At 42.6% G+C, this 69,707-nt stretch overlaps 16 protein-coding genes across 16 annotated transcripts in view; 8 read left to right on the top strand and 8 right to left on the bottom strand.

The window, feature by feature from the left end:
- Positions 1-10,111: 10,111 nt before the first annotated feature.
- CLUP02_16621 (uncharacterized protein) lies at positions 10,112-12,320 on the top strand (the record flags this gene model as incomplete). The annotated part of the gene is made up of 15 exons (XM_049295539.1): positions 10,112-10,170; positions 10,227-10,275; positions 10,498-10,570; positions 10,625-10,689; positions 10,752-10,767; positions 10,824-10,878; positions 10,949-11,031; positions 11,085-11,122; positions 11,206-11,284; positions 11,364-11,485; positions 11,559-11,642; positions 11,711-11,878; positions 11,917-11,990; positions 12,049-12,142; positions 12,195-12,320. The coding sequence occupies 15 exons, from the start codon at positions 10,112-10,114 to the stop codon at positions 12,318-12,320; spliced, it is 1,185 nt and encodes a 394-aa protein (XP_049152686.1).
- A 5,083-nt stretch (positions 12,321-17,403) lies between these two features.
- Positions 17,404-25,339, top strand: CLUP02_16620 (alpha-1,3-glucan synthase; the record flags this gene model as incomplete). The annotated part of the gene is made up of 6 exons (XM_049295538.1): positions 17,404-17,571; positions 17,865-18,407; positions 18,466-18,726; positions 18,792-21,829; positions 21,887-22,128; positions 22,185-25,339. The coding sequence occupies 6 exons, from the start codon at positions 17,404-17,406 to the stop codon at positions 25,337-25,339; spliced, it is 7,407 nt and encodes a 2,468-aa protein (XP_049152685.1).
- A 787-nt stretch (positions 25,340-26,126) lies between these two features.
- Positions 26,127-26,574, top strand: CLUP02_16619 (uncharacterized protein; the record flags this gene model as incomplete). The annotated part of the gene is made up of 4 exons (XM_049295537.1): positions 26,127-26,206; positions 26,273-26,339; positions 26,412-26,468; positions 26,524-26,574. 4 exons carry the CDS (start codon positions 26,127-26,129, stop codon positions 26,572-26,574), a joined length of 255 nt encoding a protein of 84 aa, XP_049152684.1.
- Positions 26,575-26,637: 63 nt separating this feature from the next.
- CLUP02_16618 (uncharacterized protein) lies at positions 26,638-26,931 on the top strand (the record flags this gene model as incomplete). The annotated part of the gene is made up of 2 exons (XM_049295536.1): positions 26,638-26,738; positions 26,796-26,931. 2 exons carry the CDS (start codon positions 26,638-26,640, stop codon positions 26,929-26,931), a joined length of 237 nt encoding a protein of 78 aa, XP_049152683.1.
- Positions 26,932-27,020: 89 nt separating this feature from the next.
- On the bottom strand, positions 27,021-27,596 carry CLUP02_16617 (uncharacterized protein; the record flags this gene model as incomplete). The annotated part of the gene is made up of 1 exon (XM_049295535.1): positions 27,021-27,596. One exon carries the CDS (start codon positions 27,594-27,596, stop codon positions 27,021-27,023), a length of 576 nt encoding a protein of 191 aa, XP_049152682.1.
- Positions 27,597-29,550: 1,954 nt separating this feature from the next.
- Positions 29,551-32,086, bottom strand: CLUP02_16616 (glutamine-dependent NAD(+) synthetase; the record flags this gene model as incomplete). Its single annotated transcript, XM_049295534.1, has 7 exons — positions 29,551-29,911; positions 29,966-30,166; positions 30,224-30,384; positions 30,445-31,167; positions 31,233-31,616; positions 31,673-31,836; positions 31,912-32,086. The coding sequence occupies 7 exons, from the start codon at positions 32,084-32,086 to the stop codon at positions 29,551-29,553; spliced, it is 2,169 nt and encodes a 722-aa protein (XP_049152681.1).
- A 1,765-nt stretch (positions 32,087-33,851) lies between these two features.
- Positions 33,852-34,756, top strand: CLUP02_16615 (uncharacterized protein; the record flags this gene model as incomplete). Its single annotated transcript, XM_049295533.1, has 5 exons — positions 33,852-33,961; positions 33,991-34,105; positions 34,150-34,400; positions 34,451-34,582; positions 34,654-34,756. The coding sequence occupies 5 exons, from the start codon at positions 33,852-33,854 to the stop codon at positions 34,754-34,756; spliced, it is 711 nt and encodes a 236-aa protein (XP_049152680.1).
- Positions 34,757-34,956: 200 nt separating this feature from the next.
- Positions 34,957-35,856, top strand: CLUP02_16614 (uncharacterized protein; the record flags this gene model as incomplete). The annotated part of the gene is made up of 5 exons (XM_049295532.1): positions 34,957-35,232; positions 35,282-35,319; positions 35,377-35,501; positions 35,587-35,723; positions 35,791-35,856. 5 exons carry the CDS (start codon positions 34,957-34,959, stop codon positions 35,854-35,856), a joined length of 642 nt encoding a protein of 213 aa, XP_049152679.1.
- A 113-nt stretch (positions 35,857-35,969) lies between these two features.
- CLUP02_16613 (uncharacterized protein) lies at positions 35,970-36,748 on the top strand (the record flags this gene model as incomplete). The annotated part of the gene is made up of 4 exons (XM_049295531.1): positions 35,970-36,096; positions 36,174-36,225; positions 36,316-36,514; positions 36,581-36,748. 4 exons carry the CDS (start codon positions 35,970-35,972, stop codon positions 36,746-36,748), a joined length of 546 nt encoding a protein of 181 aa, XP_049152678.1.
- A 1,356-nt stretch (positions 36,749-38,104) lies between these two features.
- On the top strand, positions 38,105-39,621 carry CLUP02_16612 (homogentisate 1,2-dioxygenase; the record flags this gene model as incomplete). The annotated part of the gene is made up of 2 exons (XM_049295530.1): positions 38,105-38,172; positions 38,289-39,621. 2 exons carry the CDS (start codon positions 38,105-38,107, stop codon positions 39,619-39,621), a joined length of 1,401 nt encoding a protein of 466 aa, XP_049152677.1.
- A 171-nt stretch (positions 39,622-39,792) lies between these two features.
- CLUP02_16611 (ankyrin-1) lies at positions 39,793-42,644 on the bottom strand (the record flags this gene model as incomplete). Its single annotated transcript, XM_049295529.1, has 3 exons — positions 39,793-40,353; positions 40,437-41,036; positions 41,415-42,644. 3 exons carry the CDS (start codon positions 42,642-42,644, stop codon positions 39,793-39,795), a joined length of 2,391 nt encoding a protein of 796 aa, XP_049152676.1.
- A 1,712-nt stretch (positions 42,645-44,356) lies between these two features.
- Positions 44,357-45,563, bottom strand: CLUP02_16610 (uncharacterized protein; the record flags this gene model as incomplete). The annotated part of the gene is made up of 5 exons (XM_049295528.1): positions 44,357-44,421; positions 44,473-44,641; positions 44,741-45,350; positions 45,413-45,489; positions 45,561-45,563. The coding sequence occupies 5 exons, from the start codon at positions 45,561-45,563 to the stop codon at positions 44,357-44,359; spliced, it is 924 nt and encodes a 307-aa protein (XP_049152675.1).
- A 1,354-nt stretch (positions 45,564-46,917) lies between these two features.
- On the bottom strand, positions 46,918-49,671 carry CLUP02_16609 (kelch domain-containing protein; the record flags this gene model as incomplete). Its single annotated transcript, XM_049295527.1, has 3 exons — positions 46,918-47,665; positions 48,375-49,466; positions 49,517-49,671. 3 exons carry the CDS (start codon positions 49,669-49,671, stop codon positions 46,918-46,920), a joined length of 1,995 nt encoding a protein of 664 aa, XP_049152674.1.
- Positions 49,672-50,444: 773 nt separating this feature from the next.
- Positions 50,445-51,067, bottom strand: CLUP02_16608 (uncharacterized protein; the record flags this gene model as incomplete). The annotated part of the gene is made up of 2 exons (XM_049295526.1): positions 50,445-50,729; positions 50,819-51,067. The coding sequence occupies 2 exons, from the start codon at positions 51,065-51,067 to the stop codon at positions 50,445-50,447; spliced, it is 534 nt and encodes a 177-aa protein (XP_049152673.1).
- A 10,053-nt stretch (positions 51,068-61,120) lies between these two features.
- On the bottom strand, positions 61,121-61,944 carry CLUP02_16607 (uncharacterized protein; the record flags this gene model as incomplete). The annotated part of the gene is made up of 4 exons (XM_049295525.1): positions 61,121-61,394; positions 61,446-61,501; positions 61,572-61,610; positions 61,669-61,944. The coding sequence occupies 4 exons, from the start codon at positions 61,942-61,944 to the stop codon at positions 61,121-61,123; spliced, it is 645 nt and encodes a 214-aa protein (XP_049152672.1).
- A 7,681-nt stretch (positions 61,945-69,625) lies between these two features.
- The window catches only part of CLUP02_16606 (glucose N-acetyltransferase), a gene marked incomplete at both ends in the record, with an annotated part of 1,273 nt that continues 1,191 nt past the window's right edge, over positions 69,626-69,707 (bottom strand). The window contains one exon of the mRNA XM_049295524.1: positions 69,626-69,649. Within this exon, the coding sequence (XP_049152671.1) occupies positions 69,626-69,649 (24 nt within the window). The remainder of the gene's footprint in view (positions 69,650-69,707) is intronic.

The raw sequence follows: 69,707 nt of genomic DNA, 5'->3' as shown, positions 1-69,707 counted from the left end.
AAAAGTTATTATATAAATAGAGGGATAGGTTATATAAAAAGAGTAAAAAAAAGGGGAAAAAAGAGACGACTTAATAAATAGGCCCGAGGTTGAATTATACCTCTAATTATAGTAGCTAAATCGATAAAAAAAAGAGAAAGTTAGTATTAAATTAGAAGTTTAATTTGACTGCGGCGTACGGCCGACTGTATAGGGGCTAATTAAGGGCCCTATTTCTAATTATTATAGCTAGCCTAACCTACGGTTAGAACCTCCTTTTTATACTTACTATATAAATATTTATATAGTTTAATTAATCTCTTTGTTAACTACGGTTCGAACTAACTACCCTATAATAAGGATATTAACATAAACTTCTCACTTTAGGGTGCTTATGTATTATTACATTGGACGTTAAGACTGCTGTCGATGCGATGAAAATTCTAATGAACTTGGGAAAGCACTTGCACACTCTTGGACATTAACGGAGTAGACGGTCCAGATGCTTCGCGCAGCTGGTTCATTGTGGACTTGTTGTGATGTGTTGGTCTGCAACTCGTAGGGGGGAGTTCGAACATCAACGTTGCTCATGAGTTTTTGTATATGTGAAATACCGGCCCTGAGTTACCATGAACCACGAGCATCAGCGTTGTCTTGTCTTTAGTCAGCTGGCTGTCTTCCCTCAAGCATTTTTTTGGAAAGTCGTCCAGGTGAGTTAAACAGCACAATCATCTCGATTCTGAGCTCCACACATTTCCACCTAAATACTCTTAACTCACCTCGAACCTTTCTGGTGAGTGCTTAAGTGGATAGCAAAGTGATCGGGTGATCAACATATCCCAAGTTCCCAATTGTCAATTAACAACATTCTTATCAGTAGGATTGTTACGCATCACTCATACTAAGATACCTCACTCTTCATAAGCTTTTCGAATGTCATAAAATGCGACAAGATGCCCAGAAATTGGATACTATTTCTGATCATTTTCTAAGAAAAGGCTGATGTACATTAGTCTATCTTGTCGTCTACTTGAGGCTGAGGTGCTCCGGCTAGTGACATAGAATCCGGGGGAATAGGTTCTACATAAGCTCCAAGTCAATATCTTGACAATGCCAAGGAGCAAGAACTTATCGTATAAACAGAGTTCTGGAGATTTTTCTTGAAACACAGATACATGTGCTCTCCGCTAGAGGTTTTTGTCGCCACTGGCTAATTGAGTCCATCACCAAGTTGGAAATCCCGATTCAGATCGTCATATTCTGCCAACTTCCACTTGACGATACCTATTTCTCCAACAGTTCCACAGTGTTGTATCACGTTAAGAATATGCCGGATAGGATGCATCTAGACTTGACAAAGTAGGACAATCTAAGCTGGTGATCTGTGAAATCGAGGCACGAACTTTTAGATTATGTACAGCTATAGTTCATAACCAAGATTGATAATGATGTGACCATGAGGTTCATGTAGCAAATTCACATGGCTATGGCAGCTTGAGCTTGATAGACAAGCTTTAGAAACCCAGGGTCACTGAAAGGTCAACTCACGATGTCTTCAACCAGAGAAGCAGCAAGATACCTAGATGTTCCTGCACTTTCCCTTTTACCAGGAGATCTTTATCCTATAATTACGGATACTAGCTCCTATCTTCCACTTCAGCTCTGGCCCTTTTCCAGAAAACCCTCTCAGTGGGTCCCAGCAAAGCACCTTGACGGCACATCCTCCAGGGCTCAAGCCGATCGGATGTTTGCCAAGGATGCGATGGAGCCCAAGCTCCAATAAAGTTCCGGGCTCTCTATACTTCAGACTCTGGGTAATAGAATCCTTCCCTTCCCCTGAGATATTGCGAGATATGGAGCGTTCTTGTTGAATGGACGAGTCATGCATTGTTCGCGACTTTCCAAGTCAAAGCGCGCGCAGTTGTGTATCCGTAAAGGGGGGAACAGATTCGAAGGCAATCAGTTTTCTCTTTAACAGTAGCCACTATTGAGTGAATGAAGACTCCATGTTGATTGCCTCGCATCTGCCCCATTTCTTGCCAGACAGCATGGTAGCCTGTATATTTTTAAGATTCGAAGTCAGAATGCCAGCGATAAACCAAAACTTGGGCATCGATGCTTAGAGACCAATATGCTAATAAGCATTCGAAGAGCATTCAATAACTATTAATATCCCTATTATAGGGTAGTTAGTTCGAACCGTAGTTAACGAAGAGATTAATTAAACTATATAAATATCTACGTAATAAGTATAAAAAGGAGGTTCTAATTATAAGTTAAGCTAGTTATAATAATTATAAATAGGGCCCCTAATTAGCCCCTATATAGTCGGCTATATACCGTAGTCAAATTAAATTTCTAATTTAATATTAACTTTTTCTTTTTTTTATTAATTTAACTATTATAATTAGAAGTATAATTTAACCTCGGGCCTATTTATTAAGTCGTCTCTTTTTCCCCCTTTTCTTTACTTTTTTTATATAACCTATCCTTTTATTTATATAATAACTTTTTTATTACTTATAAATTACTTTAATCCCTTATTTAGTACTACTTTTATAAAAGCGTTTACGAGGTTATTTTTATTATTAATCTAATAAATCTTAAATATTTCGCGCCTTTTATATAATTACCTAAGGGCTATAATATTAATTATAAGCCTTTTTTTTTTATTGTTCCTAATTTAATAAGGTATTCGTATAGCGAGTAAGAATTAATATAAATAATTATTAAAATAAATAAAAAGCTAATTCGATTAGTAATTTTCTTTAGTATTATTAAAATTATATAAAAGAGGTTAACGCCGTTAATTATATTATAAACCTTTAATATTAGTATACTTTTTATTACCCGCTTATTTTTAATTAATAAATAATAGATTATATTACTATATATAGTAAATTCGCTCTCGCTTATACTCTTATTAACTAGGATAATAATATACCCTAATTACGAAATAAAGTCGTTATTATTCGTAAATAACCTATTAATAAAAACGTAGAGCTTATTAATTATAAAGTTAATTAGGTAGTAAACGAGACCTCGATCGAAATTCGTTTATTATTACTTAAGCTATTTATTAAGTACCTCAACGTTTTATTTAGTTAAATTTATAGCTTATACTACTTTAATATAATTAAAAGTCGCTTTAAGCTAATAAATATTTATAATATATACTCCTTATATAAGCTTAGCTTTATACCGCTTTTTAACGTTAGTTACGTTCGGATTAACGAGGTTAATTTTCTTACCCTACCCCTTTTATTAAAAAACGACGGTTTTTTTTTTAATTATAAGAATCCTACTATTAAATACTAAGGGAGTATTTATTATAAGGACCTCTTTTAGCTTTATTATAAAGCCCGCTTTTTAAAGCTCTTCATCCTCCTTTTTTATAAAGTTAATATTAAATAAGCTTAATATATCGTTAGTTTATATTTTAACGATCCTAAATTAGTTACTTTTATACTCCGTAATTAATAAGTACGGGTCGTACGTAGAGGTAATTATTAATAATTAATTAATATAAAAATCGTAGTATATAGCTTATTAATAAGTACCTGATTTTATAAGCCTATATAGTAGCTTAAGTACTTTAATAATCGTACTTTCTAAGTACTTATTAGCTATTTCCTTTGGTAAATAGGCTAGGATTTTCTTTATAAGCCCTATAGCCGATTAAGTATAGGCCTAGGTAATATTACGGCTCTAAATCTCGTATCCCTTTTTCTATAATAATACTATTAATACTATTATTAATCGTTAGCTATAGCGCTATATAATAAGTAATTATATAAGTAGCGTCGCTTTTTTAACGTTACTATACCCCTAAATTACGTATTTAGACTTCTTATACGGCTAGGGTATTCCTTTCCTTTTAATCTTATAAACTATTTATAATTTAAATATATAGAGGTTTATATATTTTTCTAAGTCGTATAGGATAAATTAATAAACCCCTCGATTATAAAAAGTATTTATTTTAATAAGATCTAATCCCTTATACGGCTTTTTAATAATTATAATTATACCTTTTTTACGTAATTTAATTACTAGCTCGAAATCGGCTTTCTCTTTTATTATATAAAAAGTATTAATTACCTCGTTACTAATAATAAATTACTACGTTAGGGCTTACCGTCGTAGTCTTTTACAACGTTTTACTAATAATATTAATCCCTTTTTAATAATTTCCTTTTCCTCGTTATTTATTAATATTACTACGACGATTTTATTAAAAATAATTTCTTATACCTCTATCGTAAGTTATATAGTTTCCCTTAGCTCTTCTTTTTTTTATAGATTAAAAATTACCTCGTTAGGATTTATATAATACGGTTTAATTACCGTAATTAATACTTTAAGTAGCTAGTTACGATCTTTCGTAACTATATAAGAGCGCTCGGTAATAAAAATTAACTTATATAGCCTAGCTTATTATTAAGTAATTTCGTATTATACTTATATATCCGAATTTAGTAATATATTTAAATTATTCCCTATATTAGGCCTATTATACGTAGTAATTACTTCGTTAACTTACCTTTTTATACTTACTTTATATAGTACTTATATTACTTTTTTAACTACTCGGGCTCGTTAGCTTATACTTAGTAATAATAGCGAGGCTAAGGTTATTTTTAAATATACTCTAAATATTAATAGCATTAGTATAAGTCCGTTAGGCCCTATAGTATTATTATAGTATTTAAATACTATTTAGAGGTATTCGTTATTAGTAGAATCCGGATTTTCCTTTTTAATAATTCTAAACGCTCTTTTTAATTATTAGTATGCCCTTTTTACCTTTTTAATATTATAGTGCGCTTTAATAAGTACGACTTTTAGTTATATACCGTAGGCCGTCGTATTATTTTTAAATTTTACTAACTTAAAGGTAGTACTAGCGTTAGTTCCAATACTATTTAGCGGTCCTTAGTATATATTAATCTAGCTTTTTTATAAAGCTACTTATATTATTTTTACTTATAAATCCCGGAGGAATTACCTTACTTAAAAGGATATAGCTACGTTAATTATATATAGTACTAGTTAACTATTTAAGTAAAAGATATTAATAACGATTTCCTAATTAAAATTAAGCTTATGACGTAATTTGAACTTAAATTTATATAGGCTTTGCGTATTTATTTAGTATTAGTAATATATTTTTATTAATTACTTTAGTACCCTTATTTCGATATTATTATTACTTAATTATTTTAAGAAGTTATATAGCTTCGTAATTAATAAGTACTTAAATCTCTAGTATAGTCTTCTAAGCTTACTTTTTATTAAGTAATTAATTAACTTCGTATTATTAGTAAGCTTTATAAACGCATACCCCTATCGTCGTTCGACTATTTCGAAGTACTTATTACTAAAGATTTTATTCTTCGTATTATTAAATATAATACCTAGTCGATTTATATTTTTTAAATATAAGAGAAATAGAGTATTAATAGGTAAAATATAAGAAGTTATCGTTCTAAAATACGTTTCTATTTCTATTATACTTAGGGCGACGATTTCCTTACTTAGGCCGAAACTAATCTTTATAATACTTACCGTTAACGTATTAAGTATTATTAATATAATTTTCTATAGTACTTAGAATTGCCCTTTTTTTTTAACTAACTATTACGATACTTTAGTATCTAAAATAATTTTATAAAGATTATTTAAGCCGTACTTTTTACTTATATAAAATACTTATATAAGCTTAGTATTTAAGGGATCTAAGTAATATAAAAAGGACCCCTCTAATTACTTTTAAATTTACTTAGTATTATATTCTTTTTTTTTTAAATATTAAAAAAAATAGCGTCTTCTCTTTAATCGTTAAGAAAATAAGCTTTAGCCTTATTAAATTTACCTTTTTAACTACCTCTATATTTATTATTTAAGGGACCTTCCCTTACTATTTATAAATAAAAGCCTACTTAATAAGAGCTTTTATTACTCTTTATTCGTTTAGCCTCGTATATCCTTTAAAAACTAATAGAGTAAAAAAAGAGTAGTTAATATCGTCAATTTTATTATAATCTAATTTATTAATATAGGGGGTAAAATCTTTTTTATTTTCCGAATTTCTTATAGGGGGTATATATTTTAAGCCGCTACTTTAGCTACTATTACTAGGTTCTATACCCCTAGATCTACCCTTATATATAATAAGGAATTAGTTAAACTAACGAGGGCTAGTTTTACTATTTATTACCCTTAACTTTTTATACTATTTATATAATTTAATACGCTCTTCTTTAGAGTAGTTACTTAATTAATATCTATCTTTTTTATAAATATAGTATTACCTCTTCTATTACCCTATCTATAAATTAAATCTCTACTTATTTAATAAATCTAGGCCTCTTTACTAATAATTACTATATCTAGCCTCTTTTCTTTTTTTATTATATATTTAATTAACTTAATATTACTAATAAGGGCCGTCGTATATTTAAAAATAGGTTTAGTACGGTATTTTTATTTTAATATTAAAGCTAGATTTTAGCCTTAAGTAGAGCGTTTCGTAATCTTTAAATACTTAGTATAGGGTTATTTTTACTTTTAATATATACTAAATTATAGTATAAAAATATTCGACTTTCTACTTATTTATCCCCTTATTTAGCTAGGTTTTTATTAGCTTATCGATTTAATTAATAAGCTCTTTAAGGATCTCTACTTATAATTTACCTTCTATTATCCTAATTATAAATATATAAAAAATCGCTTATAGCTTAAATAGGAGCTCTAGGTTCTTATTATAAGTCTCGAAGCGGCTTCGAATTACGTTAATTATACTAAGAAAGTCGTTTTAATTAAGATTATGTATTATTTTATAATAATAATTAAAAGCTTTACTTACGAATACGATATTAATTATTAAATAGTATTAATATTCCTTAATTCCGACTTTTTGCAATAATTATAAAATATTATTAAGGTTTTTTATAAGACCTTATACTTCCCCCTAGAGTATAATTTCTCTTTTAAAAAGATCTTTTTAAGGTTTATAAATTACCTCGTATTTATTATTAGATTTTTAGTATTTATATACGATCCCTACGTTACTACGTATTATTAATAACTTCGGGTCGTTTATTTCTTTTTTTATTAACTAATCGGTACCGAATTTTATATTAATAATAGTAACGAGTTATAGATCGAAATAAGCGGAATTATTAATTATCGTACTTTTAATACTATATTTTACCCTAGTATATCCTTTTATAACGATAGATTTCCGTTAGTAATTATAAAAAAGAATTTTAGGTCGTTTACCCTTTTTTTAAATTCGTTAAAATAATTATACGCTCTATTAACTTATATTTAGTTCTATAATACGAATTCCTTCTCTATAATTATCGCTATTAATATTTTATATAGCTTTTATAATTATAATTATATTAATAATACCCCTTGCCTATAGAGGAATTTATTAACTACTTTTATAATTCCTAGGCTTATACTTACGAACTATTCATTTAGTTAATAACTAAGGTCGTTTACGATCTCGTAAAATAGGGGTTACCCCTATAGCCCCTTTTTTTTATAAACTTTAGTTAAATAGATTAATATTACGTTAATTTACTTACTATTAGGCTAATTTATAATTCTATATATTTACGTTCCCTAATAGTCTGAGTTAATATTTACTTACTTATAAGGGATTAGGATTCTATTTAAAATCGGGTTTCGTTTTTTTTTTTTTTTTTTTAACTCGCTAAGGGTTATACTTTAGCTTATACTTATATTAGTAGTTACTAGCGTATTTAATTTTAATAAGGATATATCTAATCTATACGCTAGTTATAATAAATCCGTACTTTTGCTACTTAATAAATTTATTAAAGTTTAGGAAATTCCCACTTCCTCTTACCGTCTCGCTATTACTCTCGTTTTTACTATTTTTAATAATTACTATTACTTTTTTAAATCGCTAGCTATTATACTTACTAAGATCCTCCTTTTTATTTAATATAAAAGGGTAGGTTTTAATAATTCCTTTTTATAATAATAATAATAGACGTTTATATTATTATAAAAAAATATAATAATTAGTTTTAAAATCTTTATTAGTTATTAATTTTTATTATCCTATATATTTCTAGCCTCTTAAGCTTCGTACTTTTTATAATTTTTAAATAGCTTCTTTTTTTAACTTACCTCTTTTAGGGTAGTATTTTATAAAAATAATTAAAAAATAAATACTAAATAGCTCGTAAAAGAGCTATATAAGCTATTAAGAACTATATAGGCCGTTAAGTATAATTAATAAAATTAAGCCCTCTTTTTTATAAAATCGTAAATTTTAAGGACTTACTAAAAATACCTATTTATTACTTATATATAATAGGGTTAGATATTTTAAAGATCTTATTTTTTATAGCTTTTTAGTACCCTATTTTATATTTTTTAAATAGTCTTTTTTATAGCTTAATTATAGTTAAGTAATTATTACTTATTAGCGATCTTTTTTATTATTTAGTTAATTTTTTAAAATTAATAATCTCGTACTAAGAGCTAGTATTAAAAGAAGCCCTTTAATAGCCCTCTAGAGGATTCTTTTTTTTTTTTTTAAATCCTCGTTTTTTTAGCCTTTTCTTAAGTTAATAATAATTTTAATAAGAGGTCGTAAGATTATTTTAGGGTAGCTACTTTTTTCTTAGGTTAATTTCTAAGATTTATAATACTCTTAACTTAATATTATTAAAATTTTTAAATCCCCTCCTCTCTTATTAAACCGTCCTTTATATTATATTTTTAAATAATACTTAAGAAGTAATTAAAAGAGTTATAAAGAGGTTATTTAAATTATAAACTTAAGGTTATATTTATAAAATCCTTATAATAATAAACTTTTTTATATATTATAAATCTCTTAGTTTAATAACTCTTATAAGGTTACTTTTATTACTAAGTAAGAATATTTATATTTAAAAACCCCCTTTTTTAATTATATAATACTTTTTTATATTATATTATTAAGCTCGTTCGTTATATTAATTAATTAAGCAAGTAGTCGTTACGTAAGTATTTTCTTTATTAATTTAACTAGTTAATTTCTAATTACGGGCTAGTTATAAAAAAGTCGTTCAATAAAAAAGCTATTTAGGGCGATAGTAAAAGGCTAGTTACTTAAGCAGTTCTATTAATTAACGTATTTTAATATAATAAACGTCGACTTCTTATAAGTAATAAAGGGCTATAATTACTTAATTCCGTACGGTATTTAAAAATCGCCTCCTTTTTCGTTTATTTTTATAAAGTTAATTAGTATAAATCTCCTATCCCGTATAATATTAAGAAGTCGTTTTTTCTATATAGCGAGATACTTTACTAATTTATAATAGTAGAATTTAATTATTAATTAGTATTAGTATCCCTATTATAAAGTAGTTAGTTCGAACCGTAGTTAATAAAGAGATTAATTAAACTATATAAATATTTATATAGTAAGTATAAAAAGGAAGTTTTAATTATAAGTTAGGCTAGCTACGATAATCGTAAATAGGGCCCCCAATTGGCCCCTGCGCAGTCGGTTATATACCGCGGTCGAATTAGACTTCTAATTTAATAATAACTAACGGTTCTAATTATAGAGCAGTTATAAATGCACCTTTAATACTCTTTTACTCAGAGGGTCCATGTCGAGTATCCTCTATAATTTAAAAGTAGTTTTATACAAGACTAACGCATAAGAAAACACGACTTTCAGCACTAATGTTTAGCTATGCATACCAAAATTCAAAAAGCCTTCGAGAGCAGAACTAGAACTTTGGCAAAGAGCCCATGGAGCTATGTAGAAGACGGAAACGAACGCCTCGAACGCCTCTTGGTGGCACCGAGTCGAATAAAAAAACAATTGACTCATGGACGCTGTAAATTCTTTCTGCGATATTTCAGGCAAAACAACAAAACCTAAATCTGATCCGCGTGGCTTTCTAGGAATCAGGTAACCTCTGACAAAGTCTAGACCTCATGAGTTGGCTAAAATTCGATGTAAAAATTCAATTTCGACTAGTTCGGGCTTCTCGATGAGAAACGTAGTCTGACACTCATTTCTTCGTCACCCGTGTGCAGTGACATGTGTACGAAGTCGATTTTGAGACCCTGTGAAACTCACATGCGCCTCTTTGACTCACTGCAAAGCCATGACGGCAGGCAAAGTGACCTGGGAAGCACGTGTCTGACGCCCAGAGTTTCCAAAGATAGGTCTGTGGCTGACATCATGAGACCAGGCTGGCCCAGACCGCTAGACTACACACACTTCAACTTGACGAGTACTTGGTGTGACACGACGATGAGATAAAAGACTCAACGATCAAGATTCACCCACACTTTCGTTATCTTGTCCACATAAAGACTGGGACTACACAATTTGGGAGGGAAGACGCTAATCGTCTAGTCCATAGAAGTCAAACAAAGCATTGGTTGCTGACGACATGTTTCTGCAGCTATGTAGTAGTTGAATCAGAAATCACGTACTTGCGCTCAGACAGACCTCTCTAGCTCACCCCAGTTACATCATGGGAGTTCTCTCCACAGATTTGGGAACGCACGTCGACATCAGAACAGCCAGCCCGTGTGTCTGTGCTATCTTATGGTTGCATCGGATGACATGTCATCCATCTCTAAGGCCGCCACATGGCTCAAGATCTTGATCTCAAGATACCTAGCAATGACTCCTCGATTGCCAAGCATGTTTGCTTAGGACCGCCAATTCTCCCTTTAGATTCGTAAACTTGTCATGCGTTACATGTTAGAGTCGTGTAGCAAATGGTCTGCTTACGCGAGCTCTCATATCACGTTTGTCTACTGCGCATGATCAACGGCAGTTATTTGGAACTCTGGAAGTCTTTGGAACTATATCCTGGCTGCTGTAGTCGCTGAGTAACGAATAGGACCGGTCATCACTTGTCACTTTACCCCATGTTGCTTTAGGCTTCAATGCAGACTCCAGAGAAGTGAAAGGTTCAAGTTGTATCCCTGGTGTGTTCATCTCATGGCATCTGAAGCTCACAGAGACAGCCAGCGTGATCCAAGGTGGGCACGATCCCGGGTGGACCGGCAAACAATGAACAGACCATCATCCCCAGACTTTCCAAGGGCGGGGTGGTCTGGCGTTGTCGACGAGGTATCCGTAGTCCCCTCCAATAGGGTTCGCCGTCTTGGAGTGCAGATGATCTTCACTTCCCGAGGCAGCTCAATTAATACGAGGAAAACTTTAGTGCCCGGTTGAGGAGCCAGGATCATGAGAGAAAACCAACCCCCGAGATAAGAGAAAAGACGGAGAGTGGTACGAGCTGACCATACGAAGTGCCGTAAGTATGAATGCCCGAATGCGTTGGTCGGCCGGCTGGCTACATCAAATGAAGCGAGTGAAAGAGATTATTCTCGAGTTTCTCGAAATGATGTAAATCTTCAGCTCGTCATCACGGCTCCGACCTACCCGACGCAGGGTGTGCCATTCACGTCACACGTAGCCCTACTAGGAGCGGTAAGGCTCGCAAATCAGAGTTTCAATAAGCAACTTGCAGGATTCATGAAGCTCTCTAGACGAACGATGACAGGCCACCCCGCGCAACCCGCGGTTCATCGGCATTCCCATCTTCCCCATTGTCTCTCTCGCGCGGGGTGGCGGGCGCCCACTCATGGTTCGTATCGTTTGAACGGGCTTGCTGTGCTGGCAAGAAACTCAGAAATAGAATGAACCAGCAAAAAGAGCAAACAAACAACACCGCTGGTTGGCCGTATTCCCGCCGCTGGGCTGATCTGGCTCGTCGGAGTCGCGCCTCTTGGGCAAGCTAATGTCTTCGTATATGCATATCGCACACAAGCGAAGCGGCAGTCTAACCTCGCGGTCTCAGTTGCTGGCCATGGGGGTCGGGCGGTGAGTCAGCTCCCAGCCTTTTGGTCTCACAATGCAAGGGCAGCAGCTTGGCCAACCTCACGGCCACATCACACATCACACATCACACACACTTCATGGCGGCAGAGACACCGTCACACACATGCTGCTGCTGGGTGAAGATAAGGCATTGGTGCTGTACGCCCGCTTAGCCGCCTGAAGCAACATCGCGCCCTGCAGGGTTGCGGCACGCGCGAATTTTCAAGCAGAGGGCCCAGAGAGAGCGTGGGAGGCAGACTGCCCACAGTGGGAGGGCCAGAGGCCGAGAAGGGCTCGTTGCTCCTCGATTGTGACACAGAAGGATTATAACCCTCGTGCCGAAAGGGCTCAAAGAGGCAACGTCAATAGAGTGCCAAGGAGCCGCAACACGCCGCAACGTAGCACCAGGCCCCCGGAGGCGGTACGGAATAAGGGAAAGGAATGAAAGATTGGAAGGAAATCGATTGAGGGGCACTGTATCTCTACCCTCACCGGAAAGCAATCAATAAAACAATATCGAGCCGGAGCTCTCATTGGAAGTTTGACATTCGGCAGCGAGGGCCGCGAAACACTTTCGTCCCGTTTGAGCCTTGAAGCCCCCATTCAGGGTCCTCAAGAGGCTCGAACGACTCGAACCGGTCGATGAACCAGCTCATGATGGACGCTAAGCCGCAGTTGCTTGCGCGGACGCTGGCGTTGCGTGCGCTCCACGGTCGCAAGGCTGCGCGGATTGCAAGGCGTACTTTTTTGACATGATTTGACAGATAGGGGAAATGAATGACTTACGTATCTGGACATTCAAGATACTGTACTTGGAAGATGACCGCCGACGCCGTCGACGCCGTCGCAGAAACCAGAAGGCAGAAAAATCCTTCCGAGGCTCACGCTAGGCGATTCGCAGTTAGGGAGGGCTCGCGTCAGTGAGTCCGAGGTTCGGGTCTTTTTAGTTAGACAGGCTCGCAATCCCACGTCCCGTAAACCACGACCTCGCGCGACACCCCGCCGGGGTGTTTTCCCTCTGTGCCTCTCTCTGCTGAGTAAGACCCACGTCACGTCTTTGGAGCGGCTGCTCGATAGTCTCCTTGCTGGCGGGCGGGTGTGGAGGTTTTCTGTCCTAGTTGTCGGGGCGAAACCGTTGTGGAGATGACAAACAGTAGCTCGACAGTAGCTCGAACAGATTTCGGCGCTTCTATGTGCCAGGCAGCAACTGCCACTTTCAAATCAACAATGACAAACGACGACCCGAGGCGAGGGTAGGGAAGACGAGGGTGGCGGCGTCAGGGCGTCTAGCAGGACGGGTTGGGCTTGCCGTGGCTGTTTGAGTGACATTGACAAGTCACGACAAGAGCCGCAGGTCGTTCGTAAAGTAGTCGAACTTCGACGACATCAAATTACTTGCTCGCCGGTGGCACCGTCCCGAAGGATATACCCGCACGTATGGAATGAACACGGGCATTTAGAGTGCTGGTCGGGGCGCTTCCGTCGTTCCCGGGTGATTGGGTCCAATAATTCCTTGCCAAAATAGTAACAATATTGGGCAATAATACGGAAGTTTAGACGGTAATGGCATATGCAAGTGCGAGCTCTTTTCTGGCAATACTCATCTCGACAATCGCAACGTTATCACTGGATACCGAAATTTTGGACGCGAGAGTCTAAGCGAGACTGAGAGAGAGAAGACTTTTTCCATATCCACGGCTCGTGGGAGCTGAAGCCTGAACGTCGAATTTTCGTTGAGACAAGCCGCTGGGCACTAAAGCCTTAGGGCATCGAGATCTTCGGCATTCCGGTGACCGCGGGGCCCATCTCGTTCTTGGCGGGGAAGCTTGGACGAGCTCCTTGCTTTGTGCTCAGCTCTGGGCGGCAAAGGGGGAGTGCTCTGTGACACACAAAGAGAACAATTTCTCCGACAAAGCAAGACAAAGCAAGGAGAAAAGCCGTTGGAAACTCTGAAAAAAGGAGACCAAATAGGGGCTCAAATTTCTGGGGGTTGAACGACGATGAGTGAAGATATTTTTCCTCCCTCGACTCCATCAATTTGCTCTGCGACTTCGCCTACGCTACCGCACGGGTTGAGATGTGTCAGATTGATCGTGATTCCGTCCAGAGGTTTCGAACCCATGGGCGAACAACGCCAACGAGGGCCACACTGGCTCCAGTGTTTCCTGAACCTGGAGGCTGGGAGTGAAGTGGTCCCAGCCCACCGGGACAAGGGGGGGTGTGGCACAAACGCATGGTCAAGCAGTCTCGAATTCAGTCAGAATTGCTCGGCGGCGGTCCTTGTGCTCCGTTTTCGATAGTGGGCAGCCAAGGGACGCCACACACGGAGAAAGTCGAGAGGAAGAGAGCAAAAAAGAATGGGCTCATTCACTTCATTAGCCACAGGACCGGACAATTGTGCGAACTGGTTGTCGATAGGTACTGGAGAGAAAAGTTGGCACAGCGAGTGAGAGAGCGAGCCTGCGTAGTAAACGAGCCAATGGTAGACGCCACAAATCACACAAACAACGCTCTTCCCTGCTGTTCCGTCACCGATAACAGAGAGTATTTATAGCAACGATCACCACAGGGGACATGGATTGGGGTTGGGTGCTGAGAGGTGTGGTGCTGTCGTGCAACCGTCGCCTCGACGGCAGCTGGGATTCGGGCATTTTATGACGAGACTTCAGACCTCTTTAGCTACTAGCAAATGTCTGTTGGTGCCGATATTCAGAAGGCAAAGCTGAAGGATTTGCTTTTTTTCTCCGGGCCACAATCGCTTTATGCGGGCTCATTTTGACCACTCTATGGATTTATGGGCTCATGCTGTACGTCCCGGGCTGGCCGGGGGGGGGGGGAGAGATACCGGTAGATGGCTCACCGAGATGCGTCAAAGTGTGGTTGCGTTTTGCTCAGGGGCTTTTCTCCAAATTGGTGGCTGAGAGTGGGGGTCGTCGCGGGCGGCGGACATGCCGATATGCCGATATTCTTTTACACGAGTAGAGTTTGATTGTCTACAGAGTATCGAAACATATTTTGTGCTTTGTACTATGTGTACTGAGTATCCATACGGTGCTAAGGTGGGGTATAGGGGAATACGACACGCGAGGTGGGAAAACTCGAACGGTGTGTGCCTGCTTTTAGGGGCCGAACGGGTGGCTTTCGAACCGTCCTCGCATAGTCTGGATAGTCTGGATAGTCTGGATAAATCTGGATAGTCTGCATTAAATGGCTTGATCAACGATGACGGCGGCGGCGTATATGCAGGTCCCTGGCTATGTCGAGTGCACAAAAAACCGGTGCTCCACTACCGGTCCGTATTTCTTCGCGCAGCCGCGTCATGCCAACTCTGGAATAGGGGCAGAAGGGGGGTGACTAAACAAGCTTCTGGTCGACTTGGCGAGAATTTGTTCACCAAGCACGATAGCCCTGCCAGTGAGGTGCCAAACCTCCTGATTCCCCACAGATCATTGGCAATTGCTTGTCTCATTGGACACAATAGCAAAGGCAACTGAGCATAATCAAGAGTGAAAGTTGACAAACCTCTTCCAGGCTCTCCCAACCTCGCTGTTTGAGTTTCAGCTTGCAAGGACTGCCACTCCCGCGCGAGTCCGCCAGCGGTTCGGACGGAATACGAGAGACATCAGACGAGGAACAGACACCCGCTGGCCGCCCGCCGTTGGCCGTTCCTCTGTGCCCTTTCCGCAGCCTCTGTGCGCTAGAGGCGCTGGCTAATCTGCGCACTAAAGTATAACCGCCCTGTCATCGAGCTGGTCAGGGCAGTTCCTGGGAATGACAGAACCGTTGGCTTTGTCTCTCTTTCTGTCGTCGCCGTTCGAAAAACCTTCCGAGAAAGGGTCGAGAAGCGACGGGCGAAAGGTAGAGACAGAGAGATAGGTAAGTATGCGAGCTTCAGGTATGAGTTACGGCGAACTTGGGAGTGTGTGCTACAGACCGAGACTCAGCGTAGCACCAGTTCAGATAGTGATAGTGATAATGGCTTGACAGAACATGGAAAAAGGAAGGTGACTGATAACCACGTCGGCTACCCAGCCTAAAGTGAGTTGTGCCGTTGCAATGGTTGGCGCACGATAGTAAGGATACAGATACACACACAGTAATAAGGTACTCCGTAAAGAGGGCAAAAGGCAAGCCACAACGTTTCGCCACCAAAAGTGCCGCTGCAGGCTTTATGAGTTCTTGAATCTCAGCCAATGCCGTGACGTCAAATTGCTGTTCTGTCCACTTCTTTTCTGACCGTCGACATTCGACAATTCGACAGGCCGAGCACAACATCACGCTCAGTCCGTCCCATCACCCATCCCATCCTATTACATCCCGGCGGCCGTGTTGTAAACTTGTGGGACCATCTCCTGACTCGCTTGGCAGCTGTGTTCTCCTTATTGCAGTCTTCCCGAAAATTCTTTTTCTTCTTCGCCTGTGCTTTCTCGCATGCCCGCCGCATGGACGCAAAATAAGGGGTCCTGTGTTTTTCCCTTACTGTGAACCCAAGCAACGCAGCCCCAGGGCCAGAACCACATGCTGCGGTTTTGCGGGTTGCTGACACGAGAGAGAAATATGCAATGCAATGCGTTCTCCGTTCAATGGGCCATGCTCGCCGCCGCCGCCGACGACGGTCGACCAGCCCCCCGCAGCTCGCTCGCCCATGACATGCAGAATAAACGGCTTCAAACGCTTGGAAATCGGGAGGCCACTCGAGCTGACATCTGTTGGCGCCCAGCGTATGTCGACACCTCGACACCTGTCGAAGCTACTGAAGCTTTCTCTCGGCGGCTGAGGACCATGGACACACCACGCCCGACACAAGCCAAATGATCCCTGAAGGATCCCAGGATCGATTGGGTTCCCGGGAAAACACCCATGTCGGCCAGAAATCCTGCAAAAGTTCGACTTTTTTCAACTCTTTGCGGCTCCACCCTTGCTTGGCCCGGGTTCCGCTTCCCAACTTCTGTTGCTTGCCAGTGCGAGCTCAGTCCAGCCCGCGGACACGGCCGTGGCAGAGCAAGGAGAGAATGGTCGTCCTTGATACTGAGATACGTACCTTTACACACGCGAAAGGGGGCTGCCGTCCGAACTATTCTATGAGAACAATGGACGGACAGTGGGACAAAGAAAACCCCAACGTCCTTCCTAGCCTCTAGGTCTAGCAGTGCAGTCAGTGCCTCCATACTCTGGAGGTCGTGCGTGGTCGTCTATCCTCGTCTATCCGTAGCTGGGTAGACTCCTCCAGGGCTCCTCCAAGTTCCCGACCGGGAAGATCTGCGTTGCTGGCTCCAGCCCACCCGCGGTGGCCGGGCCCATGGGCTGGTGAGGAGATTCTTAGGATCCAATCGGCCACCCTCCGCAACCCTGCCCGCGAAGCCGAAGACACCACCGAGAGGTCACCGCTATGATGCAGACACGAGTAAACTTCGAGCTCGTATCCTAGAATGGTGGGCTCCGCAGGCGGCGGGCATGACGGATTCTGATGACCCTTTCTCGTGAGGCGATGCCCAGCAGCCGGGCGGGTCTAGTCTGCCTCTCTCTCCATGTATCCTCCCACCCCTTACCACCACCACCACACACGCACGCCCGTGGACCATGGACACGCCCAGAAGAGGCAAGCAAGCAAGCAAGTGCTGTGCTGTTCAAAGATTTCCGGCTCCATAGTAAAGTCCATCTATCCCGTAGTCCCTTCTCCCCTCCCCATCTCTGACGTACGTTGCTTCTGCATTTCCTGGCTAGCTCTCGTTCTTGCTCTGGTGTGTGTATTTTGTGGGAAAGGGAAACGGCTCTACTATCGTTCAACCATCTTTCCCATCTTTCGTCTCTCGCTCAAACCCCCAAACTGGCATCACTCGCTTTCTGCCAGTCCATGATTGCTGTTACATTTTGTTTACTTTTGTTAACCTTTTTCTGATAAGTACTGTTGTTTATCTCTGGCGTCTTCCACTGCTTGATATCGCAAGCCCGCGCCTACCCACCCTCGCTTCGAGGACGCACCTCCCAGGCGTCCTCCATCAGAACATCACAGACCAAACCGCCCAACATGTGGTTCGGAAGGCTAAAGGCGCTCCTACTACTGGGCGTCTTGTCTCATAATGTTAATGGTCTCAAGTATGAAGAAAAGTACGCCGACTACAACCTCAACACAAATAAGGATGCGACAGATCCTATCCTATACGATGGAAAGTGGGAGAACCACAAGTTCACAGAGTCGCCAGAGAACTGGCGATTTCCGTTTTACACAATCATGCTCGACAGATTTGTAAACGGTGACCCGGAAAACGACAGCGCCAACGGAACAGTTCTCGAGCAGGATATCACAGGCACACAACTGAGATGGGGTGGTGATATCGCCGGTCTCGTCGACACACTGGACTACCTGCAAGGAATGGGCATTAAGGGAATCTATTTTGGAGGATCTATGCTCATCAACGCGCCGTGGAATTACGATTCTTACTCACCGTTAGATCACACGCTGTTGGATTTCCACTTTGGCAACCTCACAGAATGGCAAGCCGCTGTTCAGGAGGTCCACGACCGCGGAATGGTAAGTTGAATGATTCTGGCAAGTATCTCCATGATTATGCGACTGACTTGCGCGCAAGTACATCGTTTTCGACAACACGATGGCCACCTTGGGAGACTTGATCGGTTACAAGGATTACCTCAACTCCTCGGCGCCCTTCGAACCTCATGAAATGGATGTCATCTACAAGACTGATCGCCAATACCTCGACTGGACGTTCCCTACCAAGTACAACGAGACTTGCGAGCATTTCCCCCGTCTCTACCTCGAGGAGGGTAAGGAAGTTGGCCAGGAGATCTACGACATGTTTGGCGGCTGCTACGATGGTGACTTCGATCAGGTATGCTTTGGACCGTTCTGGAAATCTTGAGTTTGGGATATTGTACTGACCTTTTCTGCGAACAGTTCGGTGACACTGAGGCTTTCGGCGTTTACCCCGATTACCGACGTCAATTGACCAAATTCGCTTCCGTCCAAGACAGATTGAGAGAATGGGTCCCGGCCGTGAACCAAAAGCTGGCGCATTTCTCATGCATCATGATCCAGCAGTTGGATATCGACGGATTCCGATTTGATAAAGCTCTTCAGGTTACGGTCGATGCCCAGGGTCTTTTCTCCAAGAAGATTCGCGAGTGCGCTCGCGATCTCGGCAAGGATAACTTCTTCCTGCCCGGTGAGATTACAGGTGGTAACACCATGGGTTCCATCTACATTGGTCGCGGAAGAACCCCCGAACAGTGGTTCAAGGACGTCAACACTGCCTACAACACCACCAACGAGACGGCCAAGGACATGGATATTTTCCTGCGCGACGAGGGTCACCAGGCTCTGGACTCTGCTGCCTTCCACTACTCTTTCTACCGTTTCTTGGTCATTTTCTTGGGTATGGACGGTACTGGTGTCGCCGGCTACGATGTGCCCAGTAATTTTGTCGAGGCTTGGAACGAGGTCCTCCGATCCAACGACATGATCAACGCCAACACCGGCAAGGTCGACCCCCGCCACATGTTCGGTGCCATGAACCAGGATACCTTCCGTTGGCCCGCCATCGAAGTCGGCCATGAGCGCAGTTTGATGGGTCTTTTCGTCACGACTCTTCACTTGCCCGGTATTCCCATGCTTACGTGGGGCGAGGAGCAGGCATTCTACGTCCTCGACAACACGGCGCAGAATTACATGTTCGGTCGTCAACCTTTGGCCTCTGCTCCCGCCTGGCAACAGCACGGTTGCTACTCCATGAAGGCAACTCTTTACTTCCAAATGCCCCTCTCAAAGGCACGCGAGGGATGCCGCGATGACACTGTCTCCTGGGATCACCGCGACCCCAGTCACCCCATCAGAAACATCCTGAAGCACATGTACCACCTGAGAACCGTCTACCCCGTTCTTCAGGACGGTATGTGGCTCGAGCAGCTTTCCAACAAGACCGAGGAGCTCTACTACCCTGGTAACTCCGGAATGGCCACTGTCACTGGTCTTTTCAGTGTCATGCGCTACCAGCTCGGTGTCCAGGACCTCGGCGATGACCTCGTCCCCGTCTGGTTCATCTACCACAACAGGAACGTCACCACCACTTACACTTTCGACTGCTCGAAGAAGGACGACGCGATCATCTCCCCCTTCACCTCTGGCACCACGGTCAAGAACCTGTTCTTCCCTCATCAGACGACGAAGCTCGAGGACTCGCCCGTGAAGCTCACCTACGCGGGTAACACGGGCTACAATGGTTGCTTCAAGAACATTACCATGGCTCCTTTCGAGTTCCGCGCCTACGTTCCCGAGGCCGACTTTAAGCCTCCTCCGGTCGCCATCACCAAGTTCGTTCCCGGACATGACGCCCGCATCGAGTCCACCGAGCCTTCAAACACTGTGCCCATCGAGCTTCAATTCTCGGTCAAGATGGACTGCGACAGCGTGACAAAGTCCATTACCTTCAAGTCTCACACCGACGACAACAGCGTTCCCACGATTGACTCCAGCTCTGTCAACTGCACGGACATCTCCGAGACGATTTCTGAGTGGACCGGTGCCTTGGCCTCATCCTTCTCCTGGAAGGCCAACCTGCTGAACGTCAAGCACGGCGTGCACCAGGTGGTTGTCACCAACTCCTCGACCGCCACCGGCAACTCGACAATTGCTGCCACCGACCGCTTCTTATTCCGCATCGGCGCGCAGGACAACGCCATCGTCTTCCCTCACACTGCAAACTACTCTAGCAACCTGCTGACCAAGGCCGATGACGGTACGATCACGATCAAGCACACCTCCGCTGGAGCCAGCAAGTTCCGCTACTCCACCAACTTCGAGTCGTCTTGGAGCGACTGGGCCGACTACGAGACTTCCACCAAGGTCGTCAAGCAGTCCTGGAACGGTACCAAGGCCCAGGAATGGGAGGGCGAACACGTAATCGTTCAGTACTATAGCAAGCTCCTCGGCTCCAGCGCGTACAAGGTGCACGCTGATATTGACTACGACATCCCCCGTCGCATCCCGCACATGTTCGCCGTGGGCAAGTTCAACCAGTTCGGCTACGACAGCGGTCTGCTCAAGAACATGAAGCACCAGAGCGAGTCGGAGTGGACGTGGCATTACATGGACGAGTGGCCAAACTACTTCAAGATGAGCATTTGGGGTATGAACCCGGACAAGATGCCCGATCAGTCTTTTGTCTACGGTGACGTCGACGGAGACAACGTCGTTGAGCGTCTCCCCCCTTCGTCCTTGTACGAGAACGCCGTCAACATCACTGGCCACCCTCCTACGCCGTACCTTGCTTACAAGGTCGTCCTCAACGATGCCACTTTCCAGTACCAGCTCATCCCCCAGGGTAACATGTGGATCCAGTTCTTCCTCTGGCTGTTCCTCTTCATCGTCCCCGTCCTCACCGGTCTCGCCGCCGTCCAGGCCTTCAAGCGCTCCTTCTACAAGGTCAAGTTCAACGAGCACGGTGTCCACGACCAGTCCAAGTTCAACATGATGATCCAAAAGACCCGCAACGTCTTCATGGGCGCCGCCGGTGCGATTCCCCTCAGCATGCGCAGCTCGACCGACCTCGTCACCGCCGCCGCCGCCGCTACCGCAGGCAACAAGCGCAAGACGGTGTTGATCGCGACCATGGAGTACAACATTGACGACTGGAACCTCAAGATCAAGATTGGTGGCCTGGGTGTCATGGCCCAGTTGATGGGTAAGGCCCTCAAGCACCAGAACCTCGTGTGGGTTGTTCCCTGCGTCGGTGACATCGAGTACCCCATCGATCAGATTGCGCCGAGCATGTACGTCAAGATCATGGACCAGGAGTACGAGATCAAGGTGCAGTACCACATTGTGGACAACATCACCTACGTTCTGCTCGATGCGCCTGTCTTCAGGAAGCAGACCAAGTCTGAGCCTTACCCCCCGCGTATGGACGACTTAGAGTCTGCTATTTACTACTCTGCGTGGTAAGTTTTCGTGATATTCCTCCCGCCTAGACGACTGTATGCTAACACGTCTTGAAGGAACCAATGTATCGCCGAGACTTGCAACCGTTTCCCCGTCGACATGTACCACATCAACGATTACCACGGTTCCATCGCTCCTCTTTACTTGTTGCCCAAGACCATTCCCGTTGCCCTTTCGCTTCACAACGCCGAGTTCCAGGGTCTCTGGCCTATGCGTACCCCCGAGGAGAGCGCCGAAGTGTGCAAGGCTTACAACTTGGATATCGACATTGTCAAGAAATACGTCCAATACGGTTCAGGTAAGACAATACGCTCCATCAGAAAACTCCACGTCCAGCTGCTGACAACTATCTAGTCTTCAACCTTCTTCACGCCGGTGCCTCGTATCTCCGCGTCCACCAGAACGGATTCGGTGCTGTCGGTGTCTCCCGCAAATACGGTGATCGTTCCTTCGCTCGTTATCCCATTTTCTGGGGTCTCAACAAGGTCGGCCAGCTGCCCAACCCCGATCCTACCGATACCGCCGACTGGGACAAGAACGACTTCATGAACCAGCCCAAGATCGAGGTCGACCCCGCCTACGAGGCCGGCCGTGGTGAGTTGAGACGCCAGGCCCAGGAGTGGGCTGGTCTCAACGTGGACCCTGAAGCCGAGCTCTTCGTCTTCGTCGGACGTTGGTCCCTGCAAAAGGGTGTCGACCTCATCGCAGATATCTTCCCCTGGGTTCTCGACAACTACCCCAAGGCTCAGCTCATCACCATTGGCCCCATGATTGATCTTTACGGACGTTTCGCTGCTCTCAAGCTCGCCAAGCTCATGGAACTCTACCCCGGACGTGTCTTCTCCAAGCCCGAATTCACTGCTCTCCCGCCTTACATCTTCAGCGGTGCCGAGTTTGCCCTGATTCCCTCCAGAGATGAGCCTTTCGGTTTGGTCGCTGTCGAGTTCGGCAGGAAGGGTGCCTTGGGTGTCGGTGCCCGCGTCGGTGGTCTCGGTCAAATGCCCGGTTGGTGGTACACGGTCGAATCGACCAAGGCCGCCCATCTTACGAAGCAGTTCAAGCACGCCATCAAGGATGCTCTCGCCACGGATACCAAGACCAGAGCCATGATGCGTGCCTGGTCCGCCAAGCAACGTTTCCCCGTCGCCGAGTGGCTCGAGAAGCTCGAGAAGCTTCAGCAGGGCTGTATCAGCGCTCACGCCAAGTACGGTAAGAAGGGTCTCAAGAAGGGCAATGTCCTCGTCAAGAAGACGCGTCCCGGTTCCATTCAAGAGCCTCTCCGCGGTGAAGTCGAGCTCGTCGACCGATCCCCCGCGTGGATGCGCCAGGTTTCCGACTACGATGATGATGGCACTACTCTCCACACTGGTCGCACTACTCCCGCCGGCATGCAGACTCCCGTTGGCATGCAGACTCCCATGATGTACACCAGCACTCCCGGATCGCCTTCCATGTCACCGTCTCCCGCTTATGTCGACTCCCCGTACGGCTCTCGCGCCAACTCTCCTGGGCCTTTCGGCAGACAGATGGAACATGGTCGCAACATCTCCGATACTCACAGCCGCAACTTCTCTCTCCCCGGACAGGCTGGCCAGGATGGAGTCCACAGCCGTAATGTTTCTGGCTTCTCCATGGCCGACACTCTGCCTCTCCCGCCCCCGGGCGGCGGTCTGGGCATGCAGCAGGACAACTCTTCGAGAGCCTCCATGCTTAGTGTCGAGGATGTCGTCGGTGACAGACATGACTACAAGCTTCAGCAGGTCGACCCCTTCTTCACTGACTCTAAGGGTGAATTCTACGAGCACTTTGAGGAAAAGCTCAAGGCCCTCAACGCCGGCAACTCCATCTCTGAGCTCTGCATTGAGGACTACCTCATCAAGTCCGAGAAGGAATGGTTCGATATGTACCTCGACGCCAGATTGGGTCGCTCCGCGTCCCCCTCATCGGCCAGAGGACAATCTAGATCCAGAGCCTCCTCGCCCAACGCTTCCCGCCTGAGTCTCGGCATGTTCAAGAACAAGTCCTCTTCCAAGTTGAGCTTGCCTCTCGAGCGTGGTCGCGCCAGAAAGTCCGGATTGATGAATAGCATGGCCGCCGATGACCCGAACGGTGCCTACGATAGCAGGACACCCCCCGACTCGCCTGGCTCTTACAACGCGCAATTCGATCTCCCCGAGGACTATGTCGCGCCCACGGGTGTCAGGAAGTGGCTTCAGTATCGCGTCGGTGATTGGCCCGTCTACGCGATGCTCCTGGCCCTTAACCAGGTCATCGCCACCAACTCCTACCAGGTGACCCTTCTCACCGGTGAAGTTGGCCAGACCGCCGAGAAGCTCTACATCATCGCCACAATCTACCTCGTCTCGTCCGTATTCTGGTACGTCCTATCGCGCACCATGCCTCTGCTCTACCCGCTCTCAGCACCCTACGCCGTCTACGGTATCGCCTTCCTCGTCCTCGGTTGCTCTCCCTTCGCTGGCGACAACAACACAATGGTCTGGCTCCAGAACGCCGCCACTGGTCTTTACGCCTTTGCTTCATCCTCCGGATCGCTCGCCTTCGCCTTCAACTTCGGTACCGATGGTGGTTCCACCGTTCCCAAGTGGATCCAGCGTCTTGCCATCATCCAAGGTCTCACCCAGATCTACACTCTCGGTCTTTGGGCCTGGGGTAGCTTGGTCTCCGAGGCCGAAGCCAACAGTGTCGCCAAGCCCACTCTCGCCGGCAAGCCCGCTCTCCTGGGCATCTGCCTTCCCGTCGCCATCCTCCTCTGGGCCATCGGCGCTATCCTCTACCTCGGCCTGCCCGACTTCTACCGCCAGACTCCCGGCCCCATCCCCCAGCTCTGGAAGACACTCATGAAGCGTAAGACCATTGCCTGGTACCTCATGGCCGTCTGCATCCAGAACTACTTCCTCAGCACCCTCTTCGGACGTAACTGGTTCTTCCTCTTCGCGTCCCAGCACGTGCCCGTCTGGAGCATGGTCATCCTCGCCCTCTTCTTCTTCATCATCGTCTGGGCCGTTGTCCTCTGGGGCCTGGCCAAGGCCAGCGAGAGCCACCCCTGGTTGTTCCCCATGTTCGCCGTCGGTCTCGGCGCCCCGCGCTGGGCCCAGATCTGGTGGGGTACCTCCCGGATCGGTCTCTGGATGCCGTGGGCCGGAAGCGCCGTTGCCGGTGCCGTCCTCAGCCGTGTTCTCTGGCTGTGGCTCGGCGTCCTCGACGGTCTCCAGGGTGCGGGTATCGGTATGATTCTCATGCTGACGCTTACCCGTGTGCACGTCGCGGCGGCCTGTGTCGCCGCTCAAGTTCTGGGTTCCATCTTTACTATGTTGGCCCGCGCCACCGCGCCTAATAACGTCGGTCCGGGTCCTGTTTTCCCTGATATTAGCGAAGGATTGGGCATCGCGTTTGCCAACGCCTGGTTCTGGGTTGTGCTTTTGCTCAACCTGTTTATCTGCATTGGTTACTTCAAGTTCTTCAGAAAGGAGCAAGTTAGCAAGCCTTAAAAAGAAATAGGCTATGAAATGTTTGGGTTAGATAAGGATAGAATTTTCTTTCATTTTTCTTGAGTAGACATGAACCTCAGTAATGACCAAACTACTATGTTAATAGAGTTAATGACTTGTTATCCTATAGTCGCCATTAAATCCTTCCGTGATAAGTTCCTCGTACGCTGCGCTGGATGGCATCGAAGCAGGCGCTCAATCTTGACTACCGCGATTTTCTTGCGAAATACAATACGGCCCGACGGCGTCAATTGCTGGTAAGCCGATGAAGGCAAAGACATAAGCCCCGCCGATTGGTAACAGTCATCAACGGCATCCGCGCCGCCCGGCTGACCGTGCCGGAGGGCCGACTATTATTTGCAAGGGTAGGCTTGGTCCGCACGGAAACGCCAACAGTCTTTTGACAACACGGCCTTCCACTTGCACGAGTAGCATGATCATTGCCGCAAACGTGCCGGATCATCGGTGCTTTCAGTGGCTCTCTCATCTAGAGCAATTTATGGTAGAAGCTTAAGCTTCCAAAAACACAGGCGCTGTAGGCGACCAAATCTCGTATCGAGTCATGCTAACCCACTGTACTACATGGTGTAATTTGACACCCGCTCAGATGATGGTAGCTCTGGAGACTACTGACTCGTTTCCACATCTCGCACAATGTTGAAGCTATATCAATACACTCTCGGTCTCTTCTGCCCCAGGAGACTTTTGGGCTATTGAAGGCTTGAAGCTAAATTCCAACAACTCTATCCGTATTGAGAGCTAATTCTTGCGGCCATCGTAAGTCAGAATGAAGTTATCGCTTCTAGCTACAATTGCGGCGGTTGCCATCACCTCTACAGAGGCATGCGCCAAGTACAAGACTTGCTGGTAAGTAGAATGCATCACCCCTTCAAATCTTCCAAGTGCCCTTTGCTGACTTTGCACTACAAAAAGGTGCGAGAGAAGCAACTTCATGTACGAGGGCAGACTGCAGGACAACATCCCCTGGGACGAAGACACCGTCAAGGCTTGAGTGGACCCCGGAAAAGTAGGATACTATGGGCAGAACTTTAAGGAGTGCCACCGATACAAGAAGTCGTTCTTCGCCTTCATTCCCTCCAAGGCCATTAACAACTGTGATTGGACCAAGGTGAGTTGACACGATGATCTTGGAGGAGACAAAGTCACTGATCAATGCCACACAGAAATGCCAATCGGTTGGTGCTACGACCGGATACTGCCGCGAGAAGATTTAGATACCCCGAAGTTCGAGATAGCCGTACGATGTTTAATGTTCACTTCAAATTAGTTTCTTTCCCATGCCGATTCCCACAGTGCCACTTCCATGCAGCATACAGGCTGTTCGAAAAACGACCCAAATCGAGGTGGCGGATCAAGGCCGTGAAAATCTATCGCACCTGTGTGCTGTAGTCGGGACAAAAATGTTGGTCACTCATACAACAACATGAATACTGAGTTCTACTACTTTGAGAACTCAAAAAGATCGACAACGCTTAATTCTGCACCTTCTCTACTACATTGAAATCCTGCAGTGCGTCAAAGCTACCGTGGAGCTCATCGGCGACGGTTTAGGCTTCCCTCCAGAGTCCTAGATAAAAGCCACACCTATAGATCGAAAGGTCTTCTTTCGCAACTTTTTCATCACTCATCGAAAGATACGAGAAAGACTCCGCAACCGGCACTACGCGGACTCGGCCTCCGAATCAGTAGGAGGGACAAGCATAACCCCCTTGAGCTTCTCCCCGCCAAAGACAGGCATCTCCGCCGCAGTAAGCACAACAAACAGCCTCGCCACCTCTGTCTCGCTCACATTCCTCCACCCGTGCATCGTGCCCCTCTGCACATATACATCTCCCCTCTTGAGGATAGCCGTCTCCCCGCTGTCCAGCACCAGCTCCAGTTCCCCCTCGACAAGCACGCCCGTGTCCAGGGTTTCGGTCCGATGCATCGGCGCGCCGGGCCCACCGGGGAGGAAGTCAACGACGCGGGCGGCGAGGCCTCCGGGGATGTCGATGCCGATTTCGAGGGGCGGCTTCAAGGTAAGGTGGGTCTTGTAAGCGTTCAGATCGGCGTCTTCGGGGAGCGGAGCGGGGAGAGAGGGGGAGGTGTAGGCCAGGTAGAGGTCTGTTCCCGGGACGGATGCTTTGGGGAGTTCGGGGGCGAGGTCGGTGGTGAGGATTGCTTGGCCTGCGGCATTGTGAGTTGTGACTATGCGCCGGGGTGCCGGGAGGGGTTTGTATGGTGTTTGATTGGACATTTTGAGAACCACGAGTAAGATCGCAGGCTTGAAGGTTTGGTCAACAGTGAGATGAAACTGGGATATAATCGTCTAGATGGAAGTCTGAGTCTTGCCAGAAAGCGTCATGTCAGCTTGCTTATATACCTAGATAAGTAGGTTGATTTATTGCTTACTGGTCTTCCTCACTGATGATTGTTCAGAAAACAACGTAATTGGTCGACCGAGGAATACTTTGAAAAGACCGAGGCACCGTCGGAAAACATGCCTGAAGCGAACCCCTCAATCCAGGATCGATACACCATCTTGCAGAATCTCCGGCCGAACCTAGCGACGGAACTACATCTCATTCGTTGTTGAAATTCCTAAGGATCGTTTCTCATCCTCTTCTCCAAGCAAAGTATGGCGGAGGATCTATGCGGGGAAACTCGATTCGTCGCGTGTGCTCGACGAGGTGGTCAAAACGGCCGAAGATGGGATGGGGGCGTCAGCTTACCTCATGGCAAAGATCACTTAGCATTTTGGAGGTCGAGAAGAGCTTAGACGATGGGCAGCGGGAGAGATTTGCGTGGTTCTGACGAGAGGGGGGGAAAAGCGCTTGTAATGCTGCAGAGTATAATCAGGCGTTTAAGTTTCTTTCACCTCAGCCCTGCTATTCCGCCGTATCTATTTGAGATGCAAATCAGGGTCCCCTATGAAGAGCTAGCGATCAAATCTACGGCATGTAGCATTGAACAGCTTGGTATCTGATGTCTTTCTGACCTTGACTTAAGGTAGTAAGTATGTCCTTAGTAACTTGCCTAGGAGGTGGCCACAGTCTTGAGTATCAATTTTATTTTCTGCCTCAAGTCCCTCCAGAACATTAGAAACGCATTGAGGAATCCTACATACCGCAATGAACCCCAGATCTCCTCGCCCCAATGCGGAAGAGAGCTACCGCGAGAGTTGCGACAACCGCGCCAAATCTAAAGTACGCTGCGGAATGGAAAGACCGTGGTGTCGCCGCTGCATCTGACGGGGACAAGCCTGCAGCTATAGTCCATCACAACGGACAAGAAAGCGGACTTACTATGCGGCGAATTCCGAACCCGAAGAACGCAATGCAACTCTGTCACTCACCAATAATGGAAACACTGCTCCTCTTACGCCAGGTGACGGCGGCCTGGGTTCGTATACTGATATCGTGGGGTTGTTGACCAGCGCCGAGTTGTTGACACCCGAAAACGCAAACTCGTTGTGGATTTCGGGGGGGGGGGGGGGGGGGGGGGGGCGAAAGACCCGGAAAAGGCAGATGCATTCATATTTCTAGACGACAGCAGCATTGACGCATCATCTTGGAGAGACTTGAATGGTATCGGCACGGCAAGTTCCGACTTTACAGCTGCGTGACTACCGGGCCTTTCCACAAAGCAACAGCAGCACTGCGAGACCGAGCTCATCTCAACCTTGGCAAAACTTGATCATCCATCTCTGTCATATCGGGGAGAATTCAAGTCGTCACAAAACCTCGGGGCCATCCTGGTAGCTAGCCGTTTTGGCGCTCTTCTGTGCGTCGAACACGGTATCTTATACTTGTGACGCCCAATGCCAGTGTCGCCTTGCTTGCCACTGCCACTCTTTTTCGCCTTGTGTCTTGGTATGAGATCGTCTTGCATAAATGTCGGACCCCGGAGAGGATACCAACAGCAGCGGGCAAGGTAGCAGTGGCAGCAGTGCCGTCAGTGAGGGCGCAAGCAGTTCTGTGGCATCCCCAGGAATCATTTCGCGATGTTGGAGAGAGGCCGGGTTTTAGGTTTGGTTGATGATTTCCTTGCCAGGTCTTTTGCATAGTTGAGCGAGTAACATGGAGAATTAATGGTTTCCGTTTTTTGTTGACCTGCTTGGGAGCTCGTTGTTCCACAGTAATCTACCAAACCTCACTTTCTCAGCCCGCCATCCGTCTATGAGCCTCATCCAGCAACTCGCGTCTCTTTTCCTAATCGAGCGCGTCGTACTGGACATCTGCCGGCCTCGCCCTATCCGCAATCTTTTTCTCAAGCTCCTCCACATGCGCATCAATCTTGGAAAACTGCCACGGCCAGTTGATGACGTACAAGAACGGGCGGAGGTCGTGGCGATTGTCATCGGGGTTGTACGCCGAGAGATGCGGCGAAGGCGTAAGGATGACGGCTTTGTGACGATTCATTGAGTAGAAGCGGAAGAACCTCTTGACGCGCTCGCCAATCTCGCGGGGACCGTAGCCTGGCCTCTCCTTCCAGTCCCCGAGGAGACGGAGGTACGTTGACCAAGGGCCGAGCTTGTGTACTTTTCTCAAGATACCGAATTCGGAGAGTTCGCTGCAAGGGTAGTCAGTGTTTGAAGCCGTGGCTGGAAACATCTGGTGTCTTTACCTGTAGGTCAGGCCCATCTCGGTGTCTGCCTCATCATCTTGGACTCCGGCAGAGAGGGGAAGAAGCTCGGCTGACGGCGTAGCCTCGAGGAATTCGGACATGATGGGCAAATCCCACTGATCCCTGGCCCAAGCTTGGAAGTTCTTGGCGTCCGTCTTGGAGATACTTCCTAATGGCGCGATATCTGCGGACGATGCGTCGCTGGTATTGGTAAGCTCAATATGCCTTGTGCACATGCGCGTGGGGTTCGAGACTCACTATTTGGTGTAGTAGCCACGCAGGTTCTCGTCGACATTGCCACTTCCCAAGACAAGAAGCGCTGCGCCGGCTCTTGGGAGTTGTCTTGCAGTCGTTGATAGCTGTGCCAGCTCGTACTGAACAACGAGGCGGTTTCTCGCCTGGATGTTTTGGCGCGCAAGCTAGATCCACTGTTAGAACCTCGGACATCTTCACACCCATCTTGCGGGGAGGCTACTCACGTTTTCAGCGGGACTACCACCTTCGACACCGTACCGGGGTTTAAATTCAAGTGTCTTCTCGATAATAGCCTCGTGAGCTTGAACCGCTTCATCGATTGAGATATCAGAGTGGTAAGCCCCGAGTACCTCTGCGAGGCGGCGGGCTCTTGTCCGAGTGTCATCTCCAGAATTGACAGTTCCCATGTAGCACGAGTGCAGCAAGCGCGATACAACTTCCTGTGGTGTCTCAGGCATGAACGTCTTGTCACCAGTGATGCGTCTCAAATCATCCAACGTCGACATCTCCCCGGCCTCAATGGACTGAAGCACGAGTTTAGCCATGCTGTAGACGAAGAGCGCGACCGTCGAGGAGTCCAGACCTCCACTCAAGGCGAGAAAGTAGCCAGGGGAGTTTGTGCGGCAGAGGTACTGCCAGAGAAAGACCGCTTGCGCCAGGGCAATTTCTTCCATTGGGTCGAGGATCTTAAGCTCGATCTCCTTTGCGATTTGCAGGTGATCTGATAGGTAAACTTCGTCGGCGGGTCTCGTCAGTCGCAAATCGCAGTCGACTCTGGGGAAGTCGGGTTGGGCAGCAGCCTGCACGTTTCGAGAGATGCTGGAGCGGTAACTTCTGACTTCTTCCACAGAAATGGTGGCGGTGATGACTTCAACCGGCTTCAGAGAGAATTGGGAGGATTGTGCAAAGACCTTGCCATTGGCGAGCACCATGCTTGATCCGTCGAACTAGACGTCGAGTCAGCTACTGGAACCTATTGGCCAGAATTTGGTGGCCAGTTAGGAATACATACCAGCATGCGCGCCTCACCATCGACGCCAGTCGCGTTGGCATATACATAGATACCACCAAGTTTCCGCGTTGAATTCGAAATCAGATCGAGACGTGTCTTTAGTTTTCGCAGCTCAGCGTGGCTGGCACTGCTGTTAAGGATGATTTCGGCGCCGTTGAGGCCAAGAAAGGTCGAAGGATTCAGGGGCGAGAACATTTCCTCGCAAGTTTCACAACTCACGGCAGTGTCGAGCGTGCTGAGGATCAAGTCACCGATGGGAACCGTCTTTTGGCCGGTGACCGCGGCGGCCACAGCCTCTAGGTAGTAGGTCTCAACCTCCCGGAGCTTCGTCCATGCCGTAAAGTGCCGTGCTTCGCGGTACAGGCCATCATTGGCCAGACTTTGCTTGGTGGTGTGAGTCCATAGTTTGCCAAAAAGGAGGGTTGAGATGGAAAGCTTACCTTGGGCCTGATGAGATAGATGTGCTTGTATGTGCAGAGAACGCGGCAGTTATAGCGGACGTTGCGATGGCGACATCCCATACCAAGATCAATCAGCATATCCTTACAGATGGGATCGCTGATGATCTCAGCAAGGACTTCCCAGCTGTGGAGGAAGGTATCACCTGGCGGGCTGTTAGCCCATGCTCATCCCCATAGGTAACTTTTCGCAAAGCTCGCCGAGGTTTGGTTGTGAGTACCTTCAAGGTGATGGTCAAGACAGCCATAGCCAGGAATCTCCAACTCTGGGCCGGTTCTGAGCGTAGCACCCTGAGCCTTGGCGATGCGAATGGACTCCAAAATCCTGTCAAGGTTTCCCTTGAAGTCCAAGGGGACACTAGGCAGGGTCGCCGCCGCGACGGTAACAAATGACATGGCAACGACTGGCGGTAGGCCGAGTGCGGTCCGATGTGAGATGGCGGACCCGGTCCGTAGGTGGGATCCAGAGACGGAGCGCAGGAAAAGTGCGATTGGGTGGTTGCGGACGGTGGTGGCAGCCAAGGGAGAAAGTGATTGGTTGCAGCGAGTGTTGTTCGGGGACAAAGTTCACGTCAAGCAAAGCAAACGCCCGGGGCGGGGTTCCGTGGCAGGAGTTGGGACACTGGACGGCACGGATGGAAATCTCATTTGGCAGTAGAGGGGTAAGGTACGAGGGGCACAAGGTCGGAGTCACTGATGACTAAGATACGATAAGGGAGATGGCGGGGTTCAATGGTTCGGTTGTGATAAGATAGGCTTGTTATCGGTTCAAGCACAGACGCTGGCTGCCCGGCCCTGAATGAGGGGACCCAAGCACTTCAAGCTCCATCTTTCCAATCCATCTGCTCATGTGTCCCTCCGCTCATCAATCCCTATGCACTTTTTCTCCGCGGTTCCAAGCTCAAACTTTGAGCAATACGTCCGTCAGAGTTCGTGCATCGTCTCCAACCATTTATATCCACGCGATACAGTGTTGTCATGTCGCCTGTCGTTTGTATATCAAGGGCGACTCGTCGATTGGCGATGTCAAGGTTTCGATGTAGTTGTCTGGATTGGGGAAGGTGTCTCATAGTCGAATTCCAAAGGGTCGGCGCATGCTGCCTAGAGCTTAGATACAAAGGCTGCAACCACCATGCTCATCCTGCTCCCACCTGCCGCATGTCCGTTAGTAGAGTTATTGCAAGGAGCCAATTTTCTTCACATACACTCTCATTCATCCTTTTCACACCTGCACATCTCAAACGTTGTCCGTATCTTCTTCAAATGGGGAACGCCGGGAGGGCGACGAGTGAGGTGGCCGGTGATCACTAATGCGGATCGGAGTGGACTGGAACGGGCTGGCGACTATCCGTAAGGTAAAGTACCTAGGTGGAGGAGAGATGGCCGGGACATCCGTAATTGGCGTTGTGGGTTTGCCGTGCCGCTAGTGGATCTGGTTCATGCTCGCATCATGCTCGGGGTTGTCGACGTCTTCGGGACGGCGGATGGTCCAACTGAATCATCAGCGGAGGGGAATCTTCCATACTCACCGGATCATCCGAAGGCGAGGTCGCGAAGTAGTCAAATAGTGCAGTGCAGTACGTTTGGGTCTTTTCACATTGGCGATGGAATTCAAATTGCTGTTCCGAGCGATATCTGGGCAGTGGCGTAGGACGGCGTTTCTGATCGAACAGGTGACGGGGGCGTACGGAGATGGACATGGTCTTGCTGAGCGCGCTTGGGATTGTGGGGTCTTCACGACGGGCGGAAGCGAAACCGGGGAACGAGGAATGCCGGCAGGACGTGGAGAGATGGAGAGAGCGAGCAAGAAACTGAAAGAGAGACAGAAACGATGCGGGCGTGAGGATGGACGTGTGAAGCATGCGAGACGAGACGAAGTGAGACGCTAAGCTGGCGCGAGAATGTGGGGAACGTGACGACATGCTGCTACTGTACTGTTGCTTCGCCTAGCTGCAGTTGGGGTTGATATACGCGCAATGTGTCTGTGACTTTGCCAGAGTTGGCTATTGAGAAAAGCAGGTATAGAAAGAGAAAGACGTGGAGCAGGTCATGGTGGGATGCTCTGGAGAAAGGAAACAGAACAACGATGGACAAAAGCTCGAAGCAGGACAGAACACTGAATCAACGCAGACATCGTGCAATCCGTGAATGGGAAGAAATGATGCCAGAAGTCAGTGGGAAAAGAGGACCTGTCGGGATCCGCATGGCTTATATTGAAGGTGGGATCCTCGAGAAGGGGGAGCAAAGGGGCCAAGACGAAGCACGGAGAGGGTGGTGTGAGCTGTGTCACTGTGTCACAGTGAGGAAATGGTCAAACTCTGGCGATTGAGGGCAGGCCGTCGATTCGTTGCTAGCAGAAGCCCCATCGAAGCGTATTCACGAGACCAGCAAATCACCTCTTTCGTCTCAGATGCCGTCTGTCATCGCCCATCGGCAATGGCTGTCTTGGGTGTCACTAGCGAACCATTTTCCCAATTAACTCTCGAATGCTCTTCTGGTTGCTGCCGTGCTGTCTTGATGTCGGCAGGTTGGGGGGTGATGAATCAGGTGAGGGATGGGCTGTTTTGTGGTACCACCGTATCCATACTGCGTACACTGAACGGCGAGACCCACCACGGGAAACCGGTTCGCTTGGCTCATTTTTGCAGCGACGGGTCGGAGACGGTGGTCTTACTGCTGCTGTGCTCCGTACAAACGCCGAGCTGCGCTTGTGTCCCTGTTCCGCCTGTTCCTGGCCCTGAATGTGTGCCTGCTTTCAAGGCTGGAGATCTTGCGTGAAATCTCTCTTGCGAAAAAGAAGCATCAGGATGATCTCGAGATGCCCTCCTCCCACACACGCACACACACACACTCCCACTCTGCTCCTGGTGGCACCCATCTTCATCGCTGCATGTAGGTAGGTAGCTTGCTTAGGATGAGACGGGAGAAGTGGGCCCGACCGTCGCTGAACCGTCAGACTGCAGCTTCAAGCTCTCTATTTTGGCCCTTTCCCCAGACTTTTTACCCCAGACTTTGGACTTCGGAGACCGCACTAAAGCCGATCTGTCAGGAAGTCCCCTCGAGTGATTGTTCGACCTGGGCCGCGCCATGCCCGTTTCGGACAATCAGCCAACCAAAGCAGTCGGACCATCTTGCTCACACAGTCAGGTAATTAGGTACCATTTCCTAGAAGTAAGAGTGAAGGCAATGAGAGAGAAGAAGCAAGCGGAGGGTTTCGATGAAGAGTCAAGGCAAGGCAAGAGAAGATTGCATGTACTTTCCTCAGCATGAAAGTGGTACCTTCCAGGTTAACCTCACATGAGCTCACGGAGGAAGGTATCCAGGGCCACAGAGAGAGGAAAAAGAAGGAGCTCCTGTGGGTTGTGGTTCTCTCTTTCCCTGTTAGCTCAGGTCTGCCCCCTGGTCCCTGCGCTGCGCCTGCTCCCTGCCGCCCGTTCCTCGCCGTCCTCCCTCGCAGCAAGTCGCAGGCCTGCGCGCATCTCATGAGCTTCCATGTCACGCGATCGTCTGGCGACGCCATTGATGGGCAGTTACCCCGCCCGGTCTGACGAAACCGTAATGCATCGACAATGGAATGGCTACCACTCCAAGGCCAATGCAGGGAGCTTGCTGCTTCTTTCCTCAGTCAGGTAGGTAAGTAAGTACCTAGCGAGGTAGTGAAGTACCTACGGCTTGTTCAGCTCCAGCTCTGGTCCGACAAAACCGACCACTCCCAGGACCCCAAGCACCACTTTTTCGTCTGATACGTACGAGTACACCCCCAAGCCAGTGTACATCTCCAAGTATCCTCCCGCGCCTCACTCTGCACATCGTAACATCAGATACCTCTTCTCGATACTTCACTTTTGACGGACCCCTCACTTTCCCTCGTCTCCCTTCTCCTCTCCTTACCTCAGGCCGCACGCCAGGTCAGGCGCCCGACCGGATCGACATCCATCTACCTCCGCTCCTGCCCCCTCCCTCTCTGCCCTTCTTAATCCCCTCCTCATCCCACTTCTCCTCCAACCATCCATCTCACAACTGCACATCACCTGTTCAACAAAGGTAGTTACCCTTTACCCCTTTCCTTCCTAATCGTCATCCATTGAGAGAAGCACAAGAGCTCCTGTTCCTGGACCTCGGAGCTTGAAGCTTGGAGAAGCGTTTGGGTTGGAGCTGGAGCTTGAGCTCCAGCTTGAATTGGCATCATGGGAAGCTCCCTTAGCTAACATGCCATTCAGATTCCAACACACAACACGATCACCTTTGATCAAACACTTCACACAAAACGACTGCCATCATGACGGAACCGCTCACCAAGGTCGACTCAGCTGTCGAGGGTCTCTCTCAATCACCACCCAAGGAGTCCAAGACTCGCCGCCAATCTTCGGCCGCTGCACCTGGCGTGTACAACATCAAGGACCTTGGTACGTCACTGTCTCAACCCCGCACTTGACTTGACTTTGAACTCGGCTACTTCGGGACACGACTAACAACACAACAGAGGAGCAAAAGATTGAGCTTGAGCTCGCACCGGAAACACAACGGACAGGATGGTAAGTTGACATTCATCCAGCACACATGGTTAGCTACGTTGCCTACCGTGGACTCTGGTGGTTACTGTCGCTACACATCGGATAACACAGGCTGACCCTCAACAGGAAGATTAACACTTCCTCATCGCAAGTTGAGGACAAGGAAATCCTCAAGCTGCACCTGTCAAAGCCCCCAGTCAAGAAGATTGACCTGCACTTCCCTCTCGGCATGGAAGTAACAGCACGCAACCTCAAGGGAGTAACAATAAAGGATGCCCTGGACGCCATCCACAAGGCATACAAGAAGAGAGTAAGTACACAATCGTAGAGCCCCGTATTGCCCCGTGGTATGGCCTTTGCTAACAAGGGTGCTCAGTCTGACGACGAGCTCGACAACCCGTACCTGGCAGGCTTTGAATGGGACAAGGAGGAGTCCTGGACGCGCCTGGTTGTTCACCTCCAGAAGAACCCCGCAATTGAGAAGATCGGCGGCGGCGGCGGTGGCAAGAAGAAGAAGAACAAGAAGAACGAGGGCGAGGAGTAAACTTCCCTGGCTCTGCTTCTTCGGATCATGTCCAATACTTCCTGGTAAAACTGCTTGCTTCGCTTTGGCTCAGTAGGCGACTTGGCGCAATGGGATATTGCGATAGATATCGTCGGATGATTGTCAATGGGTAAGGGTCTCTGCTCTGGAGCTTGATGCTTCGAGATGTATAGTTAGGTGGGTTATGAAGTTCACGCTCGATCGAGCGGGGTGTCTGGCGGTGATAGCTTGGGTACCCAGTTCAATTGACTCGTTGGCCTTCCACTTGTCCATCCATTTGAATTTGAGAATAATGAGTGAGTATGAATATTGTCAAGACCCGAGTTTGGAATGAAAACGACGCTCAGTCGAGAGAAGTGTGTAGTTCGAGTGAGTGGATATGAATGACAGTCCATTGCGGCTGGCCTGCAGCTATCGTGACCCACTCTCCGGGGAGCAAGGGTCCTGCACGCCGCAGCTCCGTAGCGGCTTACCGTGGATTCCATGTGAAAGCCCGTAAGCCCGTAAGATCCTGACTGGATAATGATTTGTACCGTGGTAGACTAATGTTGACTTACAACTTGAATCATTATCAAGAACTCTTCAGACAAAAGACGAGGACAATAATGCTGAAGAACCCATCAAACAATCAGGGAGAGACCCCTCACTTGTTCGCGGGGTACGGATGGCGGGGTAATCTCATAGCGCACTAACATGGCAGTGCTATGCTTCACAACTAACGTTGTTACTACGTCAACGTCTCTATATGGGATGCTTTTGAACATGGAAGATGATGGCCAACTCTCACTTGATGTAATATCCTCTCCAGCGAGGATGTGAACCATCCTCGGCAATGCTCAAACCAATTGGCCTCCGATGCAAGCTCTTGAGAATCGCACGATTAAGCGGAACCAACGGCCGGGGGTATCTTCCTTCAAAAGCACATCTGACGGTACCCAAGGTATCCTGAGTACCTAAGCTTGTCGGAAATCGGAATTGAGAGGTCCAAGGTTCATAGGGAGCAGAGCACGGACCCCGGCTAACATCGGCAGACGCCGCGTCTTGCCGCACCTTTCCCTCTCACACAAACGCGGAATATGATACCGGCGCAGACAAGCTGCCCGCCCGGCTTTGCGAGGAATTGGATGGCATTTCGCCCAAACGTCATCCAGAAAAGGTCCGCGGGGGAGGAGGCGGGGAGGACGGCAGTGATATTTGAACGTCGTGTATCCTCGAAGGCAACATTGGTGTATCATAATTTCTTATCTCCTTCATCAATCAGCCTTTTGCGCAAGACCATCACCATCACCAAATCTTGCGACTTCATCCATCTTCATAGCCTTGCCCTCTCAAACACTCAAACGAAAACCCGTAGCAATGCCCGTCACAACGTTTGATTTCAAGGAGAAGTACCGCTACCAGGTCGGCTTCGACTCACATCTAGAGTACGTTTACAACCTCACTTTCCCAATTCCCCGTCTTGGTTTGCCGTCCATCCCTGTCTCTCCCACAATCTTTCCCCAGAAATATGCTAACATCTCCACCTTCTCCTCCTCCCCAGATCCGAAGCCGTCCCCGACTCCCTTCCCATCGGCCAAAACGCCCCACAAAAGGCCCCCCACGGCCTCTACGCCGAAAAGCTCTCCGGAACCTCCTTCACGGCACCACGCCACGACAGCAAACAAGCCTGGCTCTACCGCATCCTCCCCTCCTGCGCCCACCACCCGTACGCCCCGACAACAGCTCCGTCTCCAGAGACCCGTGCCCTGCCCTCCGCGCTCCAATACATCCCCAATCAGCTCCGTTGGGACCCCTTTGACCATGACGAGTCCAAGGAATGGGACTTTGTCGCCGGCATGCGCCTCGTCGCCGGCGCGGGCGACCCGACTCTGAAGCAAGGCATCGGCATGTACGTCTACGCCGCGGGCCGCAGCATGGACTCCAAGGCGGCATTCTACTCGGCCGACGGCGACCTCCTCATCGTCCCGCAAGAGGGTACTCTCGACATCCGCACAGAACACGGCTGGCTCCTCGTCCGGCCCCTCGAGATCGCCGTCATCCCCCGCGGCGTGAAATACCAGGTCCACCTCCCCTCCGGCCCGGCCCGCGGCTACGCCCTCGAGCTCTACCAGGGCCACTTCACCCTCCCCGAGCTGGGGCCCATCGGTACAAACGGCCTCGCCAACGCGCGCGACTTCCAGGTGCCCGTCGCCTGCTTCGACGAGGACTTTGGCGCGACGGCGCACGAGGGGGAGAACAACTACACCATCACGGTCAAGTTCAACAACGACTACTTTTCCGCAACGCAGCCTCACACGCCCTTTGACGTGGTCGCCTGGCACGGCAACTATTACCCGTACAAATACGACCTGGGCCGCTTCAACACGATCGGCACAATCTCCTACGACCACCCGGACCCCTCCATCTTCACCGTTCTCTCCGCTCCCAGCGGTGTCCCCGGCACCGCCATCGCTGACTTTGTCATCTTCCCCCCGCGCTGGCTCGTCGCCGAAGATACCTTCCGTCCCCCCTACTACCACCGCAACACAATGTCCGAGTTCATGGGTCTCATCACGGGCGGCTACGACGCCAAGCGCGGCGGCAAGGGTGGGTTCGTCCCTGGAGGCGCGAGCCTGCATAATACCATGTCTGGCCACGGCCCGGACGCCGAGAGTGGAGAGGGCGCGAGGAACGCCGAGCTGAAGCCTGCCAAGGTGGGCGAGGGCAGCTGCGCTTTCATGTTTGAGAGCTGTGCCATGGTGGGCGTTACGGAGTGGGGGTTGAGGACGTGTAAGAAGGTGCAGCAGCAGTATGCTGAGGAGAGTTGGGGCGGGGTACCGGTGCATTGGAAGAAGCCTGAAGGGGTTGTTTCTGGTGGGCACTTGTTGAAGTAAGAAAAGGAGATGAAGAGATGAAAAGACGAGGTCTGGGTGGTGTGTTCGAGTTGATATCTGATGAAGCATATGATCATAGGGGCGTAGCTACCTTTGTCCACGGTATGAATAGCTCTAAAAGTACGAAGATCCAATAGAACAAGTTCAAAAATTATCGATGAAGAAAAACACCTAGTATTGCATCTTCCGACACCATCGCTTGCCCGCCGTGCTCTGATAAAGAGTCACCCATAATACTACGGCTAGTGTTGCCGGTACACTAGCATTCTGTAAATCGGCTTCGTGGCCCATGATTGACAACCAAAATATCCAAAAGAGCCCCGCTGGCAACAAGAAACAAAGAATGGAGTAAATACAGAAGCCCCATGCATTCGGTAACTCAAATGAAGATAGCCCGTATGCTACCTCATGGTCCAGATTTCTCGGCTGCCATTCGAGGAGTCGCTTGGGTACCCGTGACAGCAGCTCGGCCATACGATCGCTGTGCTCAGGGACGCATTCTTCGTCAAACTTTCCTGTAGAGGTATTTGTACAGCTGTGCAAAAGTTTGATTCGAGAGCAGTCAGGCTTGCAATCGTAGCAGTGACTGTAAAATATCGGTTGCGATATTGGAGGAGACTCGTTGGCCAGTCGCTTGAAGTCGTAGTCCAAGTCGTGCGGTGCCCCGGGCAATTCCGTACTACTTGCACAGCCACTTGCGATAGAAATGTAGTTGCCGTTGAAGTGTTCATACTAGATGTGTTCTCAATTAGTATTGGTGTCATAATTGTCTGTGGTTTCAAGCGAGGTGCTCAAGACACCGATTGGTAGCTTACTTTATCAAACCCCCAGTGATGGAATCGATGAATAGAAAGATAGGTCTTGAACGCGCTACATCGAGCCCAATACTTCTTCTGCAGGTCATCCAGGAATTTCAAGTCGGTAGTCTTTTCTTGAATTTCGATATGGTCGTGAGGAAAGGAGACAGCTTTGATGACGACAAAACGGACCTTCTCTTCAGGGTTTGATTTCTCGTCATCCGAAGGTTTTCCCTCTGCGTCCCGGGATTTCGAAGTCTTCTCTGGGATTAAAGCCGGTACCAATCTTTGAGGCTCGGGAATATATCGTCTACGAGGATTGCTGAGAGGTGTATCTAAGCCGCGTTGGCGATTCGAACTTTGGCCTCTGCTGCCGGACGCTGGCCTCCGTAAGGGCGCGTTACCTCCATGTTCCGGTGGTCTCGTGAGTATGTCTCCGCCAGAGTCAAGGCTGCAGACTGTCCCCGGAGAAATGACCCATTGATTATTGCTAGGACAGGAATTCCGACCTGTGGTTTCCGAAGCAACTTGACTTAGCATTGACAGAAATTCCACCAAAGCGAGAATCTCGACGCCCAACTGGGAGGGTATTCTATCTCTGTGTTCTTTGCCGTTGCACTAGACTGTGATTCAGCGCCGACAGAATGCTCACTTGATAGTGGAGCTACTCACATTGAAGCACTTCCAGCAAATCCAAGCTTCATCTGGGTTCAGCTGGGGCAAAGGTGGCCTTAAAGGCCACCAGCCCCATGTAGTTTCTGTGAGGTCTTCCCAACCTCTTTGAAGGAGTTCCAGACATGTAAGACTTCGATCTGTTTCGATCCTAATGCTGCTTTGGTTCATTATGTGCCTAGACCTGAGATAGGCTACGGCTGCAGTATAGCAAAGGGGAACATCCCCACACATAAGATAGTGGTGGTACACTTCACTGGGAATAGGTGAGAACTCGATGCCCTCACGGCAAAACCTACGGTAAAACCTGAGCAGAACGCTCACAGTGTCTATACTACCGCTCTTGAGTGCGTTCTTCCAGGACAAGGTGTCTGGGTCGGCTCCAGACACAAGAAGTTGCTGAAGCCAAGCAGCATTGCCTTGTAGGGCGACAATGTCCGCGGCAGTCTCCCCAAGTTGATTCCTCTCGTTGACGGGACATCCGAAGGAAACAAGATCCTGAGAAATCTCATTTTCGCCTCTCTTCGCTGCGAGGTGAAGACAAGTGTTCCCATGCTCGTCTTTCTGGCTGATTTGTGCCCCTCGATCGAGCAAGGTCTCCAGAGCATGAAGTCTCTCGCTCTCACGGGAAGGTCTGTCCCAGTGCCCTGAGTCATTTAAAACAAGGTGGATCGCGTGGCTTCCGTTCCTTCTAGCATCTGGAGAGATACCGATGTTGAGGAAAGACTTGATGTTTTCTAGAGAGCACGCCTCGCATGCGTCAAGAAATGCATCCTCGGCTGTGAATGCGGGGAGAAGCAATAGTTTGATGGCGACTGGTCGACTCAAATGTCCGAACCAATCAGGAATCAGACTTTTTGACTTTTCCACAGGCAGGAGAGATCTATTGTGGTCCAAGAGAACCTTCACTATCTCGGTGTAACCACGATCTGCCGCCAGAAGAAGTGCCGAGTGCCTTTGGCGGTCGTTGGGGACTTCCAACCCTTGTTTCAGCAAAAATTGAACCGCGCCAAAAGCACCAGTACTGGCAGCAAGGCTCAAGTAGTCGTAGTCTTCGAAGCTTACGCTAGAGGAGCTGAGAACCTCTATCATCTCCATGTCATTTTGGCTCACAGCAAGCGCCAACGGTGTAATCATGCCACGCCACTTGCAAGGTTTTGAACCCATAGTCCTATATGTATGCTTCGATTCGTCATCTGGTAATTGCCAGCGGGAGTTGGCAGTGGCTCCATGAGCTAAGAGCAATGAAACCACTTGCGACTTTCCCAGCCGTGTTGCAGTTGCCAGAGGAGAGCTCGCTCCTTGAGACAGAATTGAGAGCGATGCAGAGACTTTTGCTGTTGGCCGAGCAAACGCCATGGTGATATCCTGAGCAATGATAGTATGGCCTCGCTCGATTGCGTGCGTTAGCGCACGGGAAGAATGGACCGGATGCGCAGCAAAGTCGATCTGCTGCCGCAAAAGAAGCTGGACCACGGACTCGTGCCCGCTCCACGATGCGGCCATGAGTGGCGTCCATTCTTCGCCCTTGGGGGTACACTCATCGGCTTTCATGGACTTATGCCGGAGAAGACTTGCGACCTCATTTGTTTTCCCAAGAAAAGAAAGCACGATACCTTCTGTTGGGTATGTCGGAAACCTGCGCAATTCCCAAGGTTCAGTCGACTGATTCTCCCACCAAGGCCTGAACCACTTCTGCAATAGGAGGGACCTCGGACTACATAAGTTGTGAACAATCTCGTCGGGGTACTCTTGGTGTTGAGCCGAAGCCTTCTCGTGGGAGCTCCAATACGTCGCGGCATAGGTATACAAGGGAAACGCAACTTCAGTGTCAAGCATTGAATGGCGTTTGGGAACCTCGTCTGATGACCTATCTGCCCGACTCAACTTTCTTAAGTATGCCAGACATATTACAGCAATGCGAGTGTTGACATCAAGATCGGTTCTGCGAGAAACCTGTGGTAGGAGAAGGCTGCCGGTAGCGGTCTGACTTGTAGACGACATGAAGTCCTTGACTGATCGATGAATGAGATGAACCGTCGAGCCTTTCACCTCTATGAGAGGGACTTGAGAGAAACAGAATCCGATCGATCTGGGGCGAAATTTGCAGCGAAGGTCTAGGAAGCTTGGTGTGTGGACTGAGGTTGGGAAATCATGTTGATAGCCACGTTCCGTCTCGAATGCAACAGCCGCAGCGAGTTCCTCGACTCGTAGAGGCCTTTGAGCAAATACAACCCAATCCAGACATCTCAGAATGTATGATTTCTCATCAGCCTTCTTCTCATTGACTGAAGAAAGAATGGATGAGTACATGTCGTTCAGGTTTGTCGGATGCTTTTCCAATTGACTCAATAAATTCTCGCTGGTTTGCACTTCCAGAGCCAGCAAGGACTTCAAGACAAGTTTGACCCAAAGGAATACCCCGTCAGATCTCTCAACAATTCTAGCAGCAATGTCTTTACGCCTTTCGACTTCGTCATTGGATCCGAGGAGAGGAAACGTTGATTTGACGACTGCTTGGAAATCCTTTGCTAGGCTAGATGCAGCCTCCCCGGCAGAAAGGCTGAGATGCTGGACATGGTGGTTCTCGTGATTGCTTACTTGTACCGAGAGAAACGGCCGAGAAGAAAAGAGAATCTTTAGTTTTGGAGAAGACGTACGACAAGCACAATTGGCATGAACTGCGCAGGGCGATCTCCAGGAGTCCTCTGCGGGAGCGACGAGGTGGTCTGCCAATGCATCAAGGAGATTGGTGCGTACAACAACGTCGCACTCGTCGAGCGCATCTATTACGCAGACGATACTTCTGTGCTTTGAGATTTCCCTCAAAGCTGTAACCAGACTGAAATCCGTGCCAGTGGACCATTGGTGTTTTCTCTTGACTACGGGGGCGAGGTAGCGAAGAAGAGACGGTTGACCACTAAGAACTTGGTGAAGAAGAGAGCGTAAGATACTCTCAGAGGACTTTGGGGGGGCTGAGAAATCGCAAAAGAAATTTGCCACAGCAAAGGAACGTCGGGCCACCGCAAGAGGCTCATACGGCATGTCGTCGGCAACAGTGCAGAGATAGTTCGAAACATATCTTAGCAACGTCGATTTGCCACTGCCTGGCTTTCCTGTCAACCACATCGTCGCGCTTGTGTCGGCTAACAGCCAGGATTTGAAAGAAGAATTCGACCAAATCCACTGGCAGGTGCCCTCGACTGGATCTTGAATGAGATTTTCTCTTGATTTGAGACCGGAGGGGTACAACTGTCGAAGCCATTTCAGGTCTTGAAACTCGAGACTGTATCGGATAGGATCTGGCGATCGTATGAGCTGGAGGTCCTCACTGTGATCAAATAACCAATCATAGCTTACAAGCCAATGATGCTTCACTTACCTGACTGCGCGATCCATCCCAAAAGCCACGCTAACTTGTTGCGGAAGATGCAATAGTTTGGATCAGTCGAACCTTCAAAGGCCCAGAAGTCTTGCTGTGATGAAGGCAAAGCGATTATTGCTTCTTGTTCTTGGGGTAGACCGAGAGTGGCACTTTGACCGGGTACGGCCTTTCCTGAGTGGTTAGCTAATGTGCCACGACGATAGCCCCGGAATCTTGGTTGATTTATGCTTTAAATTGAAGTGACTACAAAAAGAGTTGAGCTTACCAAAGATGGTATTTTTCCATAAAACGAGAGAAACCTGAGCCGGCGGGAGTATCTCGAGAGCCATTCATCGTGGAATCTCTCGGCGGAGAGGAGCGCCGAGAAAGATGATGATGTTCTCACGAAGTAGGGGGCTTTACGGGAAGTTTTGGTCTGGCAGGAGTCCGAAATCCATAGCTGTGACGCGAAGTCCGATACGAGGGTTTCTAAGCTTGCGTCGAGCGATCTTGCCCTGTGAGGTGTCCCAAAGAAGGCGATCCCTTTCGTAGCCCTTCTAATCGTCTTAAACCTCGAATCTAACGCTGCGCGCAGCAAGGCATTCTTGACAAGTATTCCACCCACACCGTGTGCGATAAAGATGATAGGCCGCAGAGGATCTCTCTTCCTCAGCTTGACAGCATGTTGTAGGAGATGTAGGGTAACAACTTGCAGTCTGTTCTCTGTGAAACCAGACCGAAAAGCCGAATGAGGATCATAGTCGAAGAAGAGTATTCTCGAATGCGGGAAGTCTGAAGGGAGAAGGTCATCAACGAAGGCTTTGGTAAGGTGGTCCCGGTTGCCCAAACCAGTCAACGACTTTCGGGCTGAATATTGTCCAGGAACGACGATAATGCTAGAAGCGGATCAGGAACAATTTCTTACATTCAGTCACTTCATGATGACAGAGATACTCACTCTACCTTCTCCACTACCGGAGACACAATTCGCAGATCAGGAGAACTATTCAAGTCGGGATAGATCTGAAGCAGAGACTAGACGAAAACTTTCAGTCCTCGTGCTTACGCATACACGATTGTGTGGAGGAGAAACTTTTGAGACTCACCATGAGTTCGAGGCGTGTCTAAGACCTCTGGCGTAGAAAGCTCGCAGACGGGGGTGGGAACGATCGAAAATGGTGTCAAACGAGACACAAAAAAGAGCAGTTTTGGCCCGTTTCCAATTCCTTTTGGAATCGCGTGTTTCTCCTTACGAGGAGAAGCTCGAATCTGATATTGAAGATCCCTCTAGACTTCGTTGGCACACCAGGGGTAATCAAGGAAAGGAAGTCAAAAAGAGAGAGAGAGAGAGAGAGAGAGAGAGAGAAAGAGAGAGGAACCTTCAGACTCTCCACTTCGAGTACCGCTCCGCATGGTCAGAGGCCGCCTTCCAAGGCAAGCCTCTGGGGCCAAAGTGTATAAAGTCGGATGCTTCATGTTGTCATGTGGGCTATGTATTGTAGTGTTGGAGAGAAGACAGCCTAATAGGCGGAGCGCGCTGTATGGATAGAAGACGTCTTTTACTCCTGCATGATGCCCCCTTTTTCAGTTGATCGGCATTTAGTAGGTACTGGAACGGGGAAAGGTCGCTCATACCATTTGTGGCTGCCGCGCATGTGGGCTGAACTTGACTTGGCGGGCACAACGGGCAACGTTGTTGTGCTGTACGGTGTGGTAGCGCCACCTCAACTCTGCCTCCTCCTACTTCTGCGTTCACATCTCTCATTTGTTCCCTCGACACCGAGAAAGTCGCTGACTAGAAAAGCTGTGCCAGTAAGGGGTTGCTGCATTCCATGTCTCAGAACGCCTCGACCTACCCGACGCCTGCTAGGCGGGGCTGAACCGCGGGGGACGCACGCCGCAGAACAACATCATCAAATCAAACCTTTGCAGTGCGGGGCGCCATAGCCGCCAAGTTGAGGCAATTGCAAAGTCCAGATAAACCCGTGCAGTCTTCCGCTGCGGGATATGTGTTCCTACGGTTCCATCTGAGTTGCCAATTTAAGCAAGCATATCCAGGTACATAAGCTAAGAGTGGTGCCAACTCATATGCTGGGCCAGGAATATGTTCTCTCGCAAAGGCCATGAAAGCCGTGGCCGCGTTGGTGGGCCTTGTTTAGCACCTTCAATTGCAGAGATCTCCGCTTTCCAGGCGGAATTTGATAGTGTATTATTGAATTAGCTTCACTCCCCTCTCGAATTGTCCTGTAGAGAGCTTCTGGTTCGAATTGTTTGTATCTATGAACAGTACCGCAATCATGAATCCGTGATGCAAGTTCGTACTTGATTCATCGTCACCATCTTGGAGCCCAACGCGAGTGCTCGGACTGGGGAGAGGCCTCCCTACCTCATCTCGACATCATCGTAATCATGCAACACTTCCGTGATCTAGCTCTTCAAGTCCTCGCAAGGTTCCACGTGCGTCTATCCCTTCTTCGTCTTGCCACTGGACGTAGGCACTGGCTCCTCGACCCCACCAGCATCGCCCTTCACGTTATCTCCCGACGCCGATACATCTGTCCTCCGTGGGACAATGGTGACCAGCATAGGCCACCATGGGCTAGACCCATGATACGTATCCCACGTAACTAAATTCGCCTCATCGAGAGCCTTGCTTAAACACACCAATAGTCCTTGCTCCATAGGCCAGCCATGGTTCGCATGGCCAACAAGATTCGTGATGCGAAAGCTCGCAAGCGGAGCGAGATCGCGCGCCCCGACCTCAATACGCGCCGCCCATCCGCCACACGAGTTGCCAGACAAGATGTACTGACGGGTGTGGACCCAGCCTCTGCCTTGAAGAAGTTCGGGGCGCTTTCGGGGCGTGATACCGCCGGATTGCAGTTGAATATCGTCTTCCGAAATGATGATACCTTGTTTTAACACTTGCTTGATGTCTTTTGTTTTGATCAAAAGTGCAGCCTCCCAATCATTCTTCGAAGGATCCATGTTTTCTGGATTGGAGGAGTAAGTGTACACCATGTAATCACCAATTTCGAGAGTGATCTTTGTGGTGATCTTGCGCGGCTGGCAGCTTAAGATGGCGCCCATAGTGACGGAGAAGGGCGAGTCTTTTGTAGTGGGTTCGTCGTACTGCAATGCTTGTAATGTGTTGATCTGAGACAGATGCATGGAGTTGATGTAGATGGAAGATGCGTGGTCAAGCGTCGCCCTGAAGATAACTCAGTAGAAGACAGAAACGAGAGAGGTCGGAAGCCAGGCCTGACCTTCCTATGAAGAAGGGAAAGTTCGCACGGCAGAGTTCGTCCTTCCTACTTGCTAGATATTGTTTAATTGGGCAGTAGCCCCCCGGGTAGATACCACTTCGTGTACACAATGGAAGTTCATGGTGACCTGACGGCAAGTGCGCCCCTACCTCTTCTATCTTAGCCTGTTATGCTTGCAGAGCGGTCTTTCTTGGATAGAGCAGCGATTCCAACAGAGATCTCAAAGACTAGAGGAAGCCCATCACTGGCGATCAAAGAGAGAAGGAGGGGAACTTTGGCATACGTAGGGACAACTGGCGACACGAAGGGCTACTAAACCAGCAGACTGGCCCCTTAAGGGCACAACTCCCATGAAGTAGCAGAATAGGCCCCTGTCCAGAATACCCCCTTTGCCGGCAAGGATTGTTGTAGTCTTGAGAGAAACTTGCAAAGCCACGCAAAAATGAGACTTTGGTTGACTTGACAAGGCCGGCTGACCATAGTCCTTACAGGCGTGTCCCTCGCTATCAAAGGGGTCGCGTATATAGGAGCTTGCCTAACATGAAGGTGTTTTGTTTCTTTTGGTCGTCCCTGACTACCTTAAGGCGTTAATACACTTTTGGGGAATCTTGTTTCCTATGTCCTCCACACATTTATTAATCAGGCACTGCTCACTGGACCTGAAGCAGCCATCCATCGCCCTCCTTGCCCAGCGCACTGACGCCGCCCCAGAAGACGAGACTCTTTCCATCCGCTGCGTCTGCGCCAAAGTATCCACGTGGTCCGGGATGCGCCTTTCCCTCCGTCTTGACTTCCTCTGTCGGAATGAGCTCCACCTCTGCCCAGCTGAACTCGCCAGAATCAACACGAGGCAGCTTGTCACGGATCGCATCCTTCACAGCGGCCGCACTGAAGCCGTGAGTGGGGAGCTGAAGGGCCCAAATATCAGTGTAGAAGTCCTTTTCGGCTGAAGTGCTGTTCGTGCCAAACATATAGACGAGGTAGTGTCTGCCAAGACCAGTGTCTACTGGCACGAGTGCGCCGCCTTCGCGTGGGTGGGGACCCGGAGTGAGTGGGTTGGTAGGGAAGTTGATGGTCTTCCATTGAAGAGCGTCGGGCTTCTCGCGGTCCTCGGCGTTTGACTTGAGGTCCATGTAGTGGATAGCACCGCTCATGTTAGAGTCAGCCCCGATGGTATAAAGAACATTATCCACGAAGGCGGCCGCGAGAGGAGGCTGAGGAGAAGGCGGCAACGCTGTCCAGGCGAGAGTGTCAAAGTTGTACATCCACGTCTCGGTAGATGCCTCCTGTCCTGGTGCAGTCCGTCCTCCGTGAAGAACCAGGAAGTCCTGGGTCTGCTCGACAAAGATGTGGTGGTCGAATCTCGGGGTGATGGTCTTGCCGATCTGGCTTGCTCCTTGGATCTTGGTCCACTTCAAACTCTCAGAGTCCCATAGCCAGAGACACGTCTCGTCGATGGGCTTTCCACTGGCATCAGCACCGCCATTGACGATCACGAACTGGCCGCGGGCTGCCGCCGCATGTCTTGAACGCGGGGAAGGGACGTAGGTCTTGCCGGTCTCTGCATCCTGCATTGCGAATGCCGGATAGCAAGCATAGGCTGCAACTGGCTCACCCTTGGTCATGGCCGGCAAGGAGAGGACATGGAAGTCAGTAGAAGCTAGCTCGCTCTCTGCTGTCTCGCCGCCGAAGATGCATGCCTTGTGGTTGACGACGGTGACTGAATGGTGGGAACGTGCAAGAGCGCTGTTCAAGTGTTAGAGTCAACCCCCTTGGAAGACAGGGATCTGACTTACGACGTGTCGAAAGCGGGGGACTGGGTGGTGGCGACCTGGGACAGTGACACCTTCAGAGGCTGGGTTGGGCGTGCCACAGCGACGGCCGCTCCAGCCTCGATGCCAGTGGAAACGACCTGCTCAGCTACGACAGCGCCTGCTGCGATTTCTGCCATGGTGATTGTGGTGGGTGCTTGGTGTCGAGCGACAGAGACGTTGATTTTGCGGTGATCGGTGGTAGGAATGGAGAAGCGATAGCTTGGTAGCTTGCTTCCTGTGGTTTACGGTCTCGCAGGAGATATTTTGAGGTGTGTAGTATGAGGGAGAAGGTATCATGAAGTGCCGCACTCAACAAAAATGACAGTTGAGGCTGGATTGGTTGTGCTGCAGCTACATCCGCTGCGAGGTGATTGTCAGGAACAACTGGGGAACGTTGAATGACGTAGCTACCTTACTTGGGGTCCCTGCCTTCTGTGTACGGTATGACGTCACGTGTTCGCGTCTGATCGTACCTTCCGTTTCTAAATTGGGCTCTCGAAATTGTCCGACATATAGAATCAACACGGAATTGATGCAGGGACGAACAGAATGTCTCAGACATGGAGAAAGGACGAACATGGAGGACTTTCCCGCTCCGGCCCGACGCATCCTATTCCTGCGAGTCAGTCGCCCAACTGGCAGGAGCCAGACAACCTTCATTCAAATGAGAAGGAGTTCGCAAACTGATGGATAAGTCCGATGGAATGAGTTTAATGGCGTACGAAACAATGCATACATGGATCCTGGCGAAAGCAGCTCTCAAGCGAGACGCATGACACCTCAGATTCCCGGCGCCGGCTCCCGAAGGCCACTTCGGCGAGGTGGAGCCTGGCGGCTTTGGTAACCGGACCCGTAATTCCGTGCCTTTCAACCCACCCCACGAAATCAATGCCGAAGCACCCAATTGTTCTCAGCAGACGGGAACCACCAGATATGTCACCAGCAGACAATCAGGAGTTGTAGCACTGTACTCCGCCCCAAGCACCGTTCCTGTGTGGAAATACTCGTCATATAACGGACAATACTGCAAAACCGTCGCATTGAAGTACCCCTGCGTGCATGCCAACTCCTTGAATCCACCAACATATCGCCCCGACGGAGGCTGCACCGTGCAATAGACATAGTCGAATCCGGTATCCTCGCCATTGTGACCTCTGCGCGCCTGGATCCATCCACGGGGCAGGATGTGCAGCAGCTCGAAGTCATTATAGTCATCGCTGGCGAAGAAGTGATCGCCGTAGGATGTTGCGTGACGATGCGGCCTTTGCTATCGAGGATGAAGACGCTGGCGGTGCCCTTGTCCGGGGTATACTGCGGCTCGAACAAGACGCCATTCTCTGTGAACAATTCGAACTGCGGGTTCGCGAGCACGTATTTGTCGTTGTACACTGGGACCAGTGTTGGGACCGGCGCAACGGTTGCTAGGAGGTAGAAAGACGGGTCGCTGGCCGAAGGGGTGCATTTGATCTTTCGCGTATGGGTCGCAATTTCCGCTTGCTGAAATATCCCGAAGTCAATGTCACAGACGATCATAAGGCGACAACGCCGAAGATTCAGTGATTCGCGACTTACCGTGACAGTGCTAGTCAGAAGTGAGACTTCGGCTGTAAGTGGCCCCACCCCCTTTTGGCCCCCCCTACATTTGGCCCCCCCTTAATATCATGGTCTCAAAATATCGCTACTAACTATACTTAATTATTTAACTATCTTCTGCTACTATAATAATATAATTAAAATTATCCCTAGGTAATTCGACCCTTATAAGTTAATTAGGATTAATAAAACGGTTATTAGCGTCTTTTTAAGCTCTTTAGATATTTTAAATATTAGTAAATTTAGTATTTAAGTTTATTAAAATACTTTTCTTTTTCTTAAATACTATATACTAAACTTTTATTTTTAAAATTCGAACTTAGTATTATGTTATAGCTAATTAGTAAGCTTATTTACTAAAAGCTTTTTTTATTTTTTTTAATAATAGTTATTAAGTATTCTTATTTAGACTAAGCTCTATAAATAATTTTAAGTACTTATAAAGCTCTTTAGCCTTCTTAGGAATTAACTAGTTAATAACCGACGTTATAAAGGCCTAGTTAACGTTTTTCTTAGTATTAATAATTAATTAGTTAGTATTTATAACTTAGTTTAATAGCGTAATTAGGCTAGGTATTATTATTAAATTAGTTAGCGGTTTGCTTATATTAATATTATAACCTAATATATATAACTAAGACTAGGGCCTACCCCGTAGGCTTATAGTAATTATAATATATTATATGTATAAGAATATAAGAATATAAAGTAACTCTTATAAAATAAAAGGACTATAGGATAAGTTACGTAATAATAAGAGATAAAAAAGTCCGTACGCTAAGGATATAAACCCCGTTTTTTTAAAATATAGAGCCCGTATATTTAAAATACGGGGCCCGTTAAGTAAATATATAAATAAAGGATATATTTAGAAATAAGACTTATATATAATATAAACTTAAGCTAGGCTTAAGGATAGACTTCCTATAGCTCTTTAGTAATTAACTTAATATTAAATCTTACGATCGTTTTTAACTATCTTTATTAAGAACCTCTTTTAATAAGATTATAATTAATTACTAGAGCTTTACCTATTTTATAACTTATAAATATAGCTTTAAAAAAGCTATTTATAATTATAATACTATTTACTTAGTACTTATAGCCTTAACTTTTATTAATATACTTATTATAACTAGCTAGCTATAATACTTTAATTACTCCTATTTAGTAAGTTTACTCTTTAAAAAACTAACTAAATAATATAAATATATTAACTATTAATAATAATAATATAACGTAGCTTACTAAGGTAGCTATACGTACTATTTAGTAATTATATAATATAATACTTAAACTTAAAAATAAAAATAAGTAACTTTATACTTAGTTTATAGTACCCCGACTTTTTTTAATACCTAAAGCTAAGTATCCTAAACTAAAACCTTACAACGGGTCCCTAAATACTCTTTAAAAATTCCTTACTTAAACTAGGGCCTATTTACGCTATTATAGGACCTTTTTTATTATTAAAGCTAATAAGGTTTACTATATAGCTTTATTTCTTAAAAAGGATACCCTTACTTAGTTCGAACTTTTTATAAAAGACTACTTTAAGAACGAACGTAATATCTAGGACGAAGATATTAAAAAAATCTTTAATAACTATAACGAGTTTAAGAAAAGACTTAAGGAAACCTTCAGTAACTCTAATAAAAAACGAATTACTAAATAAAAGCTTATAACTCTTATATAAAAAGGATTAGTTAATAAGTATATATTTAAATTTAAATAAATTATTTCTAAGCTCGATTAGGGTAATAAAGTACTTATAGTAGCCTTTTATTATAGCTTAAAAAAAGAAGTTAAGGACGACTTTTTTTAATAAGACCGGCCTAATAAACTCTATAATTATATTAATATAATTATTAAAATTAATAATTAATTTTACGAACGACGCCTTAAATAAAAAGGGTAAAATGCTTAGAATAACTAATCTAAGCCTAATAATAGACGTAAATATAAACTAACGACTACTATAACTAAGTATTATAGCGGATTAATAAACCTTAGCGTTATTAAAAAAGAATAACTTTAATAAAAAAAGGACTTTAAATATTATAACTATAATAAGCTAGGATATATAACTAAAGACTATTAATAACCTAAGTATATTTAATACTAACTTATTTTAAAAAAGCGAGCTAATATTATAAATAAAGAGGTTTTTTATAAATAACTCTTATAAATAGCTTATTATAATAACGGCTACTTTACTTACTAAAATAATAAAGAATAAATAAGATAATACCCTAAATAACTTAAAAATAATAAATAATTTACTTTATTACTTATTAAAACTCTAGTAGTAGGAATAAAGAAAGAAAAGATACTTGCCTATCGACCCTATATTCTTAAAGAGAATAATATTAAATACCTTACTATACTCTTTTAGATTTATAAAATATAAAAAAAAAGGGTAAAACGGACCTTATTATAAAAAACACGCTTAACCTCTTTAAAAGACGAATTAAGTAAAAACTCTTAGCTAATATAAAAAAGTAGCTTTTTAAGTTTAAAAAAAGAGGACTTAATATAAAAAGAATTATAAATAGCCTCGTATATATAGTATAATAAGATAATATAAACTAAAAATAACTTATTAAGTTTTAAAAAGAACTCGATTTAAATAAAATACTAACTAAGTTTATTTATATAATATAATAAGTAAACGCTAATAAGAAATTTATTTATAAAGTTAAAGAATAGCTTAAGGACCTCGTATATAAAAATAAGATCGAAGTACTTAAGAAACCGACTTTTAACTTCGGAATTACTAACAAAAAAAGAATTAATTTTAAAATTAAAAAAGAAAATATTAAAATAAAAACTAGTTCTTTTTATTTTAATAAAGCAGAATTACTTTATAATTTAAATAAACCTCGCAATATTACCTAACGACGTACTTAAATAAAAATCGATTATAAAGTATTACTTAACGTTAATAATACTAGTTTTAAAAAGGATAACGATAAACTATAATATAAATATATTTATTTATTTAAGAATAATTAAGTTATTTAGTTTTATAAAACTAAAGAACGTAAAAAGGTTATAATAACCCCCTATATAAATAAAAATTACTCTCTACTTAACCCTAAAAACCCCTTTTATAAGGAATTATTTTAAGTAAAATACTTAAATAATAAATACTTTTAGTATTTTATATCTAAATAAAATAGTTATTTTTACTTATAAAAATACGATAATAAAACTATTAAGGATATTTATATAAAGAATTAACTACTTAGTTAGATATTACTAAGCTTTAATAATAATAATAAAGCTATATTCAGACTAAACCTTAACTTCTTTATAAAGTGCTTTAATAATAAATATATAAAATAAGAAGACTATAAATAAAATTAATACTAAATTTATTATATTAAAAAAGCTAAGGCCTAGAGAGAGTATTAAGAAAAATACGAATAAAAAACCCGTTCGAAAAAATAGATAATAAAAAACTAAAAAAGCTAATTACGAAAGAACGACAAGAGGTAAAAATAAAAAGAAAGTTCTTATATATAATTATATAATATAACGACGTATATTTATAAATTAATTTTAATATTTATAAATAAAGATTAAACGTTATTATTAATAATAGCGTATAAAAAACTTATATTTTACTAAGAATAATAAATAAACTTAATTTATTATAAGTATATAAAAATAAACTATACTAATTATAAATAGTAAAAAGAGAACGAGTTAATTATAACTATAGATATATTAATTAAGAAACCGTATACCTCTTAATATATATTAATAATTAATAACAATAACTATAATATAATATTATAAACATCGGAAATATGAACGTTATTTTAGGAATCTCGTAATTATAAAAGCATAACTTATAAATAAATTAAACTATTAACTAGGTCCTCTAAGAAAATTTAGTTACTAAACAACTTAAAAAAAAAAGGGTTTAAACGGATTTTTAAGAACTCCTAAAGAACGAGAATAAATATAATATATAGCTTTTATTAAAATAATAAAAAGCTCTAAGAAGTTCGTAACTAATATTAATAATTAAGGATCGTAACGACTCTAAATTATACCCGAGGAATACTAAATATATATAAAACTATTTATAAAACCTAAAGAAATAAAATTATTAAAATATAATAACTAAGATATAAAAATCGAACTTAAAAAAAAAACGTAACCTAAGTTCTTTTTAATATATTTAATAAATTAAAAAGAATAAGAATATCTCGACGAATATATTAATAAAAAACTTAAAAAAGGACTTATTTAACTATCGAATTCTTTTATAAAATTACCCTTATTTTTCGTACTAAAAAATAAAATAAAAAAAACAAAGACTAATTATTAATTATAAAAAACTTAACGAAATTATAAAAAAGAATTATTATCCTTTACTACTTATTATTAAATTTAGAGATTTATTTTATAAAGCTAATTAGTTTATTATTATAGATTTTAAAAAAGTATGTAATTAGATTCGGATTAAGGAAAGAAACGAATAAAAAACGGCATTTTAAACTTATAAAGGACTCTTTAAATACCTTATTATACCCTTCGGACTTATTAATACTTTAATAACTTTTTAAATAATACTTAATTACGTACTTTAGGAGTACGTTAATATTTTTATTATTATTTATATTAATAATATTCTTATTTTCTCTCCCGACTTTAAAATATATAAGAAATATATTTATATAGTATTTTAAAAGCTTTAAAATACTAAGCTATATACTAAACCCTTTAAATACGAGTTTTAAATATAAAAAGTAGACTTTTTTTAAATATATTATTATATTAAAATAAATTTATATATAAGTATTAAAAATAAAAATAATTAAGGACTAGCCTATATTATAGAACGTTAAGGACGTATAAGGATTCTTAGGATTCGTTAATTCTTATTAACAATTCTTTAAAAACTATACTAATATAATTAGACCTTTTAATAACTTAATATAAAAAAATACTTTATTCGTTTAAGATCTTAAGTATAAAGAAGTATTTATTAAAATTAAAAACATAGTCGTTTTTAAACTAATTATTATAATCCTAGACCCTTAAAAACCTTTCGAAATCGAGACCGATGCTTTAAACTTTATTATAAAAACGGTCTTAAAATAACGAAATAAATAAAAAAAGCTTTACTTATATTATTTCTATTCTAAAGTATTTTATGAAATAAAACTAAATTAGTAAATTTATAATAAGGAACTTATAGCTATTATCGAAGTATTTTAAGAATAGAGATTATAATTATTTAGAACTAAATACGAAGTTATAATCTATATAAACTATAAGAACCTTATAAACTTTATAATAAATAAGAACTTAAATAAACGATAAATTAAATAGAGCGAATTCTTATCCAAATTTAATTTCTAAATTATTTATTAAAAGAGTTTAGAAAATAGTAAGGTAGACGCTCTTAGTAAAAGACCTAATTACGAAGTCGTAGTTTTTAAAAAAACCTAAGTTATTTTTAAATAAGAAAAGGATAGTAGCTTTATACTAATTATAAAGCTTTTTATAATAGCTCAAAAGATTAATACTAGCTTAACTAAAAAGATAACCTCTAAACTTATTATGAAAATTTATAATATATTAGTATATAGTTATTAAAGAATTATTAAAACGTAAAAACGGATTTATTAGTATTATAATAAATCCGTTATACGTATTAAAATTATAAAAGTAATTAAGGACTACGTAACTTATAAAAAAAATAAGAATAGCCCGTATAAACTTTATAATAAATTATAACTATTATAATTATTAATAAAAGCATAGTAATTAATTATATAGGACTTTATTATTAAACTATTAAAATTTAAAGAACTATTTACTAAAGTATAGTACGATAGTATCTTAGTTATAATCGATTGACTTACTAAGTTTATATACTTTATTTTTTATAAAAAATCTAGTATTATAAAAGACCTAGTATATATATTTACTAAGGTTATATTCTTAAACTACGGTTTATTAAAAAAAATTATCTCTAATAGAGATAAGCTATTTATTTTAAAGTTTTAGAAATTTCTAATTTCGTAACTTAGTATAAATTATAAACTATCGATATTATTTTATTTATAAACTAATAAATAGATAGAAAGGATTAATTAGATCCTTAAAATATACCTTCGTTATTATATAAACTACGACTAGGATAATTAAGTAGTATTTTTATTAATAGCCTAGTTCGTATATAATAATATAGTTAGTAAAAGTATAAAAGAATCTCCGTTTTACCTTAACTACGGATTTTAGTTAATAATATATAGAGAAGTATAATAAGGACTATAAGTTATAAAAGCTATAATAAATATAAATAAACTTAAGGAAATTTATAAGTAAGCCTTATTAAACCTTAAGTTCGTATAATAATATATAAAAAAGAACGTAAATAAATTAAGGATTAAAGGACTATTTTTAAAAAAGGGGAATAGTACTTATCTCCTTTATTATAATATTAAAACAAAATAACTAAGTAATAAATTAAACTATAAAAAACTTAGACCTTTCGAAATTATTAAAAAAGTCTTATTAATTAATTACGAGCTAAGATTACTAAATATAATATAATACTATCCTATTTTTTATATTTTATTACTTAAGCTTATACTAAGAGGTTTATATATAAAAGATTATATTATTATTAAACTAAACTAATTAGAATATAAAGTTAAAAGAATTATTAATTATAAAATAAAAAATAATAAGAAGGAATACTTTATTAAATAGAAGGGCTATAAATATAAAGAAAATATATAAGGACTTATTACGAACTTCTAATATTTTTAAGAACTCCTATGGGATTATTATAATACTTAAGAACGTTAGCGTCTAATATTAATAGCCCTAGGGAAGCGAACTCGTTACTAATCCTAAAAAAAGTTTAGTTAATATTATTAAAAATACTTATTACTTAAAGATTACTTATTATTTACTACTTATAAGTATTTAATATAAAAAGAACGCGATCCTCTTTTTCTAACTTTTATATACCTTAAGTAAAAGTCTTAATATACCGCTCCTTTACCTTTTTTTGAATAGTTTAAATATAAACCAAACGGCTAGCTACTTCTATAATTTCGGACTAAATCCGAGCGAGCTCTATATAGAAATTAAATAAAATATTACTAACCTCCTCCTCTTTTTATTTTAAATCTTAACGCTAGTTACTTAGCCTCTTTATTACGAAAATATTAGTAACTACGAATAATAAGGCTATAACGATACTTACGACTTAACGTAATAATAAGACTATTATAAAGACGCTTTAAATTTTTATAATTTTAATAAGTCTTCGACCTCTCGATTATATAATATACGCATTTTGCGCAGAAATATTAAGTATAAAGTATTACGTTATTAGAACTAAAATAATTAAATACGTTATTATAAGCTAAACAAAGATTAGAAATAGAGTTATTTAATAAACGTTTTTTAATGTAACCTAATATCGTATTAATATATTTTAAAAAAAATATACTTAACGAATCCCTAACCTAGGAATAGATAACTTACTTATAAGTCTACGGGACTAGACTTTTAAAAAAGAGACCTAATATTATAACTTAATATATATAACTAAAACTAGGGCCTGCCCTGTAGGCTTATAATAGCTATAATATACTATATATATAGGAGTATAAGAATATAAAGTAACTTTTATAAAATAAAAAGATTATAAAATAAGTTATATAATAATAAGAAATAAGAAAGTCTATATACTAAGGATACGGACCCCGTTTTTTTAAAATACGGAGCCTGTATATTTAAAATATAGGGCCCGTTAAGTAAATATATAAATAAAGGATATATTTAAGAATAAGACTTATATATAATATAAACTTAAGCTAGGCTTAAAAATAGACTTCTTATAGCTCTTTAGTAATTAACTTAGTATTAAATCTTATAATTACTTTTAGCTATTTTTATTAAGAACCTCTTTTAATAAAACTACGATCGATTACTAGAGCCTTACTTACTTTACGACTTATAAATATAGTTTTAAAAAAGCTATTTATAACTACGATACTATTTACTTAGTACTCGTAGCCTTAACTTCTACTAATATACTTATTACGACTAGCTAGCTATAATAATTAATTAGTTATAGCCTAGTTACTTTTTAATTACTTTATATATTATTTTTTATTAAACTAGCTAAACGAGTAATATCGTAATAAGTTAAGAAAAAGCGCTTTTTAATAATAGTAGAATTATTTATTATTTCGTATTTACTAAGCTCTTTTTTATAAATAGACTTAATAGGACTAAACACTACTATATTTAGTAACTAGAGGATATAGGAGGTATATAGTAGTAAGAATAATAAGTAAATATTATTAATATAATACTCCTATATAAATTTAGTTATTATATAACTCCTATATTTATTTAGAACTAATAGTCAAGGTTTTTTTTATAAGTTAACCCCCCTTATTATAAGGGTATTAATCTGAGGTAAGAAAACCTTCTTTAACTAGTTAAGGGTAATTTTATTAATAATTTAGCTATTATTTATTATTATAAATTCCTAATTATAATATAAGCAAAGCTTAAGAGAGAACTATTATTATTATATTATCTTCCCTTTATATATAACTAGTAATTTAATAGCTCTATTATTAACTAAAATATATTTAATAATAGAGACTTAAGTATTATAGCTAACTAGTCGTAGTGAGTATATTAATAGAAGTTAAGGCTATGAGTACTAAGTAAATAGTATTATAATCGTAAATAGCTTCCCTAAAACTATATTTATAAGTCGTAAAATAAGTAAGGCTTCGGTAATTAATCGTAGTTTTATTAAAAGGGGTTCTTAGTAAAGATAGTTAAAAGTAATTATAAAATCTAATACTAAGTTAATTATTAAAAAAGCTATAGAAGTCTATCCTAGAGCCCGGCTTAAGTTTATACTATATATAAATCCGCTTATAAATATATCTTTTATTAGTAATTACTTTTATTCGTTAAGTAATTACTTAGTAAATACTAATAAGCGACTACTTAGAGTAATTATAATAATTACTTTATTACGTAATTACTACTTCTTATTTATATATAACTTATTTATAGTTCTTCTATTTTATAAGAGTTACCCTATGTTCTTATATTTTTATATATATAGTATATTATAGCTACTATAAGCCTGCGGGGCGGGCCCTAGTCTTAGTTATATATATTAGGTCGTAATACTAAGTACGTAATTTAAGCTCTTTTTTTATATTACTTTAGTCTTTACTATACCTAAAACTAAGCTATTAAATCCCTTATTTTTAAAAATACTAATCTTATTTATATTATACTTATTAGCCTATTTAATATTAAGGATCTCTAGTATATTAAGTAATTGAAACTAGGGCCTAATAACTTTAGTAATTACTTTATTAATACGTTTAAAATTAATAATACGACTTCTCTAGACCTTAATTAATAAGTTCTTTTTTAAAAAAAGAAATTTATTTATTTTTTATTAATAGGATTAATATCCCCTTAGGTACGTAGAACTTACTTAGTAAATTCTTTAACTTATTTATATATTAATATAATACTTAGATTATACTAAATACGAACCTATTTAGCTAGCCTATTCTCTTACTAAAAAAGAAGTTTTTAAAGCTTAGTAAAAGCCCTCGCTCGATTTTAATAGCCCTTTATATAATTATAAAGTATTAACCTTAGAATCCTATAGTTAATCAAGTCTTTATAAAATAAAAGACTATTTTTAATAGTATTAAGAGGCCGATTAATCTTATTTTTAATATACGAGATTATAATATATTAGTAAATAATTATAGAAAAAAGAATTGTATTTAAATAATTTTTATAATTATTATGGTAGTTTGTATGTTATGGGTTGGATTATAATGAGGTAGTTAGGAAGAAATTGAGGGGGGGCCAAATGTAGGGGGGGGGCCAAAAGGTGGTGGGGCGACTTAATGATCGGATAGTATTCGATATTAGTGTACGTAATGAACGAAGTTGTTACCTAGTGATTAGACTCTCGTCAACGCTGATCTTGTCAACAGGCCTCAGGGAGGATTGCCGGCATAAGGAACCTACGACCCATGAGATCTCAGTCTCAATACTCTTGATGGTTTTGCGACTATCCTTGGTGACTGGCCCTGGACATGTGTATAGACACGAGCATGCGCTCTTCTGAACTGCTAACGAGCACAACGAAGTAACTGCCCTGACTTCAAGGTGATTCATGGCCTCTCGCCGTTGCTTCGGCTTTGCCGTTGTGACTTCGAATCGCCTACAGCAGTTAGTCAAAAGCACACATCTCATTGTCATCTATATGGCCTACTCGACTGTCCATGTTGGCCTCACGGTCTCAGTTGCTATGTAACTATAGGTTGACTCCTGTGACAAGGAACTCGTGTAAGCTTCTTGAGGTTCTTGATTGAGCAATGGGGAAAATGACAGTGCATACTGTGTAGGAGAACGTGGATGTCGTAGTTGTTTCAGTGCCCTATCAATCACAAACATGCGTCAATTTGATATACAACCTTAGAGTCCATGATACCTACTATTTCTTCAAGAGTGTACGTAGACGTCTGCGTTTTGGTTGTCGTCGTTGAGATGGTGCCGACCAAAGTCGTGGTTGTCGGCAAAGGGCATTCCAAGACCGAAGAACAAAATTTTGACACGGATGCTGTGCGGCTGATGAGTGATGTGATTGAGGATACGCATGAGGCAACGGCAGGAACTGCGGTACAAGACGATGCTGACTGCGCGTACACGATTGGAACCGCCCTCAGTAGCAGTAGAAGTACTGCACCTGCGATGCTCGGAAGTCTCATCATATTAGTATCCCTATTACAGGGTAGTTAGTTCGAACCGTAGTTGACGAAGAGATTAATTAAACTATATAAATATCTGCGTAGTAAGTATAAAAAGGAGGTTCTAACTATAGGTTAGGCTAGCTATAATAATCGTAAATAGGGCCCTTAATTAGCCCCTATATAGTTAGTTATATACTATAGTTAAATTAAATTTTTAATCCGATACTAACTTTCTCTTTTTTTTATTAATTTAACTACTACGGTTAGAGGTATAATTTAACCTCGGGCCCGTTTATTAAGTCGTCTCTTTTTCCCCCTTTTCTCTACTCTTTTTATATAACCTATCCCTCTATTTATATAATAACTTTTTTATTACTTATAAATTACTTTAATCCCTTATTTAGTACTACTTTTATAAAAGCGTTTACGAAGTTATTTTTATTATTAATCTAACGGATCTTAAGTATCTCGCGCCTTTTATACAATTACCTAAGGGTTATAATATCAATTATAAGCCTCTTTTTTTTTATCGTTCCTAATTTAATAAAGTATTTATATAACGAGTAGGAATTAGTATAAATAACCGTTAAAATAAATAAAAAGCTAATTTAATTAGTAAATTTCTTTAGTATTATTAAAATCGCGTAAGAGAGGTTAATACCGTTAACTATATTATAGACCTCTAACACTAGCACACTTCTCGTTACCCGCTTATTTTTAGTTAATAAGTAATAAATTATATTACTATATATAGTAAATTCGCTCTTACTTATAATCTCGTTAACTAGGATAATAATATACCCTAATTGCGAAGTAAGGTCGTTATTATTCGTAAATAACTTATTAACGAAGACGTAGAGCTTACTAATCATAAGGTTAATTAAGTAGTAAATAAGACCTCGATCGAGATTTATTTACTACTACTTAAGCTGCTTATTAAATACCTTAACGTTTTATTTAATTAGATCTATAGCTTATATTATTTTAACGTAGTTAAAAGTTACCTTAGGTTAATAAATATTTATAATATATACCCCTCGTACGAGCTTAGCCTTATACTACTTCTTAACGTTAATTATATTTAGATCGATAAGGTTAATTTTCTCGCCCTACCCCTTTTATTAAAAAACGACGGTTTTCTTTTTAATTATAAAAATCCTATTATTAAATACTAAGGGGGTATTTATTATAAAGACTTCTTTTAGCTTCGTTATAAAGCCCGCTTTTTAAAGCTCCTTATCCTCTTTTTTTATAAAGTTAATATTAAATAGGCCTAATATATCGTCGGTTTATATTCCGACGATCCTAAATTAGTTACCTTCGTACTCCGTAACTAGTAAGCACGGGTCGTACGTAAAAGTAATTATGAATAATTAATTAATATAAAAATCGTAATAAGTAGCTTACTAATAGGTGCCCGATTCTGCGAGTCTATATAGTGGCTTAAGCACTTTAATAATCGTACTTTCTAGGTACTTACTAGCTATTTCCTTTAGTAAATAGGCTAGGATTTTCTTTATAAGCCCTATAGCCGATTAAGTATAGGCCTAGGTAATATTACGGCTCTAAATCTCATATCCCTTCTTCTGTAATAATACTATTAATACTATTATTCATCGTTAATTATAGCGCTATATAGTAAGTAATTATATAAGTAGCGTCGCCTTTTTAACGTTACTATACCCCTAAATTACGTATTTAGACTTCTCGTACGGCTAGGGTATTCCTTTTTCTTTAATCTTACGAACTATTCGTAATTTAAATATATAGAGGTTTATATATTTTTCTAAGTTATATAGGATAAATCGATAGACCCCTCGATTGCGAAGAGTATTTACTTCGATAAGATCTAATCCCTTATACGGCTTTTTAGTAGTTCTAATTACGCCTTCTTTACGTAGTTTAACCGCTAGCTCGAAATCGGCTTTTTTTATTATTATATAAAAGGTATTAATTACCTCGTTATTAATAATAAATTACTACGTTAAGGCTTACTATCGTAGTCTTTTGCGACGTCTTATTAGTAATATTAGTACCCTTTTAGTAATTTCCTTTTCTTCGTTATTTATTAATACTACTACGACGATTTCGTTAAGAATAATTTCCTATACCTCTACTGCGAGTTATATAGTTTCCCCTAGCTCTTTTTCTTTTTATAAGTTAGAAATTACCTCGTTAGGATCTATATAATACGGTCTAACTACTATAATTAATACTTCGAGTAGGTAGTTGCGATCTTTCGTAACTATATAAGAGCGCTCGTTAACGGAAATTAACCTATATAGCCTAGTTTATTATTAAGTAATTTCGCGCTATACTTATATATCTAAATTTAGTAATATATTTAGATTATCCCTTATATCGGGCTTATTATATATAGTAATTATTTTATTAACTTACTTTTTTATACTTACTTCGCGTAATGCCCGTATTACTCTTTTAACTACTCGGGCTCGTTAGCTTATACTGAGTAACGGTAATAAGGCTAAGGTCGTTCTTAAATATGCTCTAAATACTAATAGCGTTAGTATAAGTCCGTTGGGCCCTATAGTATTGTTATAGCATTTAAGTACTATTTAAAAGTATTCGTTATTAGTAGAATCCGGATTTTCTTTTTTAATAATTTTAAACGCCCTTTTTAACTACTAGTGTACCCTTTTTACTTTTTTAATACTATAGTGCGCTTTAACGGGTACGACTTTTAGCTATATACCGTAGGCCGTTATATTATCCCTAAATTTTACTAACTTAAAGCTAGTACTAGCGTCGGTTCTAATACCGTCTAGCGGTCCTTAGTATATATTAATCTAGCTTTTTTATAGGGCTATTTATACTATCTTTACTTATAAATCCTAGAGGAATTGCCCTATTTAGAAAGATATAGCTACGTTAATTATATATAATACTAGCCGACTATTTAAGTAGAAGATATCGACGACTATTTCTTAGTTAAAGTTAAGCTTATTACGTAATTTAAACTTAAATCTACGTGGGCTCTGCGCATTTATTTAGTATTAATAATATATTTTTATTAACTACTCTAGCGCCCTTATTTCGATATTATTATTACTTAATTACTTTAGGAGGTTATATAGCCTCGTAACCGACGGGTACCTAAATCTTTAGTATAGTTTTTTAAGCTTACTTTCCGTTAAGTAATTAATTAACTTCGTATTATTAATAAGCTTTATAAACGCATACCCTTATTATCGTTCGACTATCTCGAAGTACTTACTACTAGAGATTCTGTTCTTCGTATTATTAAATATAATACTTAGTCGATCTATATCTTTTAAATATAAGAGAAATAGGGTATTAATAAGTAAAATATAAAAAGTTATTGTTCCGAAGTATATCTCTATTTTTATTATACTTAGGGCGACGATTTCTTTACTTAGGCCGAAACTAATCCTCGTAATACCCGCTATTAATATATTAAGTATTACTAGCGCGATTTTTTATAATACTTAAAATTACCCTTTTCCTCTAGTTAACTATTATAATACCCTAGTATTTAGGATAATTTTATAAAAATCGTCTAAGCTATACTTTTCGCTCGCATAGAATACTTATATAAACTTAGTATTCGAGGGATCTAAGTAGTATAAAAAGGACCCCTCTAACTATCCCTAGATTTCCTTAGTATTATATTCCTTTTTTTTAGATATTAAAAGAGATAGCGTCTTTTTTTTAATTATTAAGAAAATAGGCTTCGGCCCTATTAAATTTACCCTTTCGGCCGCTTTTATATCCGTTATCTAAGGGACCTTCTCTTACTATTCGTAAATAAAAGCCTACTTATTGAGAGCTTTTACTACCCTCTATTCGTTTAGCTTCGTATATCCTCTAGAAGCTAACGGGGTAAAAAAAGAGTAGTTAATATTATCGATTTTATTATAATCTAATTCGTTAGTATAGGGGGTAAGATCTTTTTTATTTTTTAAATCTCTTATAGGGGGTATATACTTTAAGCCGCTACTTTAGTTACTATTACTAAGTTCTATACCCCCAGATCTACCCTTATATATAACGAGGAATTAATTAAACTAATAAGGGCTAGTTTTATTATTTACTACCCTCGACTTTTTATACTATTCGTACGATTTAGTACGCTCTTTTTTAAAATAATTACTTAACTAATATCTATCCTTTTTATAAATATAGTATTACTTCTTCTATTACCCTACTTATAAGTTAAATCTCTACCTATTTAATAAATCTAGGCCTCTTTACTAGTAATTACCATATCTAGCCTCTTTTCCCTTTTTATTATACGTTTAATCGACCTAATATTATTAATAAGGGCCGTTATATATTTAGAGGTAAGTTTAGCGCGGTATTTTTATTTTAATATTAAAGCTAGATCTTAGCCTCGAGCAGAGCGTCTCGTAGTTTTCGAGTACTTAGTATAGGGTAATTTTTATTTTTAGTATATACTAAATTGTAGTATAAAGATATCCGACTTTCTACTCGTTTATCCTCTTATTTAGCTAGGTTTTTATTAGCTTATCGATTTAATTAATAAGCTCTTTAAAGATCTTTACTCGCGATTTGCCCTCTATTATCCTAGCTATAAATATAAAACAAATCGCTCGTAGCTTAGATAGGAGCTCTAGGTTCTTATTATAAGTCTCGAAGCGGCTTCGGATTATATTAATTATATTAAGAAATTCGTTTTAATTAAAATTACGTACCGCTTCGTAATAATAATTAGAGGCTTTACCTACGAGTACAATATTAATTACTAAATAATACTAGTATTCCCTAATTCCGACTTTTTCGTAATAATTATAAAATATCGTTAGGGTTTTTTATAAGACCTTATACTTCCCCCCAGAGTACAATTTCTCTTTTAAAAAGATCTTTTTAAGGTTTATAAATTACCTCGTATTTATTATTAGATTTTTAGTATTTATATACGATCCTTGCGTTACTACGTACTATTAGTAATTTTAGGTCGTTTATTTCTTTTTTTATTAGCCGATCGGTGCCGAATTTTACGTTAGTAATAGTAACGAGTTATAGATCGAAATAGGCAAAATTATTAATTATCGTACTTCTAGTACTATATTTTGCTCCGGTATATCCTTTCATAATAATAGATTTCCGTTAATAATTATAGGAAGGAAATTTAAGTCGTTTACCTTTTTTTTAAATTCGTTAAAGCGATTATACGCTTTATTAACCTATACTTAGTTTTATAATACGAATTCCTTCTTTATAATTATTATTATTAGTATTATTAGTATTTCGTATAGCTTTTATAATTATAATTACGCTAATAATACCCCTCGCCTATAGAGGAATTTATTAACTACTTTTGCGATTCCTAGGCTTACGCTCGCGAACTATTCGTCTAGCTAATAACTAAAGTCATTTATAATCTTATAAAATAAGGGTTACCCCTACAGCCCCTTTTTCTTATAAACCTTAGTTAAATAGATTAATGCCGCGTTTATTTACTTATTATTAAACTAATCTGTAATTTTATATATTTACGTCCCCTAATAATCCGGGTTAATATTTACTTATTTATAAGGGATTAGGATTCTATTTAGGATTAGGTTTCGTCCTCTTTTTTTTTACCCTAACTTACTAAGAGTTATACTCTAGCTTATGCCCATATTAGTAATTACTAATATATTTAATTTTAATAAGGATATATTTAATCCGCGCGCTAGTTATAGTAAATCCGTACTTTTACTACCTAACGAATTTATTAAGGTCTAGGAGATTCCTGCTTCTTCTTACTATCTCGCTACTACTCTCGTTTTCATTATTTTTAATAATTACTACTACTTTTCTAAATCGCTAACTATTATACTTACTAAGATCCTCCTTTTTATCTAATAAAAAAGGATAGGTTTTAGTAATTCTTTTTAATAATAGTAGCGGTAGACGTTTATATTATTATAAGAAAATATAATAATTAGTCTTAAGATCTTTACTAGTTACTAATTTTTATTATCCCGTATATTTTTAGCTTCCTAAGCCTCGTACTCTCTATAATTTTTAAATAGCTTCCTTAGTTAATTTTTTAAAATTAGTAATCTCGCACCGGGAGCTAGTATAAAAAAAAAGCCCTTTAGTAGCCCTTTAAAAGATTCTTTTTTTTTCTCCTTAGATCCTCGTCTTTTTAGCCTTTTCTTAGGCTAATAATAACTCTAGCGGGAAGTTATAAAATTACTTTAGGGTAGCCGCCTTTTTTTTAAGTTAATCTCCGAGATCCGTAATATTCTTAGCTTAATATTATTAAAACTTTTAAATTCCCTCCTCCCTCGTTAGACCGTCCTTTATATTATATTCCTAAGTAATACCCGGGGAGTAGTTAAGGGAGCTATAAAGAGGTTATTTAGATCGCGGGCTTAAGGTCGTACTCGTAAGGTCCTCATAATAATAGACTTTCTTATATACTATAGATCTCTTAGCTTAATAACTCCTATAGGGTTACTTTTATTACTAAATAAGAATATTTATATTTAAAGATCCCCTTTTTTAATCGCGCGGTGCTTTTTTATATTATACTTTTACTAATTTAACTAGTTAATTTCTAATTACGGGCCGGCTATAGAAAAATCGTTTAGTAAAAAAGCTACTCGGGGTAATAATAAAAGGCTAGTTACTTAAACAGTTCTATTAATTAACGTAGTTTAATATAATAAACGTCGACCTCTCGTAAGTAATAAAGGGCTACGATTACTCAATTCCGTATAGTATTTAAAAATCGCCCCCTTTTTCGTTTATTTTTATAAAGTTAATTAGTACGAATCTCTTATCCCGTACGGTATTAAAAAGTCGTTTTTTCTATATAGTAAGATACCTTACCGATTTACGATAATAGAATTTAATTACTAATTAGTATTAATATCCTTATTATAAAGTAGTTAGTTCGAACCGTAGTTAACGAAAAGATTAATTAAACTATATAAATATTTACGTAGTAAGTATAAAAAGGAGGTTCTAACCGTAAGTTAGGCTGGCTACGATAATCGTAAATAGGGCCCCTAATTGGCCCCTGCGTAGTCGGCTATATGCCGCGGTCGAATTAGACTTCTAATCCGACACATCATTTGAAGAAAGAATCGACGTATAGTTGTGTTCTTTGGAGATTACTCAAGAATTTCACCTGTGGAAGAGCCGATTCATATGGAGTGCGACTTGGAAAACCCTCTTACTACCTATTGTCAATTTGAATTACCCTTTCATGTTCCTACATTCAGCCTACCGCCACAATCATAGGCTCAACGCCACACCAATTAGATCTGACAGTCGAGTGACATTAGTCCCCTGCATATCGATGTATGTGTGGTAGTATACATCATAGATCAGGTCAGCCGCAGCCTAGTGTCGGGGATAGATATTTTGAGGCTAGCAATCGATTTCAAGGGGGATTTAACTATTTTTAGTGCGCCTTCGATAAGACAAATGCCTGCGGTCTTGACAATGGCTCTTATAATGCCACGACTTCTCACCCCCGAGGTCTATGGCAGTCTTCTTGCATGAAAGAGGTAGGATGGAAGCCTCGTTGCATCCAGGGACAGTCATGTTCAGGCCAAATTGTGGCTTTCATTCGATCACCACGCTCCATGCGTGGAAAGAAACTTCAAAACCTAGCTCTTGGATTTACTGCATATTCTGTGTTGGGTATCCGTCGTTCTTCAACTCAAGATTCGTTCAAGTTCCCAATGCTTGACAGGTTGGATCAGGTGTTGATACCGCAAACTTGCTTTAGGCATGTCAGCAAAATCACGTCGCAGGAATTGAATGGAGTCGAGTATACTCAC

The sequence above is a fragment of the Colletotrichum lupini genome, chromosome 9, assembly GCF_023278565.1.
Source record: "Colletotrichum lupini chromosome 9, complete sequence".
Taxonomy (NCBI): domain Eukaryota; kingdom Fungi; phylum Ascomycota; class Sordariomycetes; order Glomerellales; family Glomerellaceae; genus Colletotrichum; species Colletotrichum lupini.
The sequence above is the reverse complement of the archived record's forward strand: the minus strand, read 5'-3'. Positions and strand labels throughout refer to the sequence as shown.